The following is a 51,569-nucleotide window of genomic DNA, read 5'->3' as shown; positions in this document are numbered from 1 at the left end:
TTGCGGCCGGTGTACCCTGCGAGATCCGCCGCTGCGCGGGCGGGTGCTGCTGAGCGCTGCCGCAGCCGTGCGGGTTGGATCCACGAGCTCCATCGCTGTGCAGCCAAGCCGCCAGGGGCTGTCAAGCTCCGACGATTTTCCTTGGAGCTGGACGTGCAGGAGCTTGGAGGAGATGAGATTGGAAGCGAAAAGAAGATTAGGTGCGGTGGTGAGAAAAAGGAGGTGAGGGACTTGTCAGCAATGGTTGGACGAGCATAGAGCATCATGTGGCACTCAGGCTGGTCGCGGAGGCAAGGTCTGCAGGAGTAAGGACCATGCAGGCTGGGGGCTGTTGGGACTCGCCGGCGCCGGGCGATCGGCTGCGGCGTGCGGGGAGGAGGGGCGGCGTCAGCAAGACCGGTGAAGCCGAGGCGTGCGGCCGCCAGCGGCGCCGGCGCGCTGGATGAGAAGATTGGGCACGTGGAGAACTATGAATTGGGTTACCCAATTAACCCTGGTTTCTTTGCACTAATATAACACCAGATTTTTGTGGGTCGGCCCGATGGATTTTTACACCAAATTTTAAGTTTTGGGTACTGGGTCATTGAGTCGACCCACAAAAATCTGCATCTTAGGTAATAGGTATACTCGTACTAGCTCGCACCAGTAGATCGGAAGTCGGAACTACTACCTCTGTTGTGCTCCAGTCCACACTCAACGCTCCAGCACTCCACAATCCACATTCCAGTCCACACTAGAGTAGTAGTGCAGCACCGGGGACAGGAAACCTTTGGTTTGACCATCCGTGAAAGATGCCAGTCGTCACGAGTGGGATGGATCATCCATCTCCCCCTTTACCTTCTCCGCGCCGCACAATCTGGGCCTATGGTGGGGTTTGCGCGAATGCGGATACGACGAGCAAGCGCTCGCGTGGGACAAATGTCCTTCTAGAAAGGGTTAATTCGTTTCGTGCCATTACAATTTTCCATGTTTGGAGATCTACCATTACAATTCAACTATTTGGAATCGTGCCATTACAATTCAAGGATACACAGACCCAGACCATTTTGTACGCCTCGCGCTCCCCTGGACCCACTTGCAGGCGACGGTACTTGCGTATTGCCCTCATTGCCCCTGGCCGACGCGCATACCGGCCCGACTCGGGCTCCTACCCCCCGCCGCACCCATTCGCGCCTCTCTTTCCCCTCCCGGCTCGCCGCCCCGAACCCTAGATCCCCAACCGCCGGCGGTGAGGACGACGGTGGTCGCCGGCGACCCGGCTCTGCTGAGGCGACGGCGCGCATCCATGAGCGCGCGGCGCGGGGCGCGGCTCCTGGGGTCGTGGAACCCTAGGTTCCTCGGCACCCAGTAGAGATGGACGACGGCAACGAGAGGTACACATCCCAGGAGCGCGCGGCGATGTTCAGGCCCGACGGCAGTCCAATGCGGTCGGAAGCATCGTCGAAAAGCAGGAGCAGGAGTAGGCCTGAAGGTGAGCCCCTTCCGCTGATCGATTGCCCGCAATGTGGCATTCCTCTGGTTAAGCTGCGAAGCAAAAACGCGATTCTTACGGGATGGTCTTCTACAAGTGTCGAAACAACTTCCCGGTGAGTTTAATTCGAATTGAAGTTTGTAGCTTTAGGTTGATTTCGGGTTTAGTTTGAACAATTCTTGCATCAGGATGACGATACTTGTGGTTACTACTGGTGGGAAGGTGCCTATGTCAAATATTTGCAAGGGTTGGAAACAAAGAGAGTGAAGGAGCTCGCACTGGCCCAAGCAAGAGAAACAGGTGACCAGCAAGGGTTGGAAACTGGTGACCAGCAACAGAAGCAGATGTTGGAGATGAGACAGCAGTTATGTGAAGTGAAGCAACAGATCGAGGAGCTGAAGCAACAGATGTGCCAAGGAAAAGTGTTTGTACTGAACAATGCAGTTGTAGCCTATATATGTGTGGGTGTTGTAATTGGCTTAGTTCTAGGTATGCTGTGCAAGTGAAAACTGTATGCTGAATGTTGTTGGCTTAAATGAAGAATGAAATGGTGTTCTGACAGTGAAACCCAAATTCATGTATGTTTTCAGACATATGTACTGAATATTGTAGCATATGTACTAGTTGTTGCATATCCATGTATGTTTTCACACCATTTTGTGCCAACAGATAAGCTTTTGCAACAAATGTGCATAGACATAGTTTCACAAAAGCTTATGACAGCAACAAGGATGACATTGTGACAACCAAAAACAGTGACAGACATCTAATTCAAACCCATAAGACAACCAGTTTCACACCATGTTCACAGAATGACAGCATTTTACACACAAGTTCCACACAGGTTCAGACAGATGCATATTACACAGAGGTTCAGAATGACAGCAACATCATATTACATGCCCAGCCAATCTCTCAGGCTTCTAACAGTTGTAGGAGGTGGAGCAGCAGTTGCTTGTGCCTGCTTCTTCTTCTTTGGAGTCTTCTTCTTCTTAGGAGTCTTCTTCTTCTTTGGTGACTTCTTCTTCTTCTTGTGTTGAACAGAAGGGCCTTCATCTTGTGGCTGCCTCTTCCTACAAAACAGTTATGAATCAGTTGCAATTCTCTTGAAATATTTAGGAAGTTAACCATGTAATATCTGAACCATACCTTTTGCTTGGTGTTTGTGGAGTAACATCTTGTGCTGGTTCTGCTGGTTCTGATGGTTCTGCAAGCTTGCAAGTCTTGGCAAAGTGTCCATAGCCTTTGCATCTATAGCATCTAACCTTCTTTTTGGGCCCTTTCTCAAGGGCTCCTCTGATTCTCTGAACCTTAGGCCTGCCAGGTGCTCTTTTCTGCAGTGGTGGCCAAACTTGGAAACCAAGATCCACTACAGGCCATTGGGACCTATCTGGCATTGTAGTGACCCTGCCTTCATAGGCTGCCTTGAACTTAGCCACAGAGTAGTACTCATGTACAAAATCAGAGATTTGTACACCTCTGTTAGACAAAATCCATGCAAGGCATGATGACATGGTTTTCCAGTCACCTGCCAAACTCTGCAAGAGCATTTCTGGTTCTTGAGGTCCACTGTCTGCCTTCTAGTGTTGTTGTAGGCATCTACTAAAGTAACCTCTGCACAGTCTTCATCACTTCTTGCAACCTTCACAACCCTGAGATTGCTGCTGACTTGATGGAGCTCCTTTAGCACATTTGGCAAGATCCCTTCAGCCATCTTGTTTGCTATCTGCTTTCTTAGGTACCTCTTCTCCATTATGAGCTCCCTTATGCCATCAACTAGCTCATGCAGTAATAGGCCCTTCATGTGCCTAATCTGGCTGTTGAAACTCTCTGAGACATTGTTTGTAAGATAATCACATTTGCTTTCTTCAGAAAACCCACATCTGTACCACAGCCTGTTGTGGTGTTGTTCCAGGTAGTCAATTGCATCTGGGGCAGCTTGAAATATCTTCTCCATGTGCCATTTGAAGAGCCATTCAGTGTAAGCTCTTGCAGCTGGATATAGATGCTCAGTGAAAACATCACCTTGATACTGCTTAAGAAAATTCCCATATAGATGTCTCATGCATTCTCTGTTCTCTGCTTGAGGGAAGACAGCACTGACAGCAGTCTCCAAGCCTTTGCATGCATCAGTTGATATGGCTAAACCAGATGGGGACCCTACAACCCTTTGTAACTGCTGCATGAACCACACCCAGTTATCTTCTGTCTCTGAGTGGAAAATACCATAAGCAACATAATATAGCCAATTATGTCCATCTACTGAAGTGGCACTGGCCAGCTATCCAGTGTACTTGCCTTTCAAACTAGATGCATTCACTCCTATGTATGGTCTACAACCAGCCAAAAACCCATCTATACAGGGCTTCAAGGCAACAAATATTCTCTTGAAACACATTTTTTCCCCTATCTTCTCTACTTCTATCTCAATGATGCTACCTGGCTGACTTATTTCCATCTGTGCCTTCCAGTTGAATAACAATTGAAAACTTTCTTCATATCTACCATGAATTTGCTCAAGTGCAACCTTCATACCTGACCAGGCTTTGGAATACTTCAACTTTATTCCAAACTCTGACTCTAACTTCTCCTTAGCTTCTTTTGTCCCCTTATGGGGGTTCTTCTTCACCCAGTCAGAAAGTCTATCTGCAACCCAACCTTGAGTAGCCATCTTGCCTTCTACAAGCTTGGTTGTTGGGCAATTATGCTCTTCAGGTAGAACCTTGATCTGCACATGAAAACATAACTTATCAGGTCTTGCACAACAACAGACCTTGGTATGGACAACAAACAAGAAACATTTGTACCTCAATAGCTCTTTGACCTTGTACCCTAGAAGCATGGATACGCCATGGACAACCCTCATGTGCACACTTGGCAATGAATCTTGTTAGGTCTGTCTTCAGGTCAGTAAACTCAAAACCTTTTACAATGGCATAATGCCTCACTGCTTTCCTGAATGCTACGATGTCAGGAAATAAAGCACCCTTCACAATGTTGGGATTGGTAGGATCATGAAGCACATGAAGCTCCTCTGGATCTGCATCATTCACCTCTGGCTCAGCATTAGCATTATCAACACCACCCTCATTCTGCTCATTTTCAGCTGGCTGTGGGGGTTCTGTGGGTTGTGTGGGCTGTGCAGGAGGAGTTGGCATGTACATATATTCATCATCAACACCAACATATTCCTCCTCAATGTCAAATGGGTAAGGCAGAGAAGCATCTACTGTTTCTGGTTGAGGCTGAGGCTGAGGCTGAGGCTGAGGCTGTTGGATACCTATGTCTGGTTCAGGATGTGGAGTGGTAGGATTGGGCTGTGTAGATGTGGGTACATCAACAGGTGGATCATCAGGAGGAATGACACACAGAGGTGTTAGATCATCGAATTCATGTTCTATATGGTTCTCCACTAATGCTTTGTCAAATATTCCTACCACTATCGCACAGCTCATCTCGGACTTGTACATTTCAAACATGTCAATCATCTGAATCTCATTGTCTAGTCTGATATCCTCTCCCATTCTCTTGTCATAGAACCACACAGTGGCAGACTGGTTACTGCCCCAATTCACCTCTTTTAGCAAACTTGACATCAGCAAATCAAGAGAAAAAGATCCTATCTCCATCTCCCATCGCATCACCGTGCCTTTCCTTAAAATTTTTCTACCATTCGAGTCCGTCGTCACAAATTCTTGGACCCTAATCTCTAGCGCGAACAACTCGGCCCTAAGGAGCAACACAGAACGACATAACACACAGAACAAAAGCTAAGCAAATCCAAGATAGCAAACCCAAATCCTTACGCGCATAACAACGATTGCATCCCAAGCCAACACATTCATCGACTTCAATACCAAGAGCATGCATTCAGATACAAGGATGGATGGAAGATGCGTACCTCTCGTTGCCGTCGTCCATCTCTACTGGGTACCGAGGAACCTAGGGTTCCACGACCCCAGGAGCCGCGCCCCGCGCCGCGCGCTCCTGGATGCGCGCCGTCGCCTCAGCAGAGCCGGGTCGCCGGCGACCACCGTCGTCCTCACCGCCGGCGGTTGGGGATCTAGGGTTCGGGGCGGCGAGCCGGGAGGGGAAAGAGAGGCGCGAATGGGTGCGGCGGGGGGTAGGAGCCCGAGTCGGGCCGGTATGCGCGTCGGCCAGGGGCAATGAGGGCAATACGCAAGTACCGTCGCCTGCAAGTGGGTCCAGGAGGGCGCGAGGCGTACAAAATGGTTTGGGTCTGTGTATCCTTGAATTGTAATGGCACGATTCCAAATAGTTGAATTATAATGGTAGATCTCCAAACATGAAAAATTGTAATGGCACGAAACGAATTAACCCTTCCAGAAAAGATCGAGAGTGGCCCGGTGCCAGCCCGGTGCCCCGGCGGCGCCCACCGGGAGTGGGGCTCCCTGGTTGGGGAGACAACGATGGCGCCGCCCCGCCCCCATGGGCCATGGGGCATGCACAAGCACGCTAGGTGGCGCGAGCAATCATTAGTAGCGTTCATGGCGATCATCGTGGGCTCATTGCATTAGATGACGCTTGTTTGGGTAAGCAGTGCGTAGACAAAGCAGAGACATGAAATTCTTTTTTTTGAAAGAAAAGGACAAATGCTCTAAACCGTGTTTCTTTCACTGCTCCCCGTCTTGTCCCGTGAACACTGGACACGGCACTCTTCTTGTCCGCACGGCGCAGTCACAACATTCGCTCCACATGTTCTCAAAAAAAAAAAAACATTCGATCCACACGAGCTGAAGATGCTCGAACTTTGACTACCAACTACTGTAGGAAAGAGCCCAAGATATTTCCAGAGAAAAATAATTTTTGGCACTAGACTCGGTGACATTTTTTTAACCTTTTGAGGTCATCTTCGGAGCTTAGGATCAACTTATTCACTTTTGGATTTTTGAAAAAAGAACTTGATCATTTTTGTTACTAGAGTGCGACCTTTGAGTGATCAGGTTGACTTCACTAGGATGAGTCATCAGGCATTTAACCGTGCAGATAAAAAAAAGGGTACAAAGAGTACTATTTGAATTGCAGAGCGTGGCTTGTCACATAAACAAACGTGCGTAGAGATACAAATTGTGTTTTCCCCCACCAGATCGACCCATAACTGACTCGTTGGAATACAGACAGATTTATGAATATAAGAATGCAAAATCTAAATTAACAATCAGAATAAACAACTCATACGAGTACCACGCTTCCATCCGCAGACGGTAGGGCCCACACCTGCTGATCAACACATGGGCCAGCTGCCAGCGAGTGGCAGCAATTCAACGAGTACTAGTACGTAGTAGCAGAGTAGCAGTAGTGGTCGTTCGCCAATCCCACCCACCAGTTCACGGCAGGAGCAAATCCGCGAGCAACTGCCGCCGCCAGGCTGGTCCCACCACATTCCCCGCTGCCGCACGGATGACCAGCCTGGATCGCTGACACGCGGGCCTCAAGCTATCGCTTCAGGCCTTGAGCGAAAACGGCGACGCGTGGTGGGTGTTGGGCTGGACGCTGGAGTCTGGAGATCGGAAAGATACGCAGCAAATCAGGTAAAACCGGCCAGGAAAAATACCCTGCTGTGTTTAGTTGCAAAATCACTCTCTCCAAATTTCACTATTCATCTATCACATCAAATTTTTGTCTCAGGCATAGAGAATTAAATGTAGATAAATAAACTAATTGTATAGTTTTGATGTACATTGCGAGACGAATCTTTTGAGCTTAGTTAGCCTATAATAGAACAATATTTACCACAAACAAACGAAAAATGCTACAGTATACTACAGTATCCGACGTGACCCTTTTTACCGGCTTTCGCGGATCTAAACCCAGCCCCTATCTTCCGCTGTCCTTTTGCGGCGCGTGAGGTGGCGTCGCCGCGAACTCGTTGCTGCTCGGTGCTCGGCGTCCGCCCGCGGCCCCGGCGTCATATAAGTTCGGCCGCGCCGTTCGCTCCAAAAAAGTCCACACCTCACCCACGCCGGTCTGAGCCGTGCCCCCCTCCTCGCCTCCCCTCCACCTCCGTTCCGGCATTTCGCGCTCCCGCGAGAGATCGAGGACGAGCCGGAGACGGGATGGTCCCCGGCGGGCGCCGGCGAGGGCCCGCCGCCCTCGCCGCGGCGGCGATCGCTCTGATGCAGGTGAGTCCCGCGCACATGATTCTCGGCGGGGTGCTGTACTGGGCGCGTGGGTGTCGTCGGGTCGCACCGTGGCGGTGGCGGCGGCCGCTGCTCTGAAGGGTCGGGGGGTTTTGTGGTGGGGTTTCGGTCATGCTTGGGGGTTTCGAGCCCGCGTAGCCGTCTCTGGGGTTGCTAATTGCATTCCTTCCTATTTTTGCGTGCCTGCATGGAGGAGCTGCAATTTTAGTAGGAGCAGTTCGTAGCGGCTGTCGTTTTCTAGCGCGAAATTTACCGCCGCGTTTGGATTTTACCATGGCTTCGTCGTTTGTGCGAAATCCCATTGGGCGCTGCTGTTAAGAGGTTTGGAAGCATGTTTGAGATTGGAATGTCTTTTTACACGTGTGAGCCTGACCAACTTTCAGTATCAGTTACACTGTCTTACTGACATGTATGCGGGTCTTGGATTGGGGGATCGACACACGGAGTCACGGACAGTGTGGTTTTGCCTCGTCGGTATTGGCTTTATTTTTCTCAGTTGACAGCCTATTTAGTTCGTTTTTAGTTGACCTCGAGGCAGTTTAATTCGATATATTTTGGTTTAGTTTTGGGTTTCACCGTATTCCAGTTTCAAACTATCCAGAGGTTGCTAGGTAATGGTTTCTACTGTCTCGGTGGTCTCTGCATTACCCTTTCAATTTTAGCTACTGAAAAGAGAGTTCTAGATTTTTTCTTTCTGAGGTATGTGCATTAATTATGGTCATACTAACCCCTGAGGATTTGAAGCCATAACACTATCATCTCCCATAGTTCAGTTAGATGTCACGCACAGAGCTGAATGTGTTATTTGGGCGTCAAGTATTTTCCTGTAAAGACCGCTATTGTTTGCCTATTTATAGGGGTGACAGAAGATGAGCACGCAATTAATAGGGGTAAACTATGTCGATAGCTAAGATAATACTGTATTTTTTGTATTTACATATGCATATGAAGCTAAAACAACATTTAATTTGGACTGTGTATATGTGCAATGGGCTATCATATAAATAAAGTACATTATACAGACATGTTATATGGTTGCACTTCACACTGAGATTCAGGTGTTGTCTAAATAACATCCAACTCTTTTTTACTGTAATGCAGATCAGTTTTGTAGTATTTCCAATCAGCGCACAGGAATCCAATAGTTCAAGGTAATTTTTCAGAGTGACCTGCATTTTACTGAGTGCACATTGGTTAGACAGTCTAAGATATGCTCAGTTGACTCTAGAATTATCTACTGTACTTGACATGCTTAAACTTGATGTTCCATATATTTGGAGCCCTTGATCCTTATCTATCTTGCCATTTTGCATCTGCAGGGTTGTACCTGCAGAAGGTTACTGTTCCATGTACGGTATTTGTGGGCAACGAAGTGATGGGAAGGTTTTAAACTGTGCAAATGCAACCAAAGCTGTTAAGGTGACAATATGTCGATATGATCCTTGAGCCTTGGTCCGAATATAACATTGCTGGAGAAGCATTGCCTTTATCTTTGCAAATTTTTTTTTATGATTATTTAAATGTGCTGTTTAACAACTCTTGTTGCTTTTCAGCCAGACACATTGTTTTCTTCAAGGGTTCAAAGTTTGTGCCCAACAATCACTGGAAATGTCTGTTGCACTGTAGATCAGTTTGACACATTACACCAACAAGTCCAACAGGTAGATGCCCTGGTTGCTGAAGAAGTACCTGGATTATGCTTATGCTCTGGCAACCTAACCTGAACCTGCTGAATATTTCGTTAATGGCAAGTTGCCTTGGCTATAGCATGGGGTTCATGTTTGCTTCATACATTATCCCTGCTTTGCTTGGTTGCTCCTATTGTGCTGATGCACACCTGAGGTTGATCATGAATAAATGTAAAAAAGCCTTTCGGATGGAATGATCTAACTTCATATACCAGCAAGTAGAATCTCTGTTAATAAATACCTTTGTATAATTATTGGTCATTTGTTTGTTGTTGGTCTTTATCATGTTATTCCTTCTCTCCCAATAAGCAGTGCTGCTATTGATTAGTTGCATGTTCAGCACATTGTTATCTATTAAAACTTTAAAAGTGATTTGGTCATCTACTGTTCTATTCCATTGTAACTCGCAAGTCTACCATTCTATTATGGCAATCCGAATACATTCCAAGGTGTTCTCATGAGCCAAACAACTCAATTATTTTTTGCACGCCAAATGATTAAGTGTCATCTTGACGATCTTTACTCTGGATCTATCTTCAATATAAAACTTCACTCCATGGTTACTTGTAAGTTCATCATTTCGTAGGCTGTTCCATTTCTTGTTGGATGCCCAGCATGCTTGAGGAATTTCTTGAATCTCTTCTGTGAGATGTCTTGTTCTCCGAACCAAAGCCTCTTCATTAATGTGACTTCAGTAAAGCAGGTCTTTCTTTTCTGAATTCATCTACTTTATCACCATAAAATATATCCTGTGAGATCTGACCTGCCCTTTTTTCATATGGTTTTATGCAGCCATATGTTATTTAATTTCTTAAACTGCTAGTGCACTATGAAAACATGTTTGTAAACAAACACACTTTTGTCTGTATTTTGCAGATTAATAGCACTGCGACTGTTGATGGCATAGATTACTATGTAACTACTAACTATGGTGAAGAGCTGTATAACTCATGTAAGGATGTTAAGTTTGGAACCCTGAACACACGTGCAATGGATTTTCTTGGCGGTGGTGCTAAAACCTACAAAGGTAAAACGGAAACCTTTTTCTGCTGTCGGTAACATGTTCAATGGCAACTGGTTCCTGCATCCCATCTTGATGTGCACAAGGGTTCATGTTCCTAGTTGATGTTTCTTGGCCTTTTAGTGCCAGGTTGGATAGTAGACTATATTTTTGAATTCAGGGTTACTTTGTCTCATTTGTAATCACTTCTGACTGACTCATGTATAATTCTTGGCTTCTACACTTGTGATTCAAGAGTGGTTGGCATTTCTTGGGCGACAAGCGAAACCTAATGAGCCTGGATCACCTTACTTGATAGCATACCGATCAGACCCTAGCGATTCATCTGGTGTGAAGCCTCTAAATTCTACAATTTATTCTTGTGGAGACCCATCTTTGGGTTGTTCGTGCGGTGATTGCCCTTCTTCCTCTGTTTGCACGGGCTCCTTGCTGCCTCAGCTTAATACTGAAACCTCCTGTTCAGTTAAAATGGGTTCTTTGAAGGTAGGCACTATCCTATTACCTGAACTCACAATCAAATTTCATCAGGAGTGGGTCCAGTATACCAAGCTTTATATTTATTGCACTACTTCTGTTCTTAAATTAATGATGTTTAGGACAAGCTAATTAATTTAAAAATGGACTAATTAGCTTGTCCTAAACATCATATATTTAAGATTGGAGGGAGTAACAATATACAAATGCTGTAACTTTAAATGCATTACAAAATAGCACATGTCACAAGGTGCCATAGGTGAACACCATATTAAATGTGGATAACATACTCCATGATTCCACGTGTATGCATACATGCTCAGATCATGTACTTATTTGATATACAGCGAAAAGTAACTGTGGAAAACAAATAATTTCAGTGAAGTTTTTATGAAATATGTATCACCTAAGGCGCTACAGGACTTTGCCAACATTTTAAATTAAAAAATCAATTGCTGTTGATATTCCATGTGTTCGAATTTTTGGCAATTTAACAATCTTTTGGATGTCTTCTTATTTGTGTGGTGTGCGCCTTAATTTATGTTCCTTTCTATATGTACAGGCAAAATGCTTGGACTTCTCACTAGTGGTTGTCTACCTTGCGTTATTATGTGCTTTTCTGCTGTGGGGTTTGTTATACAGGACACGAGGAAGAACTGCCTTCCCCTTGAAAACAAAACCATTGAGGAATACAGATGATAAGTCACACTCAAACAAAAATGGCAAGAGCCCTCATAACTCAGTTCAGGTTCTTTTCTGCCAAATTATTTTTCATGTCCAAAGCTGCTTGCTTAACTAGAATATTTATTTGTCTGTTTTCTTAATGTGCTTGTCTTGAGCATCGATATGGATTTTTAGTTCCTTCTAGCATGTTTCTCTAGTCTTTCTTTATGGAGAAAATGCTGGCACATTTATAGTAGCTTCTTTTATTAGGTACCACTTCAGTTCTTACTCGTTCCCAAGTTCATGGTTATTTTTTTGGTGGTTTTATCTTGTTATCAGGTGTCTGAAGCTGCATCATCCACTGTCAAACCAGCCCATCCTTCTATTGTTCAAACTTACATGTCAATTTTCTTTAGGTTGGATTCCTTCTTCAATTGTACCCAAACGATTATTATTTGAAGTGTTTAGGCCTATCCTAATTTTTGAAAAGTGTTGCAGGAAGCATGGAATATTTGTTGCTAGATACCCTCTTCTTGTGTTATGTGTATCATTGCTTATCCCTCTTCTCTTATGCATTGGTCTCCTTCGCTTCAAGGTTGAAACCCGACCAGAAAAGGTACTTAATTTATTCCAATAATTATTGATTTGGCTATTGTTTCTCGTAGCAAGACCTTGTAAGCAATGGATCTGTAATTAAGTTTCTGTTTCTGTTTCTGTAATTGATATTTATTACTTATCCATTCAGTGCAAGTTGTGCACATGTCTGTTGATTGTTACCACTCACAAATTTGATCGTCTGAATCATACACATTTGTAACTATTTATGCTAGGGTTTAACATGCTTAATATTGTAACTCCGTGATGTGATGCGTAAGCATACACAGAAATATTGTATTTAGTTTGTTGCACTGGACTGAATCGGCCATTTCTTTGAAATAGATAAACACTATATCCATTGTCCAGAAAAAGAATTGAACTAATTCATAACTCAAGAGTTCATATGTAAATTACCAATCATCTGTAAACTTCCTGTATGATTTGATCAAAATGTTATGAATTTAATCCTTCTATTTTGTCAGCTTTGGGTTAGCCCTGGAAGTCGAGCCGCTGATGAGAAGAACTATTTTGACAGCCATCTCGCACCATTTTATAGGATTGAGCAGGTATTTCCAACTGTTGTAACCTCAATTTTGTCCAATAAAGTGAACTTCCGTTACAAATCGTATTTACCGAATTCCTGCTATATAGAACAGTTCTTTTTCTGCGATTGTCTTGACTCTTGATGTCTTATCTCTGGCTTATTTGTCCAATTGCCCTGTTTTCCATTTGACGATGAATATTCTGAAAAGTCAATTATGTCATCAGTTGTTGTTCTTAATGCAGCTTGTGTTAGCCACTTCTGCATTTGGTGGGTCTGCAGCTCCTTCGATAGTAAATGATAACAATATGAAATTACTATTCCAGATTCAGAAAAAGGTAGGAAATTCGCATGATAACAAGAATTTTGGGACTGCATCTGCCATATGGTTCTCATGTTTCTTATAATTGTAAAGGTTGATGATCTACGTGCAAATTATTCTGGGTCAACAGTAGCCCTTGCTGACATTTGCTTAAAGCCACTCAGTACAGACTGTGCTACTCAAAGTGTTTTGCAGGTGATGATTTTAAGTATAGTTTCTGTATTGAAACTAACTTGGTTTCTCAAGAATGTACAAATGTTTTATATTCCTGTGTTGTGTTTAATTTGGTTATACAAACCACTATGGAATTGATAGCTTCAATGCTCAATGCTGCAGTATTTCCAGCTGGATCCTAAAAAATATGATGATTCGGGAATAGACCATGCTAAATTTTGTTTTCAGGTAAATCTCTACTGTTGAAGTATCCTATCAATCCATGTTTTCAGATGGTTTTTTAGAAACTTCACCAAAATTGGAGATTGAGTTGAATTTGATTGTTCTACTTAGCGGAGCATGTATTCTATAGTGTATGGCAATGTTTTGCTTGGTACTAAAGTTGTACTATTCTCAAAGGCACATGCAGTATACATCACATTGAATACTGACTGTCAGGATACTTATTGGGTTTTTGAGCTGGTTGTCATGGTGGCATCTAAATACTTATCTTGTATATTGCAGCATTACACTTCTGAAGAGACATGCTTGAGCACTTTTCAGTCACCTATTGATCCTGGTACAATTTTAGGTGGTTTTCCAGGAAACAATTTTACTGAGGTAATGTTTTATTAGTTATTACACCTTTGTACTAAAAGAAACATATTACGTCTTCTGGTATCCCACTCCATATGAACTTGCTGTTTCTGGGCAGGCTTCTGCATTTGTAATTACTTATCCTGTGAACAACAAGGTTGAGACATCGGGACAGGAGAATGGGAAGGCCGTGGCTTGGGAAAGGGCATTTATTAGTCTTGTCAAGGTTAGCCATGCTAATTCAATTTCTCTTGTTGCATGTGTTCAGCAAATGACCCTTCCTTTGATAGATGTTTAATCTAATTGTACCTGTTCTATACAAGTCAATACTTCTGCATTTATTCTTTAATTAGTTCCTGTGGCATATTTCTGCACTTCCCCACTCCCTCTGCGTTAAAGAATAGACCTCCTTTGTGGGCTAGTAAACTATTGAAAGCTTCATATTCCTTTCAAGCAACCATAAAGAACATTTGAGTACACATGGTTGTACGTCCTCATAAGATGCAGCAATATGAAAAAACTTGGATAAGGTGATGTAATTGTATCCAACTTATCTTACGGCATTATTTGGGGACACAACAATTTTTTCTGCTGTTCTGTTTCTCATTCCTTGATATAGCGCCAAACCCAGTTCTCATATTCCATCTCCACTGGTCGAAGCTTGTTAAATTTGGGTTGGGTATTTGAGGATATGCCAGTAAAGTTGAGTTAGGATATGCCATTCCTTGGTTGTTGCCTTACTTACATGTGGGTCCTGGTCCGCATATCATTAAGATATCGATTGTCATGTTCTGAAATTCAACTTATGTGGCATATCCTCAAATTGCAATTTTAAATGCCTGAGTGCTAGTGTCATCTGTATGCAGAATGATTTTTAGTTAATGCATTTGTATTTATTTTCTGTTTCTTACCTTCAGTGTTTTGTATCTTCTGATTTATTCATTGCAGGAAATTGCTTATTCTTCATTTTTTATATTTTACTTTGAATAGTGCGTACAATGAGCTAGAAAACCTATATCTTTTTTTTTTCAGGAGGAAATACTTCCAATGGTATTAGCACAGAACTTGACATTGTCCTTTTCATCTGAGAGCTCTATCCAAGATGAATTGAACAGAGAGAGTACAGCCGATGCAATTACCATAGTGGTAAATGTCTTATATATGCAAACCCCTTTAATATTGTTTAAGACAGTGCAGTTTCAACTGTATGCTTATTTGTTCCCTTTGGTTGAAATCAGATTAGCTATATTGTGATGTTTGCATATATATCATTCACACTTGGAGACCGTCCTTCTCGTTGGCTGTCACTATTTGTTTCATCAAAGGTATGAGTACAATAAAATGATTGCTCGGCTCTTTGCCATGCTTGGTTTTCATTTTCCTCGTGCTTGTTGTAAGAGAAAATATAGAACTATACAAGATGGGGATATACTCTCATGTGCATGTGCCATTGACCTTGCAGCTGGTATCTTGATTCCAGTACCCGATACAAATGAAGCTGGCCACATTTATGTGGTTCAATGCTCTAGTTAAAATAGTTGTACAAGTGAAAAGTATCATATGTTACTGAGCTGATACAACTACGCGCTTTAGATTCATTAGACTATTTAGTAGATTTACCAGAACTATGACAAGCAACCACATTTTATTTGCTCAAACAATAAATGGCCACCTTCACAAAACTGTAAAATTGCATGGAACCATTGCAAGCAGTTATTTCTTTAATTGCACAATATTACAACTGAAAATTTCTGACGAGAGGCAATCTGTTTTTTTTATTTCTCATATAATAGTATAATCTCGAGTTCATTTTGACGAACTGATTTATTTGTCAGATACCAATTTACTTGACCATGAAAAATGTGTCTTGCACTTGGTGCATTTGGCATTGACAAACATTTGACATGATAAACTTCAGGTACTGCTTGGCTTGTCGGGGGTTGTCCTGGTGATGCTTTCAGTTTTAGGATCCATGGGATTCTTTAGTGCTATTGGAGTGAAGTCCACCCTTATTATTATGGAAGTGATTCCTTTTCTTGTGCTGGCTGTAAGTCTTCTCTACAATATTGATTGACTTTCTGTTCTTGAATGAATATGATGTTTTTTTCTTATGTGTCTTTGATTTTCTATTACCAAAAAGCTATTTTCCCTATAGCAGTTTCGTGTACAATAGTTTACTGTCGCTTGTAGAATTTGATTACCATAAGCTACCTCTGCTTAAATTGGATTTCCATGAACTATGTAAGTTATTGATTGATGCTGTATGCATCTGCTGAAGCAATGTGTCTCCACGAAAATTTCCGAATGAGAACAATGTTTGTGTATGATGTTTCCCTTGGCCTTGTAGATCTTTATCCTTTTAATTCTGCCCTTGTTTGTGCCATACATATTATCCTCGTATTATTATTGTTGGTGTATATGTGAGCCCATGTATAGAGGCACATCTATAGGAATTATATATCCCACCCTTCTAGGGTTTGGAAGAATAGACACAATTATTCTGTCCAATATGGTATCATTAGCCTAGATTTTCCTTTCTTCCTCCCTCCACCCTCTGCTGCAGCCGCCGCCGCCCTCCCTCTCCTTCCTCCTTCCCTTCCTCTCTCCCCTGCTGCTGGCTCTCCGGCCGCCCAGGGCCGGCACGCCGCCGCCGCCCAGCCGCCTCCCTACGCCGCCGCGATGGTCGCCGCCCCGGGCGACCCACCCTCTGGCGCGCCTCCCGCCCCGCAGGGGCTGCCGCGGCTGCAGTGGCCGCCGCCGCCCCGGCGCCACTACAGAGGGGGACGCCGCAGGGGCCACCGCCGGGGCAGGGGATGCAGCCCCAGGGGGCCCCGCAGCTGCCTGACGCCGCCGCCGTCGCTGCCGCCTCCGCTGCCGCCGCCGAGGCCGCCGCTGTCGCTGCCGCCGCCGCTACCGACGCCGAGGCCGCCGCCGCGGCCCACCGCGCTGCTGTTGCTGTGGGCAAACAGCCCGCCGATGCGCTGGCCGCCCCCGCGCCCGCATGGACCGGACTCGGGATGTCCCCCGCGGACGCAGCGTGCACCGCCGTTGCCCTCCGTGGGCAGCAGGCCTACGCCGCTCTCGCCACGGCCCTCCTCGCCGCCAAGTCGGAGGCTTCGGCGGCCCAGCAGCGGGTCCGCGTGGCTGCCCTCGCTTGGGAGCGCGAGCGCGCCACGGCCGACGCCCTCGTCCTCTGGGTCGCCGAGGCGGAGCACTACGTTCGTGTCTCCTCCGGCCAGCTGCCCGTCGACCCCGAGCACGGCGCCTCTTCCTCCCACCAGGCCCCGCCCGCTGGATCTGGACCTCGGCATGACCCGACCGACCCCATGGTCGCCCAGCTCCACCTCCAGGCCGCTGGCATCCAGAACATCAGGACCCTGGTCACCGTCCTTCTCGACCCCACGTCCTCCTACGGACGCTGGCGGGACCAGGTTCTGCTCGCCCTCCGCCGATACGCCCTCGACGACTACGTCCTCCTCGACACGCCGATCGAGGCGCGGGATGTGGTGTGGCTGCGCCTCGACAGCGTCGCCATGTCCTGGATCTTTGGGACCATCTCCCTAGATCTTCAGGACCTCGTCAGGACCCACGGCGGCACCGCGCGACAGGCCTGGGTGGCGCTCGAGGGGCAGTTCCTCGGCAACGCCGAGTTCTGCGCCCTTCAGCTCGACGTCACCTTCCGCACCTTCGAGCAGGGGGACCTCTCCGTGGGTGAGTTCTGCCGGAGAATGAAGGGCATGGCCGATACTCTTCACGACCTCGGGTGTCCGGTGTCTGATCGGGTCTTGGTGCTCAATGTCCTGCGGGGTCTGAGCAGCATCTATGACCACCTGAAGACCTGGATCACCCGCCAGAGGCCCTTCCCCTCCTTCTTGCAGGTCCGGGACGACCTCGCCCTCGAGGAGATCACCAGGGGTCTCGCGCCCGGATCGTCCTCGCCCACCCCCACCGCGTTCGTCGCTGCTCCACCGGCCTCCTCCGCCGCTCCTGCCACCTCACTCCTTGGTGCTGCTCCAGCCGGGCAGACCGGAAGTGGGGGGGGGGGGGGCTGTAGACGTCGTCGGCGGGGGGGGGGGGGGGGACGGGGTGGCGGCGGCACTGGTGGCCCTGCTTCTGGGGTTTCCGGTGCCGGTGGGGGCCGACGGGACGCGCCGACTCCGACTCCCGCTCCTGCCTCGGCCCCTGGAGGTATGCCCTGGCCATTCTTCAGCAACCCATGGTCAGGACGCATCTCGATGTGGCCGTTCCACGGTCTGGGGGGGCCTCGTCCTCAGCTCCAGCCGGCGGCCATGTTCACCGGTGTTGCTCCCCTTGTCGCGTCGTCCTGGACCCCGCCCGCTCAGCCCAGCCAGCAGCCGATCTGGCCTGGGGGGTGGGACCAGGCCGCTCTGGCGCAGTCCTTCAGCACCATGGGACTGGCGCCGCCGGTCAGCACCGAGTGGATCGCCGACTCGGGTGCCTCCTTCCACACCACCCTGATGCCGGTATCCTCTCTTCTGTCCGACCCCCACACCCCTCCTGTCCTTCTTCCATCATGTTGGTGATGGGTCTTGCCTTCCTGTCACCGCCGTGGGTTCTGCTCCTAGTTCTTTTCGCCTTTCTAATGTCCTTGTTGCTCCTCAGATGGTTCACAACCTTCTTTCCATTCGCCAGTTTACTGTTGATAACTCTTGTTCCATTGAATTTGACTCTTCTGGTCTTACTGTGAAGGATTCGGCTTCCCGGCGTCCGCTCCTCCGATGTGACAGTCCGGGGCCCCTTTACACCCTTCGGCTTCCTGCTTCCGCTGCTCCGTCTTCGGCTTCTTCTTTTGCTGTTTTTGCCGTGACGCCTTCTTCTACCACCTAGCACCGCCAGCTTGGACACCCCGGCCGCGACGTTTTGGCTCAGCTCAGTCATAGTACCGATGTTCCATGTACTAGGGCTCCTGCTGAGCACCTTTGTCATGCGTGACAGTTAGGTCGTCATGTTAGACTTTCTTTTTCTTCTTCCTCTTTGCATGCTGCGCATGCTTTTTATCTTGTTCATTGTGACCTGTGGACATCTCCTGTACTCAGCATGTCTGGCTATAAATATTATCTGGTCGTGGTGGATGATTTCTCTCATTACTCTTGGACTTTTTCTTTGCGCGCCAAGTCTGAGACCTTCCCCACCCTCCACTTTTTTGCCTGGGTGTCCACTCAGTTCGGCCTCACTATTAAGGCCGTCCAGTGCGACAACGGGCGTGAGTTCGGTAACTCCACCTCCCGTTCCTTCTTCCTCTCTCGGGGTGTTTAGTTGCGTATGTCTTGTCCGTATACCTCTCCTCAGAACGGCAAGGCTGAGCGGATGATTCGCACGACGAACGACGTCGTGCGCACCCTTCTGATCCAGGCCTCTTTGCCCCGCGCTTCTGGGCTGAGAGCCTCCACACCGCCACCTACTTGCTTAACCGTCTTCCGTCCACTGCTTCTCCTGCTCCCACTCCACACCACGCTCTTTTCGGTACCCCTCCTCACTACGACCACCTTCGGGTCTTCGGGTGTGCGTGTTACCATAACACCTCCGCCACCGCTTCTCACAAGCTGACGTCCCGCTCGACTCGTGTGTTCCTTGGTTACTCCCCTGACTACAAGGGGTACCGATGCTTTGACCTCACCTCTCGCCGCGTCCTGATCTCCCGACACGTCGTCTTTGACGAGTCGGATTTCCCCTACTCCGCCTCCTCCACACCTTCTCCTGATCCCGAGCTAGAGTCTCTGTTTCCAACTGACCCGGTGGTTCAGCCACCTTTTCCTGTCTGTCCTTTCCCTGCAGGTTTTTCCGGCACACCGGCGCCGCTTCCGGTGATCCCTGCTGCGCCACGCGCGGCCCCCAGACCTCCGGTTGTGCCGCGCGCGGACACGGTGACTCCTGCTGCGCCACGCGCGGCCCCGGTGCCTTCCCCTGCACCTGCGCGGTACGCTCAGCCGGTGAAGGTGTACCGGCGTCGTTCGGCGCCGATACCGGCGCCGCCGCGGTACGCTCAGCCGATGCAGGTGTAACGGCGTCGTTCGGCGCCGACACCGGCGACGCCTCCGTGTCCGGAGGCTCCTGTGACGCCTACACCGGCGCCGTCGCCACCGCCGCCTCCTCCGGCTCCGTCTCGAGCCGAGCCGGCGGTGTACCACCCGCCAGTCATCCATCGGGATCCTCGGCATATCCATCCCATGGTGACTCGGCGGATGGCGTCTCGGGCCGCGACTCTCTCTGCCACCGAGGGAGAGCTGCGGGTCTCTCTGATACCCTCCTCTGTCCGCGACGCCTTGGCGGATCCTCATTGGCGTCGCACGATGGAGGAGGAGTACGCGGCTCTTCTTGCCAACCAGACATGGGACCTCGTGCCGCGTCCGTCTGGTTGCAATGTGGTCACCGGCAAGTGGATCTGGACGCATAAGCGTCGGGCTGATGGCACACTGGAACGCTACAAGGCTCGCTGGGTTTTCCGGGGGTTCACTCAGCGGTCTGGTATGGACTATGATGAGACCTTCAGTCCATTGGTGAAGCCTGCTACTGTGCGCACGGTCCTATCGCTTGCACTCTCTCGCTCTTGGCCTGTGCACCAGCTGGATGTGAAGAATGTGTTTCTTCACGGCACTCTGTCAGAGACTGTCTACTGTTCTTAGCTAACGTGATTTGTGGACTCGAGTCGTCCAGATATGGTCTGCCGGCTCAACAAGTCCCTCTATGGTCTGAAGCAGGCTCCACGGGCTTAGTACTCTCGGTTCGCCACGTTCTTGCTGACTTTGGGATTCACCGAGGCCAAGGCTGACACTTCTCTGTTCATCTACCGCCGTGGGGATGAGACTGCCTACCTGCTGCTCTATGTCGATGACTTTGTGCTCACCGCCTCCAGTCAGCAGTTGCTTGAGCGCGTCATCTCCTCTCTGCAGCAGGAGTTTGCTATGAAGGATCTTGGTCAGCTCCACCACTTCTTGAGCGTTACTGTTGAGACTCGCCCGTCTGGCATGTTCCTTCACCAGCGGCAGTATGCACTCGACATTCTGGAGCGGGCTGGGATGACTAATTGCAAGCCATGCTCCACTCCTGTCGATACTCAGGCGAAGCTGTCTGCTGATCTGGGTGATCCCGTGGCTGATCCTATTACCTACCGGAGCCTTGCCGGTGCCTTGCAGTACCTGACCTTCACCCGGCCGGATCTCACCTATGCCGTTCAGCAGATCTGTCTTCACATGCATGATCCCCGGGAGTCTCACCTTGCTGCACTGAAGCGTCTCCTCCGCTACGTCCGTGGCACTGTTGGCTTCGGCTTAGTCCTTCACCGCTCTCCCACCTCTGAGCTGGTGGTCTACACCGACGCTGACTAGGCTGGCTGCCCGGACACTCGCCGCTCAACTTCCGGCTACGCCGTCTTCCTGGGCGGCAACCTTGTCTCCTGGTCGTCCAAGCGGCAGCCGGTTGTCTCCCGCTCCAGTGCTGAGGCGGAGTACCGGGCTGTCGCTAACGGCGTGGCGGAGGCGTCCTGGCTCCGACAGCTCTTGGCGGAGCTCCACAGCCCGCTCGCCAAGAGCACGCTCGTCTACTGCGACAACCTCAGCGTCGTGTACCTCTCCACCAACCCCGTTCAGCATCAGCAGACGAAGTACGTGGAGATCGACTTACACTTCGTGCGCGACAGGGTCGCCATCGGCGATGTTCGGGTACTACATGTCCCGACCACCTCCCAGTTTGCCGACATCTTCACCAAGGGACTACCCTCCTCGTCCTTCTCGGAGTTTCGCTCCAGCCTCAACGTAGCCGGTGGCTAGTTGTGGCTGCGGGGGGGGGGGGGGGGGTTGGCTTTTTTGTTGTCCAGTCTTGAACACCGCTGCGCCGGTAGTTCAGACTGCGGAGGGGTGTTGGTGTATATGTGAGCCCATGTATAGAGGCTCATGTATAGGAATTATATGTCCCACCCTTCTAGGGTTTGGAAGAATAGACACAATTATTCTCTCCAATAATTATTATCATTTTTATTCTTATTGATGCTGTGATACATTATGCCTATTTTCCTGAGAGGGGTTGGTAGTTTATTGATGCCTTTAACTGGTCTCTAATTTGTTCAAGAAGTAGGTGATCATGTGACATTTAGATAGACAGAAGGATCTATATAGTTTGCAGGATGGCTAATAGGAAGATGCTACATTCTGAGCTCCTATGAAGAAACTGTCAGTTGTGCTAGATTTTTCAATTACTACAAAGAAACTGACAGATGTGCTTGTGGCTAGGTCGGTGTCGACAACATGTGTATCCTTGTGCATGCTGTCAAACGCCAGCCAGATCAGTCAAACTTGGAAGAGAGGATAAGCAATGCACTGGTGGAAGTTGGACCATCCATTACATTAGCCAGTTTTGCTGAAGTACTAGCTTTTGCTGTTAGTGCAATCAACCCAATGCCTGCGACCAGAGTGTTTTCCATGTTTGCTGGTTAGTTTCTCTATATTGTCTGGATCGTATCCCTACTTGCCACTATATGAGTTTCCAACCTACTTTGTTTTGAGCAGCACTGGCGGTCTTTATGGATTTCCTTCTTCAAGTGACAGCCTTTGTAGCCCTTATTGTATTTGACTTTAGGAGGGCACAGGATGGAAGGATTGATTGTGTCCCTTGTGCGAGAATCATGTCAAGTCCAGCTACTGGCGATGGTAAGTAGTAAACGAGGAACTTGCATTTGCTTTACTAATACCTGCTGTATTAATGTGAAGCCATTTTAGCTCTTCTCTAACTGCCCTTTTTTTCTTACTGCCTTGCAAACTTAAGGTGGCGATGGGCAGAGGCTCCACTTGCTTGCTAGATATATGAGGGTAAACGTTAAGTCTTTTTGCAGTGTTCATAGTTTCAATTTCAGCCATGTTTGTCAGATTTTCCTGTTCTTTTAATAGACTTGTAGTTACCTTTTCTTTTCTTTTCTTTTCTACATGTAGGATATTCATGGACCAATTCTAAGTTACCGGGCAGTGAAGTTCGTTGTAATCGCTGTGTTTGTCGGATTGACATTTGCAAGCATAGTAAGTTTTCTTCTATTTCCCTTGCATGCATCATTGTTGTTTCTATTCTTGTTCTTATTGCATCTACCATGAGATTAATAGCTGGCCAATTCATCAGTGCAGCTACATAATAGTTGATGTACTCAATTTGCTTTGAATTAAGTTTTCTTATGGGAGTGAGATTCTTCTCTTATTCAATGCGGGGGTTTCTTCCCTGCAGGCCGAGGTTTATTTATTTATTTATTTATTTATTTATGGGAGTGAGATCAACTACTAAGAGAAATCCATCTGTAGTTCCTGGAAATCTTGTAGACCATCAAGATGGAATGTGTTATGCACTTGTTAGCCTAGTTTCATGTTACAAGGCCAGTCATTCACCAATGAAAGTTTTGACGAAAGGATTGATGTCGCCTATGCTTGCAACTTGTTAGCTTGAATGTGATGCAAGTGGACTTCAGTTGCATGAGTGATATTTTCATGGGCTTATAGGTGCTTTTTTCTGTATAGAATCAAAAGGCTATGAAGAGGATCAGAGCACTAATGATTGGGTCGTTTTCCTTTCCTTCTTTTTTTTTAAAAAAAATCCTACAATCACAGTGGGAGGCACATCTTACAGTGTTGTCTAGGCATTATTATTTGCAGCTGAGCATCGTGATCATTTTTCCTCATCTTAGAGCAAACACATTTTTCTGCATTTCTCGAAAAGAATCTGCTTTTATCCTATGACTCACTGCAATGTGTCCTCTGTTCTAATTAGGCATTGTCTCCTAGACTGCAACCAGGACTGGAACAGAAAATTGTTCTACCACGAAATTCCTATTTACAGGTTTTCTACCACACGAGCCTTTATAGCACTTCTCGAGCACCTTCCTTTTTTCCCTTTAGGATCGCGCTAATTGCAGTATTTCCAGGATTATTTTGATGACCTTGCAAAGTACATGAAAGTTGGTCCACCATTATACTTTGTTGTGAAGAACTTCAATTACAGGTATGTATATGTAAAAGTAGCGCTCGCAAATTTTTCCAAGAGGAGCCACGTTACATGCAAATATATATATAGTGGCTCCCAAATTGTAGTACTGTCTAGCTATCATAGTTATCACTCTTTCATCTTCCTTAATTCTTAAAATATGGTCGATTTCCTATCATGTATGATTCCTATGGCAAATATTTCACATGATATATGCTTCTTTTTCTGGTGAAAAACAGCATGCTGAATAAATCCAAACTTTATATTTCGATTATTCCTGATATGATAACAATAATGAAAACAGTAAATCCTTTTGTTCCTGATATGCAAGAAGTTAAAAAATAAAGTAAGTTTCTCATGTTCTTGGATCTGTTATTACTGTTGCTTTTTGAGATGGGTGATTTAGTTGAGCTCTTCTGAATTGCATGCTCAACATATATAGAAGCTTGATTTATTTATATTGTTTTCCAGCTTTGCATCGGTGCATACGAATCAGATATGTTCAATCAACCAGTGTAATTCAAACTCGCTTTTGAATGAGGTACATTGTCGTTCCTGTGTTTTAATAAGGCTCTGATTCAGAATATATTCAGTAAAGAAAAAAAATTCTTAGCACAGTATATATATATATATATATATATATATATATATATATATATATATATATATATATATATATATATATATATATATCAGAGGTGAGCTTGTTTTAGTATAAGCCAACTTGTTTGCACTCCGTTTAACATAATTGTTGCAATCATGCAGATAGCAAGACAATCATTATCCCCTGAGACTAGTTACATTGCTAAACCTGCTGCTTCCTGGCTTGATGACTTCCTAATTTGGATGTCACCTGAAGCATTTGGATGCTGTAGGAAATTTGTGAATGGAAGTTACTGCCCTCCAGATGATCAGGTTATAGACCTTTTTCTTTGCTTCGCTTAATATATTTGTATCGGTTTGATCAAAACAGAAGACTTCTTATCTGAACTAGTGGAACTTTCCCTCACTATGAGAAATAAATAAAAGGAGTACTAAAAAGAAAACAGTAACTGGTCACTCCATGGAATAAAAGGCACCTTCCTTGCCTCTGTTACCTTTGATGATTGTTGTCAAGAGAGAGAGCACTCCATTAGTCCAGTAGGACATATATATAGCCAGTATATGGGCCAATATGGGCCTAGATGATATATGGGCTGTAACACCCCCCTCAAAATCAAGGAGGATCAGAAGCATTGAGTTTGAGCAAATGAAGTCGATGATGCTCTCGAGTTTGTGCTTTGGTGAAAAAATCAGCAAGCTGCAATTCTGATGGCACATACTGAAGATCAATAGTTTTCTGTTGACAATGAGACCGTGTAAAAGATGCATCAACACCGATATGCTTAGTAAATTCATGTTTCACAGGATCATTAGCAATCTGAATGGCTCCAGTGTTATCACAAAGGAGAGGTGTGGGGGTATCACAAGAAACTCCAAACTCAGCTAATAACCATCGAAGCCAAATAATCTCAGCAGTAGTAGTAGCAAGTGCTCTAAGTTTTGCCTCTGTACTAGAGCGAGAGACAGCAGCCTGCTTCTTGGACTTCCATGCAAGAGGAGAAGAACCAAGAAGAATGCAATAACCAGAGACAGAACGACGATATGTTGGATCACTAGCCCAAGTGGAGTCCGAGTATGCGTGAAGATGAAGTGGGTTACCACGAGGATATAGTAAACACTGAAAGGAGGTCCCCCATAAGTATCGTAGCACACGAAGCAAATGCCCAAAGTGAACCGAAGTTGGGGCACTCACAAACTGGCTCAAAATATGAACTGCATGAGCAATATCAAGCCTTGTGATGGTGAGATAAACAAGGTTGCCAACAATGTGGCGATAGCGAGAAGGATCCTCAAGAGGGTTACCATCAGTAGGCCAAAGCTGCAAGTGAAGATCCATAGTAGCAGCAGCTATGCGATTATCAGTAATACCAGATCGAGCAATGAGATCTTGAATGTATTTAGATTGAGAGATATAATACCCCTTTTCAGAATGCAAGACCTCAATTCCCAAGAAATAACTGAGTGGACCCAAATCAGTCATCTGAAATTGTTGACTAATATGCTTCTTGATTAAGGAAACATGCTCAACATCATCACCCGTGATCAGCATATCATCAACATAGAGCAGAAGAAGAGTACGACCACGTGGAGAAATATGAACAAATAAGGCTGGATCATGAGAACTAGGTGAAAAACCAGCAGCCATTATGACAGAAACAAATCTCTCAAACCAAGCACGAGGAGCTTGTTTGAGGCCATATAGAGCACGACGAAGACGACAAACATAACCTGGAGGAGCATCAACACCAGGAGGTGGTTGCATATAAACTTTCTCATGTAAATCACCGTGAAGAAAAGCATTTTTGACATCCATCTGAGAGATAGTCCAAGAACAACTAGCAGCCACTGCAATCATAGTACGAACTGTAGTCATATGTGCAACTGGTGCAAAAGTCTCATCGTAATCTCGCCCCTGAGTCTGCTGAAAGCCTCGAGCAACAAGGCGAGCTTTGTACCTCTCAAGAGACCCATCTGATTTGGTCTTGATTTTGAACACCCACTTACATGTAATAGGGACAGCATGCGGTGGCAAAGGAACAATCTCTCAAGTACCAGTGCGGTCAAGTGCAGCAAGCTCCTCTGACATAGCAGACTGCCACTCAGGAACACCAGAAGCTTCCTTGTAAGTAGATGGTTCAGCTAGCACAGCACTCACACGTGGAAAACCCAATCGGTCAGGAGGCTCCATAGTGGTACGATCTCGTAAATTATATCTTGGACCAACCTGTGACTCATCGGAAATAACATGAGACTCATCAATATTGTTAGATTCATCTAAAACAGGAGTATTAGGACTGGCCGAGGGGGGATCAGACGGAGGCACTCTAGGACGACGAGTGTAAACCTGTGTGACAGGGGGTTTTGATGATGGGGGAGGAGGTGGAGGTGGAGGTGGAGGTGGAGGTGGGGATGGTGGTTGACATAGAGGTTGTGGGATTGGTGGCGGAAGACACATAAAAGTGGTGGACTCTGTGGGGGAATATGAGGATTGAGTGGAGGAGTTATAAAAAAGGGCGAGTCATCAAAAGTCACATCACGTGAAATACGTATACGACGAGAGGAAGGATCATAGCAACGATAACCCTTATGTTCAGGACTGTACCCCAAGAACACACTCAACTGACTGAGCAGTCAACTTTGTCCGCTCACGAAGGGCAAGCAGGACATAACATGTGCAACCAAAAACCCGAAGATGGTCATAGCGAGGTGAAGTACCAAACAACACTTGACCATGACTTTTTCCAGTCAATTTGGATGATGGTTGTTTATTTATGAGATATACTGCAGTGGAAATAGCTTCACCCCAAAAGAGAGTAGGAACAAAGGAGGAAATCAGAAGGGTTCGAGCAGTCTCAATAAGATGGCGATGCTTGCGCTCAGCAACACCATTCTGACCATAAGCACCAGAACAAGAAAGTTGAGAAAGAGTACCCTCTGAAACCAAAAACTGACGAAAAGCACCAGATAAATACTCACCACCAGAGTCAGAACGAAAAACTTTAATGGGAGTGGAAAACTGTGTATGTATCATACGAACAAAAGATTTGTAAATGGCACACAACTCGGAACGATGTTTCATAAAATAAATCCAAGTATACCGAGAGTGATCATCAATAAAAATAACATAATATTTATGACCACCCTTAGTTGCAAAAGGTGATGGACCCCATACATCTGAATGAATAAGATCAAAAGGTCTCTCTGAATGAGATGTACTAGAGGAATATGGAAGTTGTATCTGTTTGCCAAGTGTACACCCCTTACACTGAAAGCTAGACTCAATAGATGTTTGACCTAGACAACCACTATTTATTAAGGTCGACAAGCGAGACCCACATAGATGACCTAGACGATGGTGCCACTTGGCGAAGGATGAGGCGGATGATGCAACGGACGATACACGAGCGGTAGAGCCAGCGGAAGAGGGAAGACTCAAGGTGTCCAAGATGTAGAGGTGAAAGGAACCTCTACGGCGATGGCCAGTCCCAATAACAGTCCCGCTTCGACGATCCTGAACAAAACAAGATGAATCATCAAATCCAATGAAACAATTCTGATCTGTAATCTGGCCTACTAAAAGGAGATTCATGGACAACTGAGGTACAAGGGATACATTAGGTACAGTAAAATGTGCAGTGGAAAGCGAACCCTGATGAGTAATAGAACAAGAAGTACCATCAGCTGTCTGAACAGAAGTGCCATCACAGACAGTTTTGCAATCAACCAACTTAGATGAATCAGAAGTAACGTGAAAAGAGGCGCCAGAATCAAGGACCCAAGAAGACTGAGAAGCACCAACAGGTGAAGCAGCAGCAACAGACACAGAGCCCCTAGGAGTGGCAGTCGTACCGCGACCACGAGCAGCATGACGAGCACGATAATCAGCTAGTTTCTCCGGATACTTGCTGAAACAATTCTCTGAACGATGAGTAGTATTCTTACAATGCTCACAGGGTGTAGAAGAACCACCAGCAGATGTACTAGCCTTCTGAGCAGCTGCAAGAACACTGTAAGGTGCTATCACCGAAGGAGCAGGTGACAAGGAACGAAGTCGAGCCTCTTCAACAGTCAATGAGGCCAACACATCTGAAATAGATGGAGTGGGAGATGTATTAAGAAGCTGCGCACGAACAGGTTCAAATTCAGACCTTAATCCCATAACAAACTGATACATCAGGAACTGTTCAATGAATTTTGTCTTCTTAGAACATCCATCACATACTGCAATAGACGGAGGAACCATGGACAGTACTGGTCCCATGAATCGATCAAAGGCATTATAATAGTCATCAATGGTCATGTCATCTTGCTGAAGTCCACGGAGACCTTGCATCAAACTGTGCAAATGAGCACCACTGACCTGAACAAATCTTTTCTTTAAATAATCCCACATCTCCTTGGCAGTCTGGAAAGGCGCAAGACTCATCATGAAAGATGGCTTAACACTAGTGACTATGACAGTCTTAACCCTGCCATCATCATTAATCCAAGCAGTGAATGTACTAGCATTAGAATTATCTGTCGCAGCAACCGGTGCAGTGCCAGACTAAGTATCCCGGATATGTGGATACGGATACCGGTACGCGATACGGCGATACTCCGATACGCTAGTTTTCCAAAAACAAGGAGGGCGAGGGCGGCGAGGGTGTCGCGCTGCTCGGAGGCGGAGGCGCCTCTCGCGGTGTGTCGCGCTGCTGCGGCAGCTGGTTCGGGAGTCGGGAGGGGCACGGTTGGAGAGAGGAGTCTTTTACGAAGTGAATGAGTGGTTTAGAGTTGGGAGGTATCCCCCAGGTGTCGGGAAGGTATCGGGGAAGTATCCGATTTTCTTTTATTATTTAAAAATCATATTTTCGTCGGATACGTGTCGGATACGTATTCGGGTGTATCCGAGAAGTATCCGTATCCGATACGGTATCCGACACGGGTACGTGAGCTTTGCGAAGTATCCACGTTTCATAGGTGCCAGTAAGATGGGACGCAAGACCATAGCCACCTAGCACTGTCTGAGCCCAAAAAGCCCATTCTCTGTAGTTGTGACCATCAAACTGCAGTGGAATTTGAATGGCACTAGGGTTCGACATGTTGAAGCAAAGCTGAGACAGAGAGCAGATGTCACCGTGAGGAGTCAGCAGAGGACCACAGTGGATGCGGAATCACCACAGCAGCAGCAGGCGGTGAGGCCCAGATAGAATCCGCGATGGACGGACAGAGCAGGGGCGGACGGACGCCACTGGAGCAGAGGAGGTCGACGGGCGAAAGACGTAGCAGGGGCGGACGGACACCACTGGAGCAGAGGAGGTCGACGCGCGGAAGACGGAGCAGGGGCGGACGGACGAAGCCGAGGTCGACGCGCGGAAGACGGCGACGACGAGCCGCGACTGGCGGTAGAAGAGTCCCGGCAGAGATGAGGCCGCGACAGGCGGCGGGGATGGGGCCGCGATGGGCAGCGGGGATGGCGGCGCGTCGGATCCGCGACGGGCGGAGGCGACGCCGACGGACGGGGACGGCGCGGCGGCGACAGGCAGCGCAGCGAGCCGCGGGCCGCAAACGGCGGACACAACAGGCGGGAATGGGGCCGCGAGTAGCGGCAGAAAAAATTGGATCTAGGTGGGAAAATTGGATTAGTCTAATCCCAACCCTAAACCATGCTCTGATTTCATGTTACCTTTGATGATTGTTGTCAAGAGAGAGAGCACTCCATTAGTCCAGTAGGACATATATATAGCCAGTATATGGGCCAATATGGGCCTAGATGATATATGGGCTGTAACAGCCTCATCGCTGCAGGATACCTGTGGGTCATTGCAAAAGAACTAGCATACTATGGATACTGAAGTAGCAACAATTGCTATACTAGGATAAGCTTTTTTTTTTATTGCACCTTTCTCATCTAATGGATTGTAAGTAACATTCAAGCCTGTACTTTACAGCCTCCCTGCTGCCAACTTGATCAGGATTCAGGCACTTGCAGCGCAAGTGGAACATGCAATAACTGTACAACGGTAATACCTGTAATTTCTGTACCTTTAACCTTATTAATCAATTACAGATGGTTGTTTTCTGTATTATTCTGTCCTATAATATGTAATGGATAAATACTTGAATTGTTTGGTTCAACCACAATCCACTAACTACTATATATCGCAAGTAGAAGTGAAATGTTTCTGATCTGCTATATGCTTTTGTCTCAGTGCTTCCTACACTCAGAATTGGATAACGGACGTCCATCCACAACCCAATTCAAAGATAAACTTCCATGGTTTCTTGATGCGCTTCCATCAAGTGATTGTTCTAAAGGGGGGAAAGGAGCTTATTCAACAAGTTTGGACCTCAGTGGTGTGTGTAGTATGTTATGATTGTGTATCTTGTTGTGATGCTGTCTTTTAGGCTATGAAATCATGTGTAATGTATAGATTTCTACTAGCAGGTTGTTAACTGGTGTACTTGACAAGCCTTTTCCTTTTCAGGTTATGAAGGTGGTATTATACAAGCATCAGCATTCCGAACATACCATACTCCCCTTAATAAGCAGGTAGTAAACTAGCATGGAATCTATTATGATTATCGCCATCTTTCCTGTTTAACATTACTAAATTTAATCAGTGTTTTCTGTTATTTTCTTCTAGACTGACTATGTTAACTCAATGAGAGCTGCCCGGGACTTCAGTTCTAAAATATCTGAAGATTTACAGGTACCTCAGCTGCAACAGTTTTTAAGACCAGGACTATATCAATAATGAAAAGTATAAAATATAACAAGTATGGATATTGACTACATACTGTAACTTCTGTTCGTTCTGTTGATATACTTTCACCTGCTACATACTCGAGGAAATTATATTATACACTTCTTCCTTTTTTCCTCTCGATCATAGGAGTGAACCCTCAGACATTTTTTAGAATTTTGGTAGACAAGTACCAAACTATGGCTGGCCAATAAACTTGCTGACAGCACATTACACCTAGAATTTTCTTTTCGCTTTAGCAGTTGTGACATACATGGAGAGGAAAGTTTATTGTGCATGCTTTATCTTTTCAACGGAGGTGCATGGAATAATAATTGTTTGATATTTTACAAGCCTCTGAGATATCTTATTTATGCAGATGGAAATTTTCCCATATTCTGTGTTCTATATATTTTTTGAGCAATACCTGGGTGTGTGGAAGACAGCTATCATGAACATATGTGTTTGCCTCGGTTAGTAGTAAATCTATTATTTGTTGTTATTACTTAGTGCTTTGTTATGACATATTTGTCACAGAGGTCTCCCTTTCTGTGCATGAAATTTTCATTCAGTATAACTCTTGGTATCAAAGAGAACTCCTAATGTATTCGATTAGTATCCTAATATAACTAAAAGGCACAGTGTGTTCTTGCTAGACTGTCATGATTATTTACTCCTGGACTTAGTTCATTGGATTGCACCGAAGATACAACTTTTGTTGAGTGCCAGTTGATATGAACTGGTTTTATGATTCATTGATGTGGCATTAGTAGACTGAATTTCCAATGAATTGATTGTTATGTGTTAAGTGTGTCATTTATAGGGTATTTGTGGAACTTACAGCTAATTTGCTTGAAACTGGTCACTGGTGAGTTCCCAGCTTTGATGGACCTAGGAGAGGTCCCAGTCAATTTATGAACAGTTTCACAATGTTCTGGCTTAAGAGGTCCCAGCCACCTAGGCTTCTAGCTGAACTTTTATCATTAGTTTATTCCAACCGATGAGTGCTATATTTTCTTCCCCAAGCTACAAGTCATGTTTCCGCTCCATTTACTGCCAAGGTGGAAACAACATCAACACTATGAAAAGGGGGGATTTCTTTATGCCACATGGTTTTTTACTTCATAGGTTTTCTTAGTTTGCGAGCCCTAGCCTCTGCACATTTGTGTGGATAAGGCTTAGGGCTTAAAAACAACCCTTCCCCATATTAGAAGCTCAATTCTAACTCTCATTGAGCTGAGAGGATGACAATGAATTTGGGGCAATTTTCTGGGTTTTCTTCATTCACAAACTCAAAGCCATGCCTTCCAACGGGAGGGGTGGCCACACATATATACAGCCAGCCAAGGAGCTGCTAACTGCCTAGTCTAAGATGCTCCTGCTGTCCTAGAAAAGTAGATGCTAACTGCTGCTGTCCTACTAACTGCAGCTGTCCTAGCAAACTAAAAAGCAGTCCAAGATGCTGTCCTCTAGGGGCAGCACAAACCCACTGCATGCTGCAGCAAAAAAGGAGATGCTGCAGCCCCCACAAAGACCAAGAGTACAAGACTTATTCCCTTCATTCTCCCCCTAAGCCTTGTGCGTCGTCTTGTGGGAAAGTTGGACCATCCCGGTCCTGGAGCAAAGCTCAAGGAACTTGATCCTCCCAAGGGGCTTGGTGAGCAGATCCGCAAGCTGATCCTTGGTGTTGATGTAGCTCGCCTTGATGCTTCCTTCCTCCAAGCAGCCTCGGATGAAGTGATACCTCACCCGGATATGCTTGCTCCGTTCGTGGAAAACGGGGTTCTTCGCCAATGCCAGAGCGGACTTGCTGTCCACCTTGAGCTCCACTGCTCCAGTGTCTCTGCCGAGTAGATCACCAAGCAGTCGAGCGAGCCAGAGCGCCTGAGTCGACGCGGTGGAGGCCGCTATGTACTCGGCCTCGCAGCTGGACAAGGCCACCACCTGTTGCTTGACCGACTGCCAGCTAACGAGGCACTCGCCGAGGAAGAAGAGGATCCCGCTCGTACTCTTGCTGGTGTCGATGTCGCCGGCGTGGTCGCTGTCGCTGTACCCGACGAAGTGTGCCGCCCCAGGGCACCTCGGGTAGTGGAGACCGTGGTCGAGAGTCCCCGCAACATAGCGGATGATCCTCTTCATGGCCTGCTGGTGCTCCGTCGTCGGTCGCTGCATGAACCGACTGACGTAGCCAACGGAGAACGCCAAGTCCGGCCGTGTGTGGGCGAGGTAGCGGAGGCTCCCCACAAGACGCCGGTACTGAGTAGCGTCCACCTCCTCCGTCGTGCTGTCACGGCTCAGCTTCAGCCTCTCCTCCATCGGAGTGAGGGCTGGGTTGCAGTCGGTGAGCCCAGCGAGCTCGACGACGCGCTTGACGTAGGCGGTCTGTCGAAGTGTGATCCCGGAGTCGTCCTGGTGCACCTCGATCCCCAGGTAGAAGGAGAGAGGCCCCAAGTCGCTCATCTGTAAGGTGGCCTTCATCTCCTCCTTGAACACCGCCACCTCCGCATCCTTGGTGCCGGTGATCACCAAGTCGTCGACGTAGACACCCACCAGCAGGGCATTGCCTCCTTTGCCCCGCCGGTAGATGGCCGCCTCGTGCGGGCTTTGCTCGAAGCCCATCCCCTTGAGCGTGGAGTCCAGCTTGGCGTTCCACGCCTTCGGGGCCTGCCGCAAGCCATAGAGGGCCTTGCGCAGACGTAGCACCTTACCCTCCTTGCCGGGGATCGCAAACCCCGGCGGCTGGTGCACGTAGACCTCCTCCTTCAAGTCGCCGTTGAGAAACGCCGACTTGACGTCCATGTGATGGACACGCCAGCCCTCCTGGGCAGCTAGCGCAAGGAGGAGTCGCACGGACTCCATCCGTGCCACGGGAGCGAAGGCATCGTCGAAGTCGACTCCCTCCTGCTGCACGAAACCTCGTGCCACCAGGCGAGCCTTGTGCTTGACGACGGTGCCGGCCTCATCCCTCTTCAGCTTGAACACCCACTTAAGGGTGATCCCGCGGTGACCGCGAGGGAGATCAGCAAGCTCCTAAGTGCGGTTCTTCTCAACCGCGTCCATCTCCGACTGCATCGCGGCACGCCATGCCGCGTGTCCCTCGGCCTCTGCGAAAGACCGAGACTCGCCGTCGTCGCACGCGAGGTGCAACTGCCCCTCCAGGTCGTGAGGCACCAGTCCCAGCACCGGCTGATCGCCGAGAAGGTCCTCCATCGTACGGTACCGCAGTGGCTCACCGTCGTGGTACGCGTCGATGCGCTCCTCGTCGTGAGAGAGCGGAGTAGCGAACTCCACCGGGCTGTGCTCAGCATGAGCAGGTGCTGTAGTAGACGTGCCCGGAGGAGTGGCTGTCGGTGCTGGAGTGCGCGGCGTCGCCGGCTGTGGTGGTGCAGCCGTGGAACTTGGCGCAGCCGGAGTCGTAGCTGAAGAGCGTGGTGCCGCCGGTGTGGCGGGCGCCGGAGTCGGTGGAGGCTTGGGGACCGGGGTAGGCACGCTCGGCGAAGAAGAGCTGCCTACTCCCCCAGCTCCCTCGAAGTGGACGTACTCGACGGTGAAGTCGTCGTACGTCGGAGCCGAGCCGTCGTCCACCGCCTTGTCCCACGCCCATCCTCGCCCTTCGTCGAACACAACGTCGCGCGCCGTGCGCACACGCTGTGTCTCCGGGTCGAGAATGCGGTAGGCCTTCGAACCCGCCGCGTAGCCGATGAACACTCCCGGAGTGCTCCTGTCGTCGAGCTTGCCGATGTGGCCAAGCTCCTTGGCGAACGCAAGGCAGCCGAAGACCCGCAGGTGGGAGACCGCCGGCTTGCACCCATGCCAAGCCTCATACGGCGTCATGCCGTCGAGTGCCTTGGTGGGCGAGCGGTTGAGGATGTAGACGGCCGTCACCACCGCCTCTCCCCAGAAGACAGCCGGCATCCCCCTCTGCTTGAGGAGGGTCCGGGCCATCCCCACAACCGTCTGGTTGCGCCGCTCGACGACGCCGTTCTGCTGCGGGCTGTACGGCGCGGAGTAGTGGCGCTGGATGCCCTCATCCGCGCAATACGCCGCGAACTCGGCCGCCGTGAACTCGCCGCCGTTGTCGGTGCGCAGCACGCGCAACTTGCGGCCGCTCTCCGCCTCCGCAGCAGCCTGAGCACGCCTGATGGCGTCCGCAGCCTCTCCCTTGCTGCCGAGGATCATCACCCACATGAAGCGGGAGAGGTCATCGACGAGCAGCAGGAAGTAGCGCCGTCCTCCTGGTGTGACCGGTGTCACCGGGCCACACAAGTCCCCGTGTACGAGCTCGAGCCGCTCCTTGGCTCGGAAGCTCGCCTGCTGGGGGAAGGAGTGCCGCCTCTGCTTCGTCAGCACACAGACGTCGCAGAGCTGCTCCACGTGGTCGAGGCACGGGAGGCCTCGCACTATCTCCTTGGCGCCGAGCCGCTTCAGGGCCTCAAAGTGGAGGTGCCCAAAGCGCTCGTGCCACTGCCATGCCTCGTCGTCCCTGCGAGCTGCAAGACAAAGAGGCTGGGCCACCCCGACATGGAGGATGTAGAGGCGGTTCTTCCCTCGAACCACCCTGGCGAGAAGCTGGCGACGTTGGTCCCAGATGCGGAGGACCCCGCTGTCGATCACCACGCGGGAGCCGCTCTCATCGAGCTGCCCAAGGCTGATGATGGAGTTCCGCAGCGCCGGGATGTAGTAGACTCCGGTGAGCATCCGGTGCTCTCCGGACTTGGCGGTGAAGATCACGAAGCCCACGCCCTTGATCTCCACGGCGGAGGAGTCCCCGAACCTGACGGAGCCACCTACGTCGACGTCCAGGTCGGAGAAGAACTCCCGCCGCCCGGTCATGTGGTGCGTGGCGCCGGAGTCGAGGTACCAGCCATCGACCCTGTCGTCGTCGGAGCCGTTGCCGAGGAGAACTCGGGCACGCGGCTCGTCGAGGTGGAGTAGAGCGGTCACAGGCGATGCCGCCGGCTGCGGCTCCATGTCCCCGTGGAGTAGGAACAGAGCCGGCTCGTCATCCGGCTGGGCCTCCGCGACGTGGGCTTGGCCCCCACGCCTCCGCTGCGGGCAGTCCCTGGCCCAGTGGCCGGGCCTGCCACAGTTGTGGCAGGCGTCGTCTCGTGCCGCCTTGGGCCTGTCAGCGGCGCCGCCCTGAGCATCTCCGCGGGCGCCACCCTCGGCGCGCCCTCGTGCCCCGGCTTGGGCACCTCTGCGCCCCTTTCGCGGCTTGCCGCGCTTGCGGCCACCAGTCGAGGAAGAGGGCTCCCCCCTCCTCCTGTCACCGCGCCGAGCCTCCCACTGCTCCTGAGTGAGGTGGAGCGTCCCACCGATGGAGATGCCTCCCGAGGGAGGCTGTGGCTCGTCGCTGTCAACGACCTTGAGGCGACCTATCGCCTCCTCGATCGTCATGGTGGAGAGGTCCAGCAGAGACTCGATCGAGCGAGCGGTCTGCCTGTACCTCTCGGGGACGCAGCGGAAGAGCTTCTCGACGGCTCTCTCCTCGTCGTAGGTGTCATCGCCGAACTGCACCACCTTCTGCAGTAGAGTGTTGAGACGGAGGGCGAAGTCATCAACATCCTCACCTGGCTTGAAGGCCAGGTTCTCCCACTCCTTGCGAAGTGCCTGGAGAGTGGTCTTGCGGGCGCGGTCGCTGCCGATACGTGCCGCAGCGATGGAGTCCCAGGCCTCCTTGGCAGTTCGCTTCTTGGAAAGCGTGAACTGCATCTCGGGCGGGGCTGCTGCGATGAGAGCATCCAGCGCCCGTCGATCCTCATCATAGTCGACGTCGCCGTACCGGACTGCCTCCCACATATGCCGCACCTGGAGCTTCACCTCCATGACCGCGGCCCACTCGACGTAGTTGGTCTTGGTGAGGGTGGGCCACCCACCACCAGGACCAACGTCCCTGACCACCGCCTGGAGGCCGTGGTAGCCAGGGGCACCGCCGCGCGCACCCCAGCCAGGAGCGCCGCCACCGCCCTGCGCGCCGCCGCCAAGGACGCGGCCGCCGCCAGGGGCGCCGCCTCCGCCGCCGGGCGCGCGGCCCCCTGGGCCGTCGCCGGGCGCGCCGCCTCCTGGGCCGCCGCCGGGCGCGCGGGCCCCTGGACCGCCGCCGGGCGCGCCGCCATCTAGGCCGCCGCCGGGCGCGCGGGCCCCTGGACCGCCGCCGGGTGCGCCGCCGTCCAGGCCGCCGCCGCCGCCGGGGTGGACTGCTGCCCACCGCGCGGTCCACTCCCGCGCTCTCTCCCTCTCCAACTCCTCAAGGTCCTCGTCGGCGGTGGCGTCGCCGGCGATGGAGCCGCTGAGGCTGCCGCGCAAGGTCTCAACCTCGACCTCCGCCGCACGCGCTGCATCCTCCGCCGCCTCTGCTTCCACCTCCGCCCTGGCCGCCGCCAGCTCCGCTGCAGCCAGCCTGGCCGCCCTCGCCGCTGCTGCAGCGGCTTGTGCCGTCGCTCGCCTGCGCTCCTCTGCCGCGGCGAGCTCGGCATCTCGCTGACGCCGTGCGCTCGAGGCGACCGAGCGCTGAGACGGTGCGTCGGACATGGCGCGCCTCCAGGGGGCTGCTGCGTGGAGAAGACGCAGCCTCAGACGAGCTGCTGCTCGTCTGCTCGGGTGTGGAAGGTGGAGTAGAGGGTGCAGCAGGTGCTGCTGCGCTAGCCGCTGCCGCTGCGCTAACTGCCGCTGCTGCTGCGCTAGCTGCTGTTGTGCTAGCTGCTGCTTGGGAGGGAGAAGTGCAGGAGATGTCTAACCTACAGGAAAGTACGGCTCGGATACCAAATGTTAGAAGCTCAATTCTAACTCTCATTGAGCTGAGAGGATGACAATGAACTTGGGGCAATTTTCTGGGTTTTCTTCATTCACAAACTCAAAGCCATGCCTTCCAACGGGAAGGGTGGCCACACATATATACAGCCAGCCAAGGAGCTGCTAACTGCCTAGTCTAAGATGCTCCTGCTGTCTTAGAAAAGTAGATGCTAACTGCTGCTGTCCTACTAACTGCAGCTGTCCTAGCAAACTAAAAAGCAGTCCAAGATGCTGTCCTCTAGGGGCAGCACAAACCCACTGCATGCTGCAGCAAAAAAGGAGATGCTGCAGCCCCCACAAAGACCAAGAGTACAAGACTTATTCCCTTCACCCCAGACCCCGCACAGTGCGGGAAGCCTATGGCACTAGGTACGCCCTTTTAGGTTTTCTTAGTTTGAAATTAACTGCTAGACAGAATTATTATTAGAGTATATTTGTGATATCTCTATAATAGGCAGGTTAGGATTGTATCCGGACTCTACCATACCGTAGGAGGCTTGCCCTCCAAGTCATGTACCCCAATATATACTGGCCTAGGCCTCAATGCAATACAATTATCATTCATTACACCAATTCTATTATCCTACAATTATGATGAAATGCTAAGATATTTATTGCATTTAATATGACTCCTTGTTATGCATACAGGTACCGTATTTATTGTGTGCTTCATATTCACCAGCAGGTCAGCGAGGCTTTCATTATCCTAGTGCCAACTTTTTTTTTCTCGAACGACGCAGGAGAACTGTGTGCCAACTATTTTCAGTTGATACTCAATTCACTAGATCCTTATATTCATTATCTTCTACTACTGATTTCAGTCTATGGGCTTCAGCGATCATTTTAATTGTGCTGGCCATGATAGTCTTGGATTTGATGGTATGTTTGACCCTCAGAATGAATACTCCTTGAATTTAAATACATTTGAAAATTCTTTAGATTAATGAACTGTCCCTAATGAATATATAATGTACATACAAGATTTGAAGTACAAGCTGTTAAAATGAAGTGGGCTTATCGGCTCATGGTGTGATTTTGTGTGATATCTGAACTAAAGCAAGTTATAGGATTCATTTACTATTGATGAAGCCTGTGCGATATGTTATCTATGCTATGGTGTGGAATAATTACGCTAAAGTATAATACAAAAGCAAACTTTTATAAGTGAATCTAAAAAGGGATTCCCTTTATAATCACCTGCCACTATTGGCATGTTCTGGACTCCTAGGTGTTTGTATATGTAACATTACTCTATGATGTTCCAGGAGCCAATTCTAATTAAATATATTCTGGCAGTGTAGAATACTAGAATTATTGTTGGTACTAATTTTTCTTTTCCTTTTTTTCCTCTGAATTTGTTGGCAGGGTGTGATGGCCATGCTTGGTATTCAGCTCAATGCAATTTCTGTTGTAAACCTTGTTATGTCAATAGGAATTGCTGTTGAGTTCTGTGTTCATATCACACATGCCTTTATGGTAGGTGCACTGTACATTTGGAAATACCAGTTCCAAATCTTACTTTACTGTACTTTTCGGTATTTAGTATCGATGCTACAAAAGGATGGCGACATTGATAAAGATGTTAGGCATAGAATCTCAGCTGGCTGGTTGAAATGACGTCAAGCTTCTGGCATCCTCTGTGACAGGAGGGTGCCACAAAAGCTAAAAGGCAAGTTCCATAGGACAGCGATTCGCCCGGCGATGTTATATGGTGCTGAATGTTGGCCCACAAAAAGGCGACATGTCCAGCAACTGAGTGTAGCAGAGATGCGGATGTTGCGGTGGTTTTGCGGGCACACAAGAAGGGATAGAGTTCGGAACGAAGTTATTCGGGAAAGGGTAGGGGTGGCACAAATTGAGGAGAAACTTACCCAACATCGGTTGAGATGGTTTGGACATATCCAACGGAGGCCTCCTGAGGCGCTGGTGCGTAGTGGGGTTCTAAAGCGTGTCGATAAGGTAAAGAGGGGTAGAGGTAGACCTAAACTGGCTTGGGACGAGTCGGTTAAGAAAGACTTTAAGGATTGGAATATCTCTGAAGAGGTAGCTTTGGATAGGAGCGCTTGGAGACTAGCTATCAGTGTTGGTGTATATGTGAGCCCATGTATAGAGGCCCATATAGAGGTCCATGTATAGGATCTATATATCCCACCCTTTTAGGGTTTGGAGGAATAGAAGCCATTATTTTTCTCCATCATGGTATCATTAGCCTAGGGTTAGGGTTCCCTCTCCTCCTTCCTTCCCTCCCCTCCCAGCCGCCGCCGCCGCCGGCAGCCATGGCCGGGCGCCGGCACCACCCCCCTCCACCTCCTTCCCTCCCCTCCCCTCATCTTCCTCTACTGCCGCGCCGAGCTCTACTGGCGCCGCCGCCTCCTCTGCCTGGGCCGCAGCGGCTTCTTGGTCGCAGATCCAGCCTGCTACCGCCCTGCAGCCCGCCGCCGCCGCCGCTGCCGCAGCTGGCGCGGGTGCCGGGAGCCGCGCCGTCGCCTGGCCCAGGCCGGCCGCCGCCCTGGTCACCTCCCTGCCACCGCGGATCCGCCCCTGCCGGATCCCGCTGCTGCCCCGCGCGCCGCCGCCGTCGATCTGGCCGTCCTGCGGGCCGCGGCACAGCTGCTGCAGGCCGCGGGCGCCGATCCGGCCACGCCGCCGCTGCTGCAGGATCCCGCCGCCGTCGCTGCGGCCCACCGCGCCGCTGTCGCCGCGGGCAAGCAGCCCGCCGCCGCCGCCGCGCCCGATGCCGCGTGGACCGGGCTCGGGATGTCTCCCGCGGATGCGCCGCCCTCCGCGGGCAGCAGGTCGACGCCGCTCTCGCCGCGGCCCTCCTCGCCGCCAAGTCGGAGGCTTCGGCGGCCCAGGAGCGGCTCCGCGTGGCTGCTCTCGCCTGGGAGTGCGAGCGCGCCGCGGCCGAAGCCTCCGCTCTCCGGGTGGCCGAGGCAGAGCACTTCCTCCGCGCCTCCTCCGGCCAGCCCGTCGTCCCCGAGCCCGGCGCCTCCTCCTCCCGCCAGGCCCCGCCCGCTGGATCTGGAGCCCGGTACGACCCGACCGACCCCATGGTCGCCCAGCCCCACCTCCAGGCCGCCGGCGTCCAGAACATCAGGGCCCTGGTCACCGTCCTCCTCGACCCGACGTCCTCCTCCTACGGACGCTGGCGGGACCAGGTCCTGCTCGCCCTCCGCCGCTACGCCCTCGACGACCACGTCCTCCTCGACACGTCGATCGAGACGCAGGACGTGGCGTGGCTGCGCCTCGACAGCGTCGACATGTCCTGAATCTTTGGGACCATCTCCCTAGATCTTCAGGACCTCGTCAGGACCCACGGCGGCACCGCGTGGCAGGCCTGGGTGCCGCTCGAGTGGCAGTTCCTCGGCAACGCCGAGTACCGCGCCCTCCAGCTCGACGCCACCTTCTGCACCTTCGTGCAGGGGGACCTCTCCGTTGATGAGTACTGCCGCCGGATGAAGGGCATGGCCGATGCTCTTCACGACCTCGGGGCCTGAGCAGCACCTATGACCACCTGAAGAGCTGGATCGCCCGCCAGAGGCCCTTCCCCTCCTTCCTGCAGGTCCGAGACGACCTCGCCCTCGAGGAGATCACCAGGGGTCTCGCGCCAGGATCGCCCTCGTCCACCTCCACCGCGCTCGTCACTGCTCCACCGGCTTCCTCCGCCGCCCCTGCCACCTCTCCTTGGTGCTGCTCCCGCCGGGCAGACCGGAGGTGGGGGGGCCGTGGACGTCGTCGGCGGGGGGGGGGGGGGGGCGTGGTGGTGGTGGTGGCACTGGTGGCCCTGCTTCTAGGGGTACCGGTACCGGTGTTGGCCGTCGGGGCGCGCCGGCTCCGGCTCCGACTCCCGCTTCTGCCCCTGCCCCTGCCCCTAGAGCTACGCCCTGGCCATCCTTCAGCAACCCATGGTCAGGGCTCATCTCGATGTGGCCGTTACAGGGTCCGGGAGGGGGACCTCGTCCTCAGCTCCAGCCGGCGGCCATGTTCACCGGTGCTGCTCCCCTCTCCGCGCCGTACTGGACCCCGCCCGCTCAGCCCAGCCAGCAGCCGACCTGGCCTGGGGGGTGGGACCAGGCCGCTCTGGCGCAGTCCTTCAGCACCATGGGACAGACGCCGCCGGTCAGCACCGAGTGGATCGCCGACTCGGGTGCCTCGTTCCACACCACTCCTGATGCCGGTATCCTCTCTTCCGTCCGACCCCCACACCCCACTTGTCCTTCTTCTATCATGGTTGGTGATGGGTCTTTCCTTCCTGTCACCGCCGTGGGTTCTGCTCCTTGTCTTCCTAATGTTCTTGTTGCTCCCCAAATGGTTCACAACCTTCTTTCTATTCGCCAGTTTACTGCTGACAACTCATGTTCTATCGAATTTGACTCTTCTGGTCTTACTGTGAAGGATTCGGCTTCCCGGCGTCCGCTCCTCAGATGTGATACCCCGGGGGCCCTTTACACTCTTCAGCTTCCTGCTTCCGCTGCTCCGCCTTCGACTTCTTCTTCGTCTACTGCTTTTGCTGTGACGCCTTCTTCCACCACCTGGCACCGCCGGCTTGGACACCCCGGCCGCGATGTTTTGGCTCAGCTTAGTCATAGTACCGATGTTCCATGTACTAGGGCTCCTGCTGAGCACCTCTGTCATGCGTGCCAGTTGGGTCGTCATGTTAGACTTCGTTTTCTTCTTCTTCGCATGCTGCGCATGCTTTTGATCTTATTCATTGTGACATGTGGACATCTCTTGTACTCAGCATGTCTGGCTACAAATATTACCTGGTCATTGTTGATGATTTTTCTCATTACTCTTGGACTTTCCCTTTGCGCGCCAAGTTTGAGACATTCCCCACCCTCCTCTTCTTTGCCTGGGTGTCCACTCAGTTCGGCCTCACTGTTAAGGCCGTCCAGTGTGACAACGGCCTCCACGCTCTTTTCGGTACCCCTCCTCGCTACGACCACCTTCGGGTCTTCGGGTGTGCGTGTTACCCTAACACCTCTGTCACCGCTTCTCACAAGCTGGCGCCCCGCTCGACTCGTTGTGTGTTCCTCGGGTACTCCCCTGACCACAAGGGGTACCGATGCTTTGACCTCACCTCTCGCCGCGTTCTGATCTCCCGACACGTCTTTGACGAGTCGGATTTCCCCTACTCCACCTCCTCCACACCTTCTCCTGACCCTAAGCTGGAGTCTTTGTTTCCGACTGACCCGGTGGTTCAGCCACCGTTACCTGTCTGTCCTTTTTCTGCAGGTTTTTTCGGCGCACCGGCACCGCTTCCGGTGATCCCTGCTGCACCGAGCGCGGCCCCGGTGCCCGCGGTCACGCCACGCGCGGCCCCCGGGCCTCCGGTCGTGCCGCGCGCGGATCCGGTGCCTTCCCCTGCCCCTGCGCGGTACGCTCAGCCGGTGCAGGTGTACCGGCGCCGCTCGGCGCCGACACCGGTGACGCAGCGGTACGCTCAGCCGGTGCAGATGTACCGGCGTCGTTCGGCGTCGACACCGGCGCCGCCTCATGCTCCGGAGGCTCCTGCGACGCCTACACCGGCGCCGGCTCCGCCGCCGCCTCCGGCTGCCTCTCGAGCCTAGCCGGAGGTGTACCACCCGCTAGTTATCCATCGGGATCCTCGGCATATTCATCCCATGGTGACTCGGCGGATGGCGTCTCAGGCCACGACTCTCTCCGCCACTGAGGGAGAACCGCGGGTCTCTCCGGTACCCTCCTCTGTCCGCGACGCCTTGGCGGATCCTCACTGGCGTCGCGCGATGGAAGAGGAGTACGCGGCTCTTCTTGCAAACCAGACGTGGGACATCGTGCCGCGTCCGTCTGGTTGCAATGTGGTGACTGGCAATTGGATCTGGACGCATAAGCGTCGGGCTGATGGCACACTGGAGCGCTACAAGGCTCGCTGGGTTCTCCAGGGGTTCACTCAACGACCTGGTGTGGACTATGATGAGACCTTCAGCCCAGTGGTGAAGCCCGCTACGGTGCGCACGGTCCTCTCGCTTGCGCTCTCGCGCTCCTGGCCGGTGCACCAGCTGGACGTGAAGAATGTGTTTCTTCACGGCACTCTCTCAGAGACTGTCTACTGCTCTCAGCCAGCGGGATTTGTGGACTCGAGTCGTCCGGATATGGTCTGCCGGCTCAACAAGTCTCTCTATGGTCTGAAGCAGGCTCCTCGGATTTGGTACTCTCGGTTCGCCACGTTCTTGTTGACATTGGGGTTCACCGAGGCCAAGTCCGACACGTCTCTCTTCATCTACCGCCGTGGGGATGAGACTGCATATCTGCTGCTTTATGTCGATGACATTGTGCTCACAGCCTCCAGTCAGCAGCTACTTCAGAGTGTCATCTCCTCTCTGCAGCAGGAGTTTGCTATGAAGGATCTGGGTCAGCTCCAACACTTCTTGGGCGTCACTGTTGAGCCTCGCCCGTCTGGTCTTCTCCTTCACCAGCAGCAGTACGCACTCGATATTCTGGAGCGGGCTGGGATGACTGATTGCAAGCCCTGCTCCATTCCTGTCGACACTCAGGCGAAGCTGTCTGCTGATCTGGGTGATCCGGTGGCTGATCCTACTGTCTACCGGAGTCTGGCTAGCGCTTTGCAGTACCTCACCTTCACCAGGCCGGACCTCACCTACGCTGTTCAGCAGGTCTGTCTCCATATGCATGATCCCCGGGAGTCACACCTTGCTGCGCTGAAGCGTCTCCTCCGCTACGTCCGTGGTACTGTGGACCTCGGCCTGGTTGTGACACCCCGGCCCAGGGCTTAATAGGATTAATAGGATACTCATACCAACAAATTGCAACTTCTTTTCCGGAAGCCGGTCTCCAAAGAACTCCGAGGTTAAGCGTGCTTGGCCCGGAGAAATTTGGGGATGGGTCACCGACCGGGAAGTTCTTCCCGGGTGCGCACGAGTGAGGACAAAGTGTGCAGAAAATACTGGTGTTGATCTGTGAGGACAGTCTATGTCTTAGAAAGCAGCCAGATGTAAGCGGGCCCGACCTCGGGGAGGCGGGACGTTACAGAATGGTATCAGAGCCGACTCTCGCGGTTTCACGGGCACGTACGGGCGTAAGTGCGGAGTCATGAGCACGGGCGCGTGGGGGCGCAGATGCCACCGGCATGTGCACGGGGCGTGGCGGGTCAGTGCGCGGGCATCTGGGATGCGCCGTTGGCACTGGACGCACGGACGTGGCACAGGGACCGTTGGCACTGGACGCACGGACGTGGCACATGGGCTGCTGGCACTGGACGTACGGGACGTGGCCAAGAGAGGACGTTCCTGGCTTGGGATTGACCGACGAGGACGTCGTTCTCTTAAGGGGGTGAACATGTGATACCCCGGCTCAGGGCTTAATAGGATTAATAGGATACTCATACCAACAAGTTGCAACTTCTTTTCCGGAAGCCGGTCTCCAAAGAACTCCGAGGTTAAGCGTGCTTGGCCCGGAGAAATTTGGGGATGGTTGACCGACCGGGAAGTTCTTTCCGGGTGCGCACGAGTGAGGACAAAGTGTGCAGAAAAGACTGGTGTTGGTCTGTGAGGACAGTCTATGTCCTAGAAAGCAGCCAGATGTAAGCGGGCCCGGCCTCGGGGAGGCGGGACGTTACACTGGTGCTTCACCGCTCGTCCTCTACTGAGCTGGTGGTCTACACCGACGCTGACTGGGCTGGCTGCCCGGACACTCGTCGCTCTACTTTCGGCTACGCCGTCTTCCTGGGCGGCAACCTGGTCTCCTGGTTGTCCAAGCAGCAGCCGGTTGTCTCCCGCTCCAGTGCTGAGGCGGAGTATCGGGCTGTCGCTAACGGCGTGGCAGAGGCGTCCTGGCTACGACAGTAGCTTGCTCTTGGCGGAGCTCCACAGCCCGCTCGCCAAGAGCACGCTCGTCTACTGTGACAATGTCAGCGCCGTGTATCTCTCCACCAACCCCGTCCAGCATCAGCGGACGAAGTATGTGGAGATCGACCTACACTTCGTGCGCGACAGAGTCGCCATCGGCGATGTTCGGGTACTCCATGTCCCGACTACCTCCCAGTTTGCTGACATCTTCACCAAGGGACTGCCCTCCTCGACCTTTTCGGAGTTTCGCTCCAGCCTCAACGTAGCCGGTGGCTAGTTGTGGCTGTGGGGGGTATTTGCCCTTTTGTACTCTATTTGTACTCTCTTCTTGTCCAGTATTGAACACCGCTGCGGGGGGGTGTTAGCTTTCTCGTTGTCCAGTCTTGAACACCGCTGCGCCGGTAGTTCAGACTGCGGGGGGTGTTGGTGTATATGTGAGCCCATGTATAGAGACCCATGTATAAGATCTATATATCCCGCCCTTCTAGAGTTTGGAGGAATAGAAGCCATTATTCTCTCCATCAATCAGCGTGCCTGAACCGTGACCTTTGTGTCTTTTGGGTTTCATCTCTAGCCTACCCCAACTCGCTTGGGACAAAAGGCTATGTTGTTGTTGTTGTTGTTGTTGTTGTTGTGATTATTGTAAAGTTATACCTTTAGATGCTTTACTATTCTTGAAGAAAGTATTATTTGCTATGCTTCTAAAAGGTTAGGCATGAAGAGGTGCCACACTTTTCAGGCCACTTCTACAGAACTTTGCACACATTTGCACTGATCATGAAAATCTGGCTGTAGGATTTAGAACCATATGCAACTGCTATCTGGTAATACAGTTTTGGATTTTAGTGCAGAAGTATTTTGATTGGATGTACTCGTGTACAGTCTGCATAAGTTCTCGAACACAGAGGAGAGCTCTGTAAGTTCTTGTAGCAAGGAGAAGGCTAACACTAATGTCGTGCAACCCTTTCAAATAGAACCCAGACAGATATTTCTTATATAAACAACAACAACAACAACAACATAGCCTTTTTTCCCAAGCAAGTTGGGGTAGGCTAGATTTCTTATATAAACATGCTGCTAAAATATATTTGACTTAAATGCTTGTGTTGGCTGTTCTTTTCCACAGCCCACACCATGACTTAATACTAGATTCCTCTTATTGTTTTATAGATTGGCAATGGGGACAGAGAAACTCGTGCAAGACAGGCTCTTTCCACAATGGGTGCTTCTGTATTCAGGTTAGAGATTGCATTCTCCCAAAAAAAATTGTGGCAAGCCTGAGGAAATAGAAACAATATAAGCTCCGATCTTTCAAATTTGAATTGGTTATATTGTATGCTTTGTTGATTGAATTTATGCATTATGTGCGCATAGGCCAGTGTTCTGTACAGCATCTGTTAGATGTTTAAATTTACCATGCATTTCTGCAATAATTTTTCAATCTTACAGAAAAGGACTTACCACTCGTGTCAACTGGATTTGCTTGCTATATTTACACATCAGTGCAATATTTATTATCTTGGTCTGACGTACCTTTTGCCTTTCCAGTGGAATCACCTTGACCAAACTGGTGGGAGTTATTATCCTGCGTTTTGCAAAATCTGAAGTTTTTGTGGTACGTGCTCCTGTTACGTCTTACCTTGAAGTACCCCTTTCTTATACCCATATGAATATAGGTCTATTACTTCCAAATGTACTTGGCACTTGTCCTCATTGGATTCCTGCATGGGCTTATCTTCCTACCGGTTAGCATCTAAATTATCTACCATCTCTTGTTTCCACACAATCTCATTAAAAGCTTTCACCAATAAATTGCTAAATCTTTCAGGTCGTTTTGAGTTTATGTGGCCCTCCTTCAAAATCAGCGAAGCCAATTGAACAAAGTCAACCAACTTCAGCTTCAACCGAGCAGACTTGACGGGATTTTACTCGAGTTAACAGTGACATACTCAAAAACTAAAATAGGCCAGTTTGGGACATCGTTTTCGGTATCCATGTACATATCCATCTCTCCCGGTGCAGAAGTCACATTGCGCTGTACAGCATTTGAAGGTGAAAGCAGTGTCTTTTTAGGGTGGTGAAAGCAGTGTTATAGATCCATAGAAAAAGACTGTACATGTCCATCTTCCTATTGTTTGCTTATAACTAGGTTAGTTGGAGCTCACACATGGCGGAAAAGGAAACCAAGAGGTGTATTGGGTCTTGATTGTGCGCTATAGCTAGTTTGCTGCAGTCTGCTGGTGGTTTGTATCTGTTTCACTCAAGAGTACAGATGCTTGAGTGCCGATGTTTGGTATCGTCACGTTCTAGCATTGAGCTTGATTGGATTCATTCCGTATGTTTGTAATTGTAAGGATGTATTTTAGGCATACAAGAGGTGATTTTGTTTTAAACCTGCATGTAAGATGAATCACATGAAACTAGTGTCTGGTGTTTTTGCTTTTGTCGGCAAACATGCGGTAGCTGGAATGCTGAATAATGCACAATCAGTCGAATTTGTTTATTGATGGAGCTTTTAGTCAAAAAAAATTCCGTCTGCCGACACTGATGTAATTTGTTTAGTACCAGGGCGGTGGATTTGGTAGGATTTTCTGAATCCAAGAGTTTAACACTTGTTGCAATCGGTCATGTGACTTTCACGGTCCCTTCTCTGAACCCCAGCCGTCGGCATCCACATGCTGATGGTGGTGGATAAACGGACAACGGGTTCTTTGCCGCAATGTCCGTCTGCACCCTCCAATTGTATGAAATGCGTGGCTCTGGTGAATTCAAACCCTTTTGTCAGGGCACAATAGATGAATAGAAGGCCTTAGGAGATGGAAGCATGAGGAGAGCTGAGGCAGACTATATGCAACTGCGGCCGCGTTCTCCAGCGAGTATATTTCGTGCCAAGTGGAATGCAATATCTGAGCTGGTACTTCAGCAGTTGCCGGTGCTGGCTTTTCCGGAATAAGCCGAGCCTCTGACCATCCTGTCATCCTTCTGTACGGGTGTCGGATACTCCCTCCGTACCCATAATTCTTGACGTTCTAGCCTACATGCGCATTGAGTACTATACTAACGCGCCAGGAATTGGCGCGCGCTCATGCGTCGCGGCCCCACGTGGGCCCGGGGGTACTGCTCATCATTTAAAAAATAATAAAATGTACTGTTCATGTGGTGCCGGGGGTACTGGTCATAATAAAAAATAATAAAAAGGTACTATTCGTGTGGGCCCCGCCGGGTACTGTTCATAATAAAAAAATATAATTCGAAATTAAAAATAAAAAAATTAAAAAGTGGCCCCATGTGTTTAAATGTTTAGTTTTTTATGAAAAACAATTATATACTACATTTACCTCTATTATATATTGGATTTTATTTTCACTTTGTGAACTCGCAAAATATAATTGAATCATACATTCATTTCTAACCCTATCATTTTTTCTACCAAAATTAATAATTAGTGTAAGCTAATCCATCAATTATATCTACTAACATACACAAAATAAATTCTTCTATGTACTATTTATACAGGGCCCATGTGGGCCCTGTGTGTTATTTAGGTGTTACCCACATAATATTCAATTGGAATCCACCCACAAAATATATTTAATTATTTATTTACATGAAAACAATAACCATATTTCATACACTACGTCTACGCGTGCTAGCCCCTACTACTTATTGGATTTTAATTCCACTTCATAAACTCGCAAAATATAATTATATGACAATCTATCAACTATACCTATCACACTTCATTCAATACATCAACACGTTGCCAAAATATATCAACACGATATTGCTTTAACGGTAATATACGATAATATATTTTTATTATTATTTTACATCAAATCTTTTGCTACAGGCGCGCAAAGCGCGCCAACCTGCCTAGTTTTCTCAAAAGTTGACGTTCTGACCGCGCGGGAGACTGGTTTGACGCGATTGCCCCTGTCCATTCGGTTCCACTCCCGCATGCATGCCGTCCGCTCCACTCCCGCATGGCAGTAGCATTGATATCGCGCGTGGGCCGGCTCTCCTCGTTTCTCTCCCGCGCGCATTGATCGCGCGCCTCCCTCGCGCTCCGTCTCCACGCGCAGCCAGGAATATCCCTCGCTCCATCTCATTTGGCCAAGCGCCGCCATGGATTCCAGCCGGAAGCGATCACGGCTCGGCGTCGGTGTCCGCAGACTCGGATGAGACGTTCGCCGAGGACGTGTTCGTCGCCGAGGAGGTCCAGCCTGTCTCCGCGGACGTCGAGGTCGCCGCGGACTCCGTGGAGCTCGTCGCGGACTACGTCCTGGAGGTCGCGGACTCCGTCGAGTTGGTGCTGGCCTCCGTCGCAGACTCCGTTCTGGAGGTCGCCGACTCCGTCGAGTCACCGCCGTCGTAATCAACTTCATCAATGCCGTCGCCGTCGTCTTCCAGCGCCGGCAAGGGTGCGGTGTCGTCGTCATCTACAACATTTTCTACTTACCGATCGAAAAGCAAGGAAGCAAGGATGCAAGGAAACAAGAAAGCAAAGAAGCAAGAAAAGAAGCAAACTTACCGATGTCCTCCAGTAGAGGCTCGTTGAGGTCCAATACAGGCACGTTTAGATCGAAGGCCATTTGTGCGGGTGTTTTGTTTGTGTTGCAATCCGGCCAGGCGTATAAATATACGGACTCAATTGTTGTCCAAGCCGAAAACAAGGAGCGGCACCAAAAACTTCCAGCGAAAACGCGAGCGCAAAAACATCCACCGAGCAAAAATCGTGAAAACAAGGAGCGGCAAAACCGTCCAGCGAGTGCAAAAAATTTTGAGGCCGCGGGGAATCGAACCTGCGCCATGCCGGTGACAGCAGCCACCACGCTGGGCTAGCCAATCCGCCCTTGGTTTGTTTCTCGGATGAAGCATACCGCAACTACATTTAATAGGGGTAGACAGGGAAAAATTACCTCTAATTAATGACTTCTTAGTTACCACAATCATGTGCTAAACGTCAAGAATTGTGGGTATGGAGGGAGTACATGCGCCCGCTCGCCTAGGCTCAACTCCCAACCAGCCTATCCGCCTGTGGCTGTTCGCTGTATGTACATGACGACAAGCGGTCAAACTCGACAGTGATAGCGCAGCAAGCGTCTGCCTGCCAACTAATTTAATGACAAATCTGAAAGTCGCGCAGTCTCTGCAGTATTAGAGGAAGTATTACATCATACTGTAAACAGACTGAATTCTACATGAAGAGAGAGAGAAAAGGAGTGAGAGAAAAAAAACTGGCGCTCCACTCTCCGCCCGCTCAAGCTGGCGCCCTATTCCCTGGGCCCGCGTGCCCTGAACCGCCGGCACGCAGCCTGCAACGAGCAGCGGGCGCACGCCCAGCTTGCAGCCGACTTGATGGCGAGGTTATTAGCCCTGCTCTTACTACTCTTAGAGCAAGGCTTATAAAGTCGCCTGCTTGGCGGCGAAAAGAAGCTCCAGCTCAGCAGGGTATTGTGTTTTTTATTCAATAGTTGTGGCCTGTTTTATTGCACGAAAGCGACAGCAACTAATTGAGAGTGGAGAAAACAGTGCTGGCAAACAGTGAATCCGCCCGCTAAATACTGGTGTCTTGCCATACGACCGCTGCCGTCTCTCTCATACCTTCTCTTCCTTCCACGTCAGCATTTCGCTGACGCCCTTCATAATACCTGCTCTTTCTACAGTATTACTACTCGGCTACTCATTAGTACCAGTACTATGCTATCTATCACCGCTCTCTGATCTCCAGCGGGCGGCCTCACCACTGCTCATCTCCATGCTTCGTCAGGGACCCACTCGATCCCGTCCGTCCGATCGCATCTCGCAGCCTTAACCCCGTGTCAGTGGAGGGGAGCGGGCTCGCTCGACTGGATGGGCACTGATGCGCGATGGCTTTTCTCACACCGTCGCACGCTCGCTAGTCGCTGACCAGTGGATCCCACCTACACCAACGCGCCCCACGCGTCGCCGCGCCGCAT

General features: G+C 50.0%; 2 protein-coding genes across 4 annotated transcripts; one reads left to right on the top strand and one right to left on the bottom strand.

The window, feature by feature from the left end:
* Positions 1–2,222: 2,222 nt before the first annotated feature.
* LOC120641448 lies at positions 2,223–5,713 on the bottom strand. The gene is made up of 3 exons (XM_039917591.1): positions 4,279–5,713; positions 2,621–4,199; positions 2,223–2,544 (listed from the first exon to the last, which is right to left on the bottom strand). The coding sequence occupies exons 1-2, from the start codon at positions 5,110–5,112 to the stop codon at positions 3,753–3,755; spliced, it is 1,281 nt and encodes a 426-aa protein (XP_039773525.1). The 5' UTR covers positions 5,113–5,713; the 3' UTR covers positions 2,223–2,544; positions 2,621–3,752.
* A 1,648-nt stretch (positions 5,714–7,361) lies between these two features.
* Positions 7,362–48,112, top strand: LOC120641447 (NPC intracellular cholesterol transporter 1-like). 3 transcript variants are annotated; one of them, XM_039917588.1, is made up of 39 exons: positions 7,364–7,614; positions 8,734–8,783; positions 8,952–9,051; positions 9,186–9,293; positions 9,907–10,023; positions 10,197–10,347; positions 10,577–10,824; positions 11,378–11,563; positions 11,818–11,894; positions 11,977–12,094; positions 12,558–12,641; positions 12,862–12,954; positions 13,032–13,133; positions 13,275–13,340; positions 13,617–13,712; positions 13,807–13,914; positions 14,721–14,834; positions 14,927–15,013; positions 15,607–15,735; positions 21,935–22,133; positions 22,211–22,351; positions 22,467–22,510; positions 22,631–22,714; positions 23,451–23,519; positions 23,605–23,681; positions 24,135–24,204; positions 24,429–24,578; positions 30,197–30,268; positions 30,458–30,602; positions 30,734–30,798; positions 30,893–30,958; positions 31,371–31,464; positions 38,432–38,468; positions 38,605–38,662; positions 39,149–39,259; positions 46,780–46,847; positions 47,158–47,224; positions 47,286–47,354; positions 47,438–48,112. In XM_039917588.1, the coding sequence occupies exons 1-39, from the start codon at positions 7,549–7,551 to the stop codon at positions 47,525–47,527; spliced, it is 3,876 nt and encodes a 1,291-aa protein (XP_039773522.1). In that variant the 5' UTR covers positions 7,364–7,548; the 3' UTR covers positions 47,528–48,112. The 3 variants fall into 3 exon arrangements, with proteins under 3 accessions (XP_039773521.1, XP_039773524.1, XP_039773522.1); XM_039917587.1 differs by having other exon boundaries at positions 7,362–7,614; positions 47,158–47,354; XM_039917590.1 differs by lacking the exon at positions 13,032–13,133 and having other exon boundaries at positions 7,363–7,614.
* Positions 48,113–51,569: the final 3,457 nt, after the last annotated feature.

Source organism: Panicum virgatum, chromosome 7K, assembly GCF_016808335.1.
Source record: "Panicum virgatum strain AP13 chromosome 7K, P.virgatum_v5, whole genome shotgun sequence".
NCBI lineage: Eukaryota > Viridiplantae > Streptophyta > Magnoliopsida > Poales > Poaceae > Panicum > Panicum virgatum.
The sequence above is the reverse complement of the archived record's forward strand: the minus strand, read 5'-3'. Positions and strand labels throughout refer to the sequence as shown.

Coding starts and splice junctions, on each gene's coding strand:
- LOC120641448 (XM_039917591.1), bottom strand. CDS start 5,112: ATGCGATGGGAGATGGAGATAGGATCTTTTTCTCTTGATTTGCTGATG. Junction 4,200..4,278: donor AAGGTCAAAGAGCTATTGAG/GTACAAATGTTT, acceptor TTTCATGTGCAG/ATCAAGGTTCTACCTGAAGA.
- LOC120641447 (XM_039917587.1), top strand. CDS start 7,549: ATGGTCCCCGGCGGGCGCCGGCGAGGGCCCGCCGCCCTCGCCGCGGCG. Junction 11,564..11,817: donor GCCCTCATAACTCAGTTCAG/GTTCTTTTCTGC, acceptor TCTTGTTATCAG/GTGTCTGAAGCTGCATCATC. Junction 15,014..15,606: donor CACTATTTGTTTCATCAAAG/GTATGAGTACAA, acceptor GATAAACTTCAG/GTACTGCTTGGCTTGTCGGG.